This window comes from Cervus elaphus, chromosome 20, assembly GCF_910594005.1.
Source record: "Cervus elaphus chromosome 20, mCerEla1.1, whole genome shotgun sequence".
Classification (NCBI taxonomy): Eukaryota; Metazoa; Chordata; class Mammalia; order Artiodactyla; family Cervidae; genus Cervus; species Cervus elaphus.
In genome coordinates this window covers 17,084,756-17,156,691 of record NC_057834.1, presented here as the reverse complement: position 1 = coordinate 17,156,691, position 71,936 = coordinate 17,084,756, and positions in this window count along the sequence as shown.

Genomic DNA, 71,936 nt, shown 5'->3' with positions numbered 1-71,936 from the left:
GAAACTTGATAGGAGACCCAGGATTCCTGTGGCACGTGGAAAGGGACCCTTGGTCTCCCGTCTCAGCTGGAGAGGCGTCCCAATTGCCCTGCAAAGCCTCGAGGAGAATACCGAGTTGTCCCTCGCAACTAGGCAGGAGTCCTGACATGGCTGAACACACACGTGTGTGGAAGGGCCATCCCCGTCGTAACTCGAGAATATACCCCAGGTTCCCGCCGCAACTCGAGAAAAACCATGAGACTTCCCCCTCGCCGCGAGATGAGGCCCGATTCCCCTGCACTGCGTGCAGAGCAATTCCGTGTTGCACATCACACATGAAAGGAGCCTTGATTTCCTTGATGGCACTCCAGAGAAACCCCAAGAACACTGTTTCAAGGATAGAGGGATCCTGAGGTCACTGTAGCAACACGAAAGAACTCTGTGGACCAAAAATCAACTTGAAAAGAGAGGTTAGTCCCTGGATTCGTCTCCAGAGGAATGCCATCTTACCACAAGCACCTCAAGAGGAGGCTTCTCTCAGCTCTAGGTATGTGAGAGGGACCCTGAGTTTGCGGCCTCAAGTGGAATGGACACCGCGATTCCCTGACTCGAAATAAGGCCGGATATCCCTGCAGTGAGTGGAATGCAGGCTCGTCTTACATCTCCCAAGACGAAAGGGTGTCTGAATCCCCTGTGGAGACGACAGAGAAAGACCTAGTTCCCCACCTCATCTCGACAGGAGGCCTCAAATCCTTTGAAAACTCCAGAGGTATGCGGAGATCAGTGCCTCCAAAGGAAACGATGCCTGACTCCTCGTGAAACTTGATAGGAGACCCAGGATTCCTGTGGCACGTGGAAAGGGACCCTTGGTCTCCCGTCTCAGCTGGAGAGGCGTCCCAATTGCCCTGCAAAGCCTCGAGGAGAATCCCGAGTTGTCCCTCGCAACTAGGCAGGAGTCCTGACGTCGCTGAAGAAACACGTGTGTGGAAGGGCCATCCCCGTCGTAACTCGAGAATATACCCCAGGTTCCCGCCGCAACTCGAGAAAAACCATGAGACTTCCCCCTCGCCGCGAGATGAGGCCCGATTCCCCTGCACTGCGTGCAGAGCAATTCCGTGTTGCACATCACACATGAAAGGAGCCTTGATTTCCTTGATGGCACTCCAGAGAAACTCCAAGAACACTGTTTCAAGGCTAGAGGGATCCTGAGGTCACTGTAGCAACACGAAAGAGCTCCGTGGACCAAGAATCAACACGAGATGAGAGGTTAGTCCCTGGCTTCGACTCCTGAGGAATACCACCTTACCACAAGCACCTCAAGAGGAGGCTTCTCTCAGCTCTAGGTATGTGAGAGGGATCCTGAGTTTGCGGCCTCAAGTGGAATGGACACTGCGATGCCCTGACTCGAAATAAGGCCGGATATCCCTGCAGTGACTTGAATGCAGGCTCGTCTTGCATCTCCCAAGAAGAAAGGATGTCTGAATCCCCTGTGGAGACCACAGAGAAAGATCTAGTTCCCCACCTCATCGCGACCGGACGCCTCACATCCTTTGAAAACTCCAGAGGTACGCGGAGATCAGTGCCTCCAAAGGGGACGATGCCTGACTCCTCGTGAAACTTGATAGGAGTCCCAGGATTCTTGTGGCACGTGGAAAGGGACCCTTGGTCTCCCGCCTCAGCTGGAGAGGCGTCCCAATTGCCCTGCCAAGCCTCGAGGAGAATCCCGAGTTGTCCCTCGCAACTAGGCAGGAGTCCTGACGTGGCTGAACAAACACGTGGGTGGAAGGGCCATCCCCGTCGTAACTCGAGAATATACCCCAGGTTCCCGCCGCAACTCGAGAAAAACCATGAGACTTCCCCCTCGCCGCGAGATGAGGCCCGATTCCCCTGCACTGCGTGCAGAGCAATTCCGTGTTGCACATCACACATGAAAGGAGCCTTGATTTCCTTGATGGCACTCCAGAGAAACCCCAAGAACACTGTTTCAAGGCTAGAGGGATCCTGAGGTCACTGTAGCAACACGAAAGAGCTCCGTGGACCAAGAATCAACACGAGATGAGAGGTTAGTCCCTGGCTTCGACTCCTGAGGAATACCACCTTACCACAAGCACCTCAAGAGGAGGCTTCTCTCAGCTCTAGGTATGTGAGAGGGACCCTGAGTTTGCGGCCTCAAGTGGAATGGACACCGCGATGCCCTGACTCGAAATAAGGCCGGATATCCCTGCAGTGACTTCAATGCAGGCTCGTCTTGCATCTCCCAGGACGAAAGGATGTCTGAATCCCCTGTGGAAAGCAAAGAGAAAGACTTAGTTCCCCACCTCATCGCGACCGATAGCCTCACATCCTTTGAAAATTCCAGAGGTACGCGGAGATCAGTGCCTCCAAAGGAGACGATGCCTGACTCCTCGTGAAACTTGATGGGAGTCCCAGGATTCCTGTGGCACTTGGAAAGGGACACTTGGTCTCCCGCCTCAGCTGGAGAGGCGTCCCAATTGCCCTGCCAAGCCTCGAGGAGAATCCAGAGTTGTCCCTCGCAACTAGGCAGGAGTCCTGATGTGGCTGAACAAACACGTGGGTGGAAGGGCCATCCCCGTCGTAACTCGAGAATATACCCCAGGTTCCCGCCGCAACTCGAGAAAAACCATGAGACTTCCCCCTCGATGCGAGATGAGGCCCGATTCCCCTGTACTGCGTGCAGAGCAATTCCGTCTTGCACATCACACATGAAAGGAGCCTTAATTTCCTTGATGGCACTCCAGAGAAACCCCAAGAACACTGTTTCAAGGATAGAGGGATCCTGAGGTCACTGTAGCAACACGAAAGAACTCTGTGGACCAAAAATCAACTTGAAAAGAGAGGTTAGTCCCTGGATTCGTCTCCAGAGGAATGCCACCTTACCACAAGCACTTCAAGAGGAGGCTTCTCTCAGCTCTAGGTATGTGAGAGGGACCCTGAGTTTGCGGCCTCAAGTGGAATGGACACCGCGATGCCCTGACTCGAAATAAGGCCGGATATCCCTGCAGGGACTTCAATGCAGGCTCGTCTTGCATCTCCCAGGACGAAAGGATGTCTGAATCCCCTGTGGAAAGCACAGAGAAAGACTTAGTTCCCCACCTCATCGCGACGGATAGCCTCACATCCTTTGAAAACTCCAGAGGTACGCGGAAATCAGTGCCTCCAAAGGAGACGATGCCTGACTCCTCGTGAAACTTGATAGGAGTCCCAGGATTCCTGTGGCACTTGGAAAGGGACACTTGGTCTCCCGCCTCAGCTGGAGAGGCGTCACAATTGCCCTGCCAAGCCTCGAGGAGAATCCAGAGTTGTCCCTCGCAACTAGGCAGGAGTCCTGACGTCGCTGAAGAAACACGTGGGTGGAAGGGCCATCCCCATCGTCACTCGAGAATATACCCCAGGTTCCCGCCGCAACTCGAGAAAAACCATGAGACTTCCCCCTCGCCACGAGATGAGGCCCGATTCCCCTGCACTGCGTGCAGAGCAATTCCGTGTTGCATATCACACATGAAAGGAGCCTTGATTTCCTTGATGGCACTCCAGAGAAACCCCAAGAACACTGTTTCAAGGCTAGAGGGATCCTGAGGTCACTGTAGCAACACGGAAGAGCTCCGTGGGCCAAAAATCAACTCGAGATGAGAGGTTAGTCCCTGGCTTCGACTCCAGAGGAATACCACCTTACCACAAGCACCTCAAGAGGAGGCTTCTCTCAGCTCTAGGTATGTGAGAGGGACCCTGAGTTTGCGGCCTCAAGTGGAATGGACACCGCGATGCCCTGACGCGAAATAAGGCTGGATATCCCTGCAGTGACTTGAATGCAGGCTCGTCTTGCATCTCCCAAGATGAAAGGATGTCTGAATCCCCTGTGGAGACCACAGAGAAAGACCTAGTTCCCCACCTCATCGCGACCGATAGCCTCACATCCTTTGAAAACTCCAGAGGTACGCGGAGATCAGTGCCTCCAAAGGAGACGATGCCTGACTCCTCGTGAAACTTGATAGGAGTCCCAGGATTCCTGTGGTACTTGGAAAGGGACACTTGGTCTCCCGCCTCAGCTGGAGAGGCGTCCCAAATGCCCTGCAAAGCCTCGAGGAGAATCCAGAGTTGTCCCTCGCAACTAGGCAGGAGTCCTGACGTCGCTGAAGAAACACGTGGGTGGAAGGGCCATCCTCATCGTCACTCGAGAATATACCCCAGGTTCCCGCCGCAACTCGAGAAAAACCATGAGACTTCCCCCTCGCCGCGAGATGAGGCCCGATTCCCCTGCACTGCGTGCAGAGCAATTCCGTGTTGCACATCACACATGAAAGGAGCCTTGATTTCCTTGATGGCACTCCAGAGAAACCCCAAGAACACTGTTTCAAGGATAGAGGGATCCTGAGGTCACTGTAGCAACACGAAAGAACTCTGTGGACCAAAAATCAACTTGAAAAGAGAGGTTAGTCCCTGGATTCGTCTCCAGAGGAATGCCATCTTACCACAAGCACCTCAAGAGGAGGCTTCTCTCAGCTCTAGGTATGTGAGAGGGACCCTGAGTTTGCGGCCTCAAGTGGAATGGACACCGCGATTCCCTGACTCGAAATAAGGCCGGATATCCCTGCAGTGACTGGAATGCAGGCTCGTCTTGCATCTCCCAAGACGAAAGGGTGTCTGAATCCCCTGTGGAGACCACAGAGAAAGACCTAGTTCCCCACCTCATCTCGACAGGAGGCCTCAAATCCTTTGAAAACTCCAGAGGTATGCGGAGATCAGTGCCTCCAAAGGAAACGATGCCTGACTCCTCGTGAAACTTGATAGGAGACCCAGGATTCCTGTGGCACGTGGAAAGGGACCCTTGGTCTCCCGTCTCAGCTGGAGAGGCGTCCCAATTGCCCTGCAAAGCCTCGAGGAGAATCCCGAGTTGTCCCTCGCAACTAGGCAGGAGTCCTGACGTCGCTGAAGAAACACGTGTGTGGAAGGGCCATCCCCGTCGTAACTCGAGAATATACCCCAGGTTCCCGCCGCAACTCGAGAAAAACCATGAGACTTCCCCCTCGCCGCGAGATGAGGCCCGATTCCCCTGCACTGCGTGCAGAGCAATTCCGTGTTGCACATCACACATGAAAGGAGCCTTGATTTCCTTGATGGCACTCCAGAGAAACTCCAAGAACACTGTTTCAAGGCTAGAGGGATCCTGAGGTCACTGTAGCAACACGAAAGAGCTCCGTGGACCAAGAATCAACACGAGATGAGAGGTTAGTCCCTGGCTTCGACTCCTGAGGAATACCACCTTACCACAAGCACCTCAAGAGGAGGCTTCTCTCAGCTCTAGGTATGTGAGAGGGACCCTGAGTTTGCGGCCTCTAGTCGAATGAACACCGCGATGCCCTGACTCGAAATAAGGCCGGATATCCCTGCAGTGACTTCAATGCAGGCTCGTCTTGCATCTCCCAGGACGAAAGGATGTCTGAATCCCCTGTGGAAAGCACAGAGAAAGACTTAGTTCCCCACCTCATCGCGACCGATAGCCTCACATCCTTTGAAAACTCCAGAGGTACGCGGAGATCAGTGCCTCCAAAGGAGACGATGCCTGACTCCTCGTGAAACTTGATAGGAGTCCCAGGATTCCTGTGGCACTTGGAAAGGGACACTTGGTCTCCCGCCTCAGCTGGAGAGGCGTCCCAATTGCCCTGCCAAGCCTCGAGGAGAATCCAGAGTTGTCCCTCGCAACTAGGCAGGAGTCCTGATGTGGCTGAACAAACACGTGGGTGGAAGGGCCATCCCCGTCGTAACTCGAGAATATACCCCAGGTTCCCGCCGCAACTCGAGAAAAACCATGAGACTTCCCCCTCGATGCGAGATGAGGCCCGATTCCCCTGCACTGCGTGCAGAGCAATTCCGTGTTGCACATCACACAAGAAAGGAGCCTTGATTTCCTTGATGGCACTCCAGAGAAACCCCAAGAACACTGTTTCAAGGCTAGAGGGATCCTGAGGTCACTGTAGCAACACGAAAGAGCTCCGTGGACCAAAAATCAACTCGAGATGAGAGGTTAGTCCCTGGCTTCGACTCCAGAGGAATACCACCTTACCACAAGCACCTCAAGAGGAGGCTTCTCTCAGCTCTAGGTATGTGAGAGGGACCCTGAGTTTGCGGCCTCAAGTGGAATGGACACCGCGATGCCCTGACGCGAAATAAGGCTGGATATCCCTGCAGTGACTTGAATGCAGGCTCGTCTTGCATCTCCGAAGATGAAAGGATGTCTGAATCCCCTGTGGAGACCACAGAGAAAGACCTAGTTCCCCACCTCATCGCGACCCGAGGCCTCACATCCTTTGAAAACTCCAGAGGTACGCGGAGATCAGTGCCTCCAAAGGAGACGATGCCTGACTCCTCGTGAAACTTGATAGGAGTCCCAGGATTCCTGTGGCACGTGGAAAGGGACCCTTGGTCTCCCGCCTCAGCTGGAGAGGCGTCCCAATTGCCTTGCCAAGCCTCGAGTAGAATCCCGAGTTGTGTCTCGCAACTAGGCAAGAGTCCTGACGTGGCTGAACAAACACGTGTGTGGAAGGGCCATCCCCGTCGTAACTCGAGAATATACCCCAGGTTCCCGCCGCAACTCGAGAAAAACCATGAGCCTTCCCCCTCGCCGCGAGATGAGGCCCGATTCCCCTGCACTGCGTGCAGAGCAATTCTGTGTTGCACATCACACATGAAAGGAGCCTTGATTTCTTTCATGGCACTCCAGAGAAACCCCAAGAACACTGTTTCAAGGCTAGAGGGATCCTGAGGTCACTGTAGCAACACGAAAGAACTCTGTGGACCAAAAATCAACTCGATATGAGAGGTTAGTCCCTGGCTTCGACTCCAGAGGAATACCACCTTACCAGAAGCACCTCAAGAGGAGGCTTCTCTCAGCTCTAGGTATGTGAGAGGGACCCTGAGTTTGCGGCCTCAAGTGGAATGGACACCGCGATGCCCTGACTCGAAATAAGGCCGGATATCCCTGCAGTGACTTCAATGCAGGCTCGTCTTGCATCTCCCAGGACGAAAGGATGTCTGAATCCCCTGTGGAAAGCACAGAGAAAGACTTAGTTCCCCACCTCATCGCGACCGATAGCCTCACATCCTTTGAAAACTCCAGAGGTACGCGGAGATCAGTGCCTCCAAAGGAGACGATGCCTGACTCCTCGTGAAACTTGATAGGAGTCCCAGGATTCCTGTGGCACTTGGAAAGGGACACTTGGTCTCCCGCCTCAGCTGGAGAGGCGTCCCAATTGCCCTGCCAAGCCTCGAGGAGAATCCAGAGTTGTCCCTCGCAACTAGGCAGGAGTCCTGATGTGGCTGAACAAACACGTGGGTGGAAGGGCCATCCCCGTCGTAACTCGAGAATATACCCCAGGTTCCCGCCGCAACTCGAGAAAAACCATGAGACTTCCCCCTCGATGCGAGATGAGGCCCGATTCCCCTGCACTGCGTGCAGAGCAATTCCGTGTTGCACATCACACGATAAAGGAGCCTTGATTTCCTTGATGGCACTCCAGAGAAACCCCAAGAACACTGTTTCAAGGCTAGAGGGATCCTGAGGTCACTGTAGCAACACGAAAGAGCTCCGTGGGCCAAAAATCAACTCGAGATGAGAGGTTAGTCCCTGGCTTCGACTCCAGAGGAATACCACCTTACCACAAGCACCTCAAGAGGAGGCTTCTCTCAGCTCTAGGTATGTGAGAGGGACCCTGAGTTTGCGGCCTCAAGTGGAATGGACACCGCGATGCCCTGACGCGAAATAAGGCTGGATATCCCTGCAGTGACTTGAATGCAGGCTCGTCTTGCATCTCCGAAGATGAAAGGATGTCTGAATCCCCTGTGGAGACCACAGAGAAAGACCTAGTTCCCCACCTCATCGCGACCCGAGGCCTCACATCCTTTGAAAACTCCAGAGGTACGCGGAGATCAGTGCCTCCAAAGGAGACGATGCCTGACTCCTCGTGAAACTTGATAGGAGTCCCAGGATTCCTGTGGCACGTGGAAAGGGACCCTTGGTCTCCCGCCTCAGCTGGAGAGGCGTCCCAATTGCCTTGCCAAGCCTCGAGTAGAATCCCGAGTTGTGTCTCGCAACTAGGCAAGAGTCCTGACGTGGCTGAACAAACACGTGTGTGGAAGGGCCATCCCCGTCGTAACTCGAGAATATACCCCAGGTTCCCGCCGCAACTCGAGAAAAACCATGAGCCTTCCCCCTCGCCGCGAGATGAGGCCCGATTCCCCTGCACTGCGTGCAGAGCAATTCTGTGTTGCACATCACACATGAAAGGAGCCTTGATTTCTTTCATGGCACTCCAGAGAAACCCCAAGAACACTGTTTCAAGGCTAGAGGGATCCTGAGGTCACTGTAGCAACACGAAAGAACTCTGTGGACCAAAAATCAACTCGATATGAGAGGTTAGTCCCTGGCTTCGACTCCAGAGGAATACCACCTTACCAGAAGCACCTCAAGAGGAGGCTTCTCTCAGCTCTAGGTATGTGAGAGGGACCCTGAGTTTGCGGCCTCAAGTGGAATGGACACCGCGATGCCCTGACTCGAAATAAGGCCGGATATCCCTGCAGTGACTTCAATGCAGGCTCGTCTTGCATCTCCCAGGACGAAAGGATGTCTGAATCCCCTGTGGAAAGCACAGAGAAAGACTTAGTTCCCCACCTCATCGCGACCGATAGCCTCACATCCTTTGAAAACTCCAGAGGTACGCGGAGATCAGTGCCTCCAAAGGAGACGATGCCTGACTCCTCGTGAAACTTGATAGGAGTCCCAGGATTCCTGTGGCACTTGGAAAGGGACACTTGGTCTCCCGCCTCAGCTGGAGAGGCGTCCCAATTGCCCTGCCAAGCCTCGAGGAGAATCCAGAGTTGTCCCTCGCAACTAGGCAGGAGTCCTGACGTCGCTGAAGAAACACGTGGGTGGAAGGGCCATCCCCATCGTAACTCGAGAATATACCCCAGGTTCCCGCCACAACTCGAGAAAAACCATGAGACTTCCCCCTCGCCGCGAGATGAGGCCCGATTCCCCTGCACTGCGTGCAGAGCAATTCCGTGTTGCACATCACACATGAAAGGAGCCTTGATTTCCTTGATGGCACTCCAGAGAAACCCCAAGAACACTGTTTCAAGGCTAGAGGGATCCTGAGGTCACTGTAGCAACACGAAAGAGCTCCGTGGACCCAAAATCAACTCGAGATGAGAGGTTATTCCCTGGCTTCGACTCCAGAGGAATACCACCTTACCACAAGCACCTCAAGAGGAGGCTTCTCTCAGCTCTAGGTATGTGAGAGGGACCCTGAGTTTGTGGCCTCAAGTGGAATGGACACCGCGATGCCCTGACGCGAAATAAGGCTGGATATCCCTGCAGTGACTTGAATGCAGGCTCGTCTTGCATCTCCCAAGATGAAAGGATATCTGAATCCCCTGTGGAGACCACAGAGAAAGACCTAGTTCCCCACCTCATCGCGACCGATAGCCTCACATCCTTTGAAAACTCCAGAGGTACGCGGAGATCAGTGCCTCCAAAGGAGACGATGCCTGACTCCTCGTGAAACTTGATAGGAGACCCAGGATTCCTGTGGCACGTGGAAAGGGACCCTTGGTCTCCCGTCTCAGCTGGAGAGGCGTCCCAATTGCCCTGCAAAGCCTCGAGGAGAATCCCGAGTTGTCCCTCGCAACTAGGCAGGAGTCCTGACGTCGCTGAAGAAACACGTGTGTGGAAGGGCCATCCCCGTCGTAACTCGAGAATATACCCCAGGTTCCCGCCGCAACTCGAGAAAAACCATGAGACTTCCCCCTCGCCGCGAGATGAGGCCCGATTCCCCTGCACTGCGTGCAGAGCAATTCCGTGTTGCACATCACACATGAAAGGAGCCTTGATTTCCTTGATGGCACTCCAGAGAAACTCCAAGAACACTGTTTCAAGGCTAGAGGGATCCTGAGGTCACTGTAGCAACACGAAAGAGCTCCGTGGACCAAGAATCAACACGAGATGAGAGGTTAGTCCCTGGCTTCGACTCCTGAGGAATACCACCTTACCACAAGCACCTCAAGAGGAGGCTTCTCTCAGCTCTAGGTATGTGAGAGGGACCCTGAGTTTGCGGCCTCTAGTCGAATGAACACCGCGATGCCCTGACTCGAAATAAGGCCGGATATCCCTGCAGTGACTTCAATGCAGGCTCGTCTTGCATCTCCCAGGACGAAAGGATGTCTGAATCCCCTGTGGAAAGCACAGAGAAAGACTTAGTTCCCCACCTCATCGCGACCGATAGCCTCACATCCTTTGAAAACTCCAGAGGTACGCGGAGATCAGTGCCTCCAAAGGAGACGATGCCTGACTCCTCGTGAAACTTGATAGGAGTCCCAGGATTCCTGTGGCACTTGGAAAGGGACACTTGGTCTCCCGCCTCAGCTGGAGAGGCGTCCCAATTGCCCTGCCAAGCCTCGAGGAGAATCCAGAGTTGTCCCTCGCAACTAGGCAGGAGTCCTGATGTGGCTGAACAAACACGTGGGTGGAAGGGCCATCCCCGTCGTAACTCGAGAATATACCCCAGGTTCCCGCCGCAACTCGAGAAAAACCATGAGACTTCCCCCTCGATGCGAGATGAGGCCCGATTCCCCTGCACTGCGTGCAGAGCAATTCCGTGTTGCACATCACACAAGAAAGGAGCCTTGATTTCCTTGATGGCACTCCAGAGAAACCCCAAGAACACTGTTTCAAGGCTAGAGGGATCCTGAGGTCACTGTAGCAACACGAAAGAGCTCCGTGGGCCAAAAATCAACTCGAGATGAGAGGTTAGTCCCTGGCTTCGACTCCAGAGGAATACCACCTTACCACAAGCACCTCAAGAGGAGGCTTCTCTCAGCTCTAGGTATGTGAGAGGGACCCTGAGTTTGCGGCCTCAAGTGGAATGGACACCGCGATGCCCTGACGCGAAATAAGGCTGGATATCCCTGCAGTGACTTGAATGCAGGCTCGTCTTGCATCTCCGAAGATGAAAGGATGTCTGAATCCCCTGTGGAGACCACAGAGAAAGACCTAGTTCCCCACCTCATCGCGACCCGAGGCCTCACATCCTTTGAAAACTCCAGAGGTACGCGGAGATCAGTGCCTCCAAAGGAGACGATGCCTGACTCCTCGTGAAACTTGATAGGAGTCCCAGGATTCCTGTGGCACGTGGAAAGGGACCCTTGGTCTCCCGCCTCAGCTGGAGAGGCGTCCCAATTGCCTTGCCAAGCCTCGAGTAGAATCCCGAGTTGTGTCTCGCAACTAGGCAAGAGTCCTGACGTGGCTGAACAAACACGTGTGTGGAAGGGCCATCCCCGTCGTAACTCGAGAATATACCCCAGGTTCCCGCCGCAACTCGAGAAAAACCATGAGCCTTCCCCCTCGCCGCGAGATGAGGCCCGATTCCCCTGCACTGCGTGCAGAGCAATTCTGTGTTGCACATCACACATGAAAGGAGCCTTGATTTCTTTCATGGCACTCCAGAGAAACCCCAAGAACACTGTTTCAAGGCTAGAGGGATCCTGAGGTCACTGTAGCAACACGAAAGAACTCTGTGGACCAAAAATCAACTCGATATGAGAGGTTAGTCCCTGGCTTCGACTCCAGAGGAATACCACCTTACCAGAAGCACCTCAAGAGGAGGCTTCTCTCAGCTCTAGGTATGTGAGAGGGACCCTGAGTTTGCGGCCTCAAGTGGAATGGACACCGCGATGCCCTGACTCGAAATAAGGCCGGATATCCCTGCAGTGACTTCAATGCAGGCTCGTCTTGCATCTCCCAGGACGAAAGGATGTCTGAATCCCCTGTGGAAAGCACAGAGAAAGACTTAGTTCCCCACCTCATCGCGACCGATAGCCTCACATCCTTTGAAAACTCCAGAGGTACGCGGAGATCAGTGCCTCCAAAGGAGACGATGCCTGACTCCTCGTGAAACTTGATAGGAGTCCCAGGATTCCTGTGGCACTTGGAAAGGGACACTTGGTCTCCCGCCTCAGCTGGAGAGGCGTCCCAATTGCCCTGCCAAGCCTCGAGGAGAATCCAGAGTTGTCCCTCGCAACTAGGCAGGAGTCCTGACGTCGCTGAAGAAACACGTGGGTGGAAGGGCCATCCCCATCGTAACTCGAGAATATACCCCAGGTTCCCGCCACAACTCGAGAAAAACCATGAGACTTCCCCCTCGCCGCGAGATGAGGCCCGATTCCCCTGCACTGCGTGCAGAGCAATTCCGTGTTGCACATCACACATGAAAGGAGCCTTGATTTCCTTGATGGCACTCCAGAGAAACCCCAAGAACACTGTTTCAAGGCTAGAGGGATCCTGAGGTCACTGTAGCAACACGAAAGAGCTCCGTGGACCCAAAATCAACTCGAGATGAGAGGTTATTCCCTGGCTTCGACTCCAGAGGAATACCACCTTACCACAAGCACCTCAAGAGGAGGCTTCTCTCAGCTCTAGGTATGTGAGAGGGACCCTGAGTTTGTGGCCTCAAGTGGAATGGACACCGCGATGCCCTGACGCGAAATAAGGCTGGATATCCCTGCAGTGACTTGAATGCAGGCTCGTCTTGCATCTCCCAAGATGAAAGGATATCTGAATCCCCTGTGGAGACCACAGAGAAAGACCTAGTTCCCCACCTCATCGCGACCGATAGCCTCACATCCTTTGAAAACTCCAGAGGTACGCGGAGATCAGTGCCTCCAAAGGAGACGATGCCTGACTCCTCGTGAAACTTGATAGGAGACCCAGGATTCCTGTGGCACTTGGAAAGGGACACTTGGTCTCCCGCCTCAGCTGGAAAGGCGTCCCAATTGCCTTGCCAAGCCTCGAGGAGAATCCCGAGTTGTCCCTCGCAACTAGGCAGGAGTCCTGACATGGCTGAACACACACGTGTGTGGAAGGGCCATCCCCGTCGTAACTCGAGAATATACCCCAGGTTCCCGCCGCAACTCGAGAAAAACCATGAGACTTCCCCCTCGCCGCGAGATGAGGCCCGATTCCCCTGTACTGCGTGCAGAGCAATTCCGTCTTGCACATCACACATGAAAGGAGCCTTAATTTCCTTGATGGCACTCCAGAGAAACCCCAAGAACACTGTTTCAAGGCTAGAGGGATCCTGAGGTCGCTGTAGCAACACGAAAGAACTCTGTGGACCAAAAATCAACTTGAAAAGAGAGGTTAGTCCCTGGATTCGTCTCCAGAGGAATGCCACCTTACCACAAGCACCTCAAGAGGAGGCTTCTCTCAGCTCTAGGTATGTGAGAGGGACCATGAGTTTGCGGCCTCAAGTGGAATGGACACCGCGATGCCCTGACTCGAAATAAGGCCGGATATCCCTGCAGTGACTTCAATGCAGGCTCGTCTTGCATCTCCCAGGACGAAAGGATGTCTGAATCCCCTGTGGAAAGCACAGAGAAAGACTTAGTTCCCCACCTCATCGCGACCGATAGCCTCACATCCTTTGAAAACTCCAGAGGTACGCGGAGATCAGTGCCTCCAAAGGAGACGATGCCTGACTCCTCGTGAAACTTGATAGGAGTCCCAGGATTCCTGTGGCACTTGGAAAGGGACACTTGGTCTCCCGCCTCAGCTGGAGAGGCGTCCCAATTGCCCTGCCAAGCCTCGAGGAGCATCCAGAGTTGTCCCTCGCAACTAGGCAGGAGTCCTGACGTCGCTGAAGAAACACGTGGGTGGAAGGGCCATCCCCATCGTCACTCGAGAATATACCCCAGGTTCCCGCCGCAACTCGAGAAAAACCATGAGACTTCCACCTCGCCGCGAGATGAGGCCCGATTCCCCTGCACTGCGTGCAGAGCAATTCCGTCTTGCACATCACACATGAAAGGAGCCTTGATTTCCTTGATGGCACTCCAGAGAAACCCCAAGAACACTGTTTCAAGGTTAGAGGGATCCTGAGGTCACTGTAGCAACACGGAAGAGCTCCGTGGGCCAAAAATCAACTCGAGATGAGAGGTTAGTCCCTGGCTTCGACTCCAAAGGAATACCACCTTACCACAAGCACCTCAAGAGGAGGCTTCTCTCAGCTCTAGGTATGTGAGAGGGACCCTGAGTTTGCGGCCTCAAGTGGAATGGACACCGCGATGCCCTGACGCGAAATAAGGCTGGATATCCCTGCAGTGACTTAAATGCAGGCTCGTCTTGCATCTCCGAAGATGAAAGGATGTCTGAATCCCCTGTGGAGACCACAGAGAAAGACCTAGTTCCCCACCTCATCGCGACCCGAGGCCTCACATCCTTTGAAAACTCCAGAGGTACGCGGAGATCAGTGCCTCCAAAGGAGACGATGCCTGACTCCTCGTGAAACTTGATAGGAGTCCCAGGATTCCTGTGGCACGTGGAAAGGGTCCCTTGGTCTCCCGCCTCAGCTGGAGAGGCGTCCCAATTGCCTTGCCAAGCCTCGAGGAGAATCCCGAGTTGTGTCTCGCAACTAGGCAAGAGTCCTGACGTGGCTGAACAAACACGTGTGTGGAAGGGCCATCCCCGTCGTAACTCGAGAATATACCCCAGGTTCCCGCCGCAACTCGAGAAAAACCATGAGCCTTCCCCCTCGCCGCGAGATGAGGCCCGATTCCCCTGCACTGCGTGCAGAGCAATTCTGTGTTGCACATCACACATGAAAGGAGCCTTGATTTCTTTCATGGCACTCCAGAGAAACCCCAAGAACACTGTTTCAAGGCTAGAGGGATCCTGAGGTCACTGTAGCAACACGAAAGAACTCTGTGGACCAAAAATCAACTCGAGATGAGAGGTTAGTCCCTGGCTTCGACTCCAGAGGAATACCACCTTACCACAAGCACCTCAAGAGGAGGCTTCTCTCAGCTCTAGGTATGTGAGAGGGATCCTGAGTTTGCGGCCTCAAGTGGAATTGACACCGCGATGCCCTGACTTGAAATAAGGCCGGATATCCCTGCAGTGACTGGAATGCAGGCTCGTCTTGCATCTCCCAAGACGAAAGGGTGTCTGAATCCCCTGTGGAGACCACAGAGAAAGACCTCGTTCCCCACCTCATTGCGACAGGAGGCCTCAAAATCTTTGAAAACTCCAGAGGTATGCGGAGATCAGTGCCTCCAAAGGAGACGATGCCTGACTCCTCGTGAAACTTGATAGGAGACCCAGGATTCCTGTGGCACGTGGAAAGGGACACTTGGTCTCCCGCCTCAGCTGGAGAGGCGTCCCAATTGCCCTGCAAAGCCTCAAGGAGAATCCCGAGTTGTCCCTCGCAACTAGGCAGGAGTCCTGACATGGCTGAACACACACGTGTGTGGAAGGGCCATCCCCGTCGTAACTCGAGAATATACCCCAGGTTCCCGCCGCAACTCGAGAAAAACCATGAGACTTCCCCCTCGCCGCGAGATGAGGCCCGATTCCCCGGCACTGCGTGCAGAGCAATTCCGTCTTGCACATCACACATGAAAGGAGCCTTGATTTCCTTGATGGCACTCCAGAGAAACCCCAAGAACACTGTTTCAAGGCTAGAGGGATCCTGAGGTCACTGTAGCAACACGAAAGAACTCTGTGGACCAAAAATCAACTCGAAAAGGGAGGATAGTCCCTGGATTCGTCTCCAGAGGAATACCACCTTACCACAAGCACCTCAAGAGGAGGCTTCTCTCAGCTCTAGGTATGTGAGAGGGACCCTGAGTTTGCGGCCTCAAGTGGAATGGACACCGCGATGCCCTGACTCGAAATAAGGCCGGATATCCCTGCAGTGACTTCAATGCAGGCTCGTCTTGCATCTCCCAGGACGAAAGCATGTCTGAATCCCCTGTGGAAAGCACAGAGAAAGACTTAGTTCCCCACCTCATCGCGACCGATAGCCTCACATCCTTTGAAAACTCCAGAGGTACGCGGAGATCAGTGCCTCCAAAGGAGACGATGCCTGACTCCTCGTGAAACTTGATAGGAGTCCCAGGATTCCTGTGGCACTTGGAAAGGGACACTTGGTCTCCCGCCTCAGCTGGAGAGGCGTCCCAATTGCCCTGCCAAGCCTCGAGGAGAATCCAGAGTTGTCCCTCGCAACTAGGCAGGAGTCCTGACGTCGCTGAAGAAACACGGGGGTGGAAGGGCCATCCCCATCGTAACTCGAGAATATACTCCAGGTTCCCGCCACAACTCGAGAAAAACCATGAGACTTCCCCCTCGCCGCGAGATGAGGCCCGATTCCCCTGCACTGCGTGCAGAGCAATTCCGTGTTGCACATCACACATGAAAGGAGCCTTGATTTCCTTGATGGCACTCCAGAGAAACCCCAAGAACACTGTTTCAAGGCTAGAGGGATCCTGAGGTCACTGTAGCAACATGAAAGAGCTCCGTGGACCCAAAATCAACTCGAGATGAGAGGTTAGTCCCTGGCTTCGACTCCAGAGGAATACCACCTTACCACAAGCACCTCAAGAGGAGGCTTCTCTCAGCTCTAGGTATGTGAGAGGGACCCTGAGTTTCCGGCCTCAAGTGGAATGGACACCGCGATGCCCTGACGCGAAATAAGGCTGGATATCCCTGCAGTGACTTGAATGCAGGCTCGTCTTGCATCTCCCAAGATGAAAGGATGTCTGAATCCCCTGTGGAGACCACAGAGAAAGACCTAGTTCCCCACCTCATCGCGACCGATAGCCTCACATCCTTTGAAAACTCCAGAGGTACGCGGAGATCAGTGCCTCCAAAGGAGACGATGCCTGACTCCTCGTGAAACTTGATAGGAGACCCAGGATTCCTGTGGCACTTGGAAAGGGACCCTTGGTCTCCCGCCTCAGCTGGAAAGGCGTCCCAATTGCCTTGTCAAGCCTCGAGGAGAATCCCGAGTTGTGTCTCGCAACTAGGCAAGAGTCCTGACGTGGCTGAACAAACACGTGTGTGGAAGGGCCATCCCCGTCGTAACTCGAGAATATACCCCAGGTTCCCGCCGCAACTCGAGAAAAACCATGAGACGTCCCCCTCGCCGCGAGATGAGGCCCGATTCCCCTGCACTGCGTGCAGAGCAATTCCGTGTTGCACATCACACATGAAAGGAGCCTTGATTTCCTTCATGGCACTCCAGAGAAACCCCAAGAACACTGTTTCAAGGCTAGAGGGATCCTGAGGTCACTGTAGCAACACGAAAGAGCTCCGTGGACCAAAAATCAACTCGAGATGAGAGGTTAGTCCCTGGCTTCGACTCCAGAGGAATACCACCTTACCACAAGCACCTCAAGAGGAGGCTTCTCTCAGCTCTAGGTTTGTGAGAGGGACCCTGAGTTTGGGGCCTCAAGTGGAATGGACACCGCGATGCCCTGACTCGAAATAAGGCCGGATATCCCTGCAGTGACTGGAATGCAGGCTCGTCTTGCATCTCCCAAGACGAAAGGGTGTCTGAATCCCCTGTGGAGACCACAGAGAAAGACCTAGTTCCCCACCTCATCGCGACAGGAGGCCTCACATCCTTTGAAAACTCCAGAGGTACGCGGAGATCAGTGCCTCCAAAGGAGACGATGCCTGACTCCTCGTGAAACTTGATAGGAGTCCCAGGATTCTTGTGGCACGTGGAAAGGGACCCTTGGTCTCCCGCCTCAGCTGGAGAGGCGTTCCAATTGCCCTGCCAAGCCTCGAGGAGAATCCCGAGTTGTCCCTCGCAACTAGGCAGGAGTCCTGACGTGGCTGAACAAACACGTGTGTGGAAGGGCCATCCCCGTCGTAACTCGAGAATATACCCCAGGTTCCCGCCGCAACTCGAGAAAAACCATGAGACTTCCCCCTCGATGCGAGATGAGGCCCGATTCCCCTGCACTGCGTGCAGAGCAATTCCGTCTTGCACATCACACATGAAAGGAGCCTTGATTTCCTTGATGGCACTCCAGAGAAACCCCAAGAACACTGTTTCAAGGCTAGAGGGATCCTGAGGTCACTGTAGCAACACGAAAGAACTCTGTGGACCAAAAATCAACTCGAAAAGGGAGGTTAGTCCCTGGATTCGTCTCCAGAGGAATACCACCTTACCACAAGCACCTCAAGAGGAGGCTTCTCTCAGCTCTAGGTATGTGAGAGGGACCCTGAGTTTGCGGCCTCAAGTGGAATGGACACCGCGATGCCCTGACTCGAAATAAGGCCGGATATCCCTGCAGTGACTTCAATGCAGGCTCGTCTTGCATATCCCAGGACGAAAGGATGTCTGAATCCCCTGTGGAAAGCACAGAGAAAGACTTAGTTCCCCACCTCATCGCGACCGATAGCCTCACATCCTTTGAAAACTCCAGAGGTACGCGGAGATCAGTGCCTCCAAAGGAGACGATGCCTGACTCCTCGTGAAACTTGATAGGAGTCCCAGGATTCCTGTGGCACTTGGAAAGGGACACTTGGTCTCCCGCCTCAGCTGGAGAGGCGTCCCAATTGCCCTGCCAAGCCTCGAGGAGAATCCAGAGTTGTCCCTCGCAACTAGGCAGGAGTCCTGACGTCGCTGAAGAAACACGTGGGTGGAAGGGCCATCCCCATCGTAACTCGAGAATATACCCCAGGTTCCCGCCACAACTCGAGAAAAACCATGAGACTTCCCCCTCGCCGCGAGATGAGGCCCGATTCCCCTGCACTGCGTGCAGAGCAATTCCGTGTTGCACATCACACATGAAAGGAGCCTTGATTTCCTTGATGGCACTCCAGAGAAACCCCAAGAACACTGTTTCAAGGCTAGAGGGATCCTGAGGTCACTGTAGCAACACGAAAGAGCTCCGTGGACCCAAAATCAACTCGAGATGAGAGGTTAGTCCCTGGCTTCGACTCCAGAGGAATACCACCTTACCACAAGCACCTCAAGAGGAGGCTTCTCTCAGCTCTAGGTATGTGAGAGGGACCCTGAGTTTGCGGCCTCAAGTGGAATGGACACCGCAATGCCCTGACGCGAAATAAGGCTGGATATCCCTGCAGTGACTTGAATGCAGGCTCGTCTTGCATCTCCCAAGATGAAAGGATGTCTGAATCCCCTGTGGAGACCACAGAGAAAGACCTAGTTCCCCACCTCATCGCGACCGATAGCCTCACATCCTTTGAAAACTCCAGAGGTACGCGGAGATCAGTGCCTCCAAAGGAGACGATGCCTGACTCCTCGTGAAACTTGATAGGAGACCCAGGATTCCTGTGGCACGTGGAAAGGGACCCTTGGTCTCCCGCCTCAGCTGGAAAGGCGTCCCAATTGCCTTGCCAAGCCTCGAGGAGAATCCCGAGTTGTGTCTCGCAACTAGGCAAGAGTCCTGACGTGGCTGAACAAACACGTGTGTGGAAGGGCCATCCCCATCGTAACTCGAGAATATACCCCAGGTTCCCGCCGCAACTCGAGAAAAACCATGAGACGTCCCCCTCGCCGCGAGATGAGGCCCGATTCCCCTGCACTGCGTGCAGAGCAATTCTGTGTTGCACATCACACATGAAAGGAGCCTTGATTTCCTTCATGGCACTCCAGAGAAACCCCAAGAACACTGTTTCAAGGCTAGAGGGATCCTGAGGTCACTGTAGCAACACGAAAGAGCTCCGTGGACCAAAAATCAACTCGAGATGAGAGGTTAGTCCCTGGCTTCGACTCCAGAGGAATACCACCTTACCACAAGCACCTCAAGAGGAGGCTTCTCTCAGCTCTAGGTTTGTGAGAGGGACCCTGAGTTTGGGGCCTCAAGTGGAATGGACACCGCGATGCCCTGACTCGAAATAAGGCCGGATATCCCTGCAGTGACTGGAATGCAGGCTCGTCTTGCATCTCCCAAGACGAAAGGGTGTCTGAATCCCCTGTGGAGACCACAGAGAAAGACCTAGTTCCCCACCTCATCGCGACAGGAGGCCTCAAATGCTTTGAAAACTCCAGAGGTATGCGTAGATCAGTGCCTCCAAAGGAGACGATGCCTGACTCCTCGTGAAACTTGATAGGAGACCCAGGATTCCTGTGGCACGTGGAAAGGGACCCTTGGTCTCCCGTCTCAGCTGGAGAGGCGTCCCAATTGCCCTGCAAAGCCTCGAGGAGAATACCGAGTTGTCCCTCGCAACTAGGCAGGAGTCCTGACATGGCTGAACACACACGTGTGTGGAAGGGCCATCCCCGTCGTAACTCGAGAATATACCCCAGGTTCCCGCCGCAACTCGAGAAAAACCATGAGACTTCCCCCTCGCCGCGAGATGAGGCCCGATTCCCCTGCACTGCGTGCAGAGCAATTCCGTGCTGCACATCACACATGAAAGGAGCCTTGATTTCCTTGATGGCACTCCAGAGAAACCCCAAGAACACTGTTTCAAGGATAGAGGGATCCTGAGGTCACTGTAGCAACACGAAAAAGCTCCGTGGACCAAGAATCAACACGAGATGAGAGGTTAGTCCCTGGCTTCGACTCCTGAGGAATTCCACCTTACCACAAGCACCTCAAGAGGAGGCTTCTCTCAGCTCTAGGTATGTGAGAGGGACCCTGAGTTTGAGGCCTCAAGTGGAATGGACACCGCAATGACCTGACTCGAAATAAGGCGGGATATCCCTGCAGTGACTTCAATGCAGGCTCGTCTTGCATCTCCCAGGACGAAAGGATGTCTGAATCCCCTGTGGAAAGCACAGAGAAAGACTTAGTTCCCCACCTCATCGCGACCGATAGCCTCACATCCTTTGAAAACTCCAGAGGTACGCGGAGATCAGTGCCTCCAAAGGAGACGATGCCTGACTCCTCGTGAAACTTGATAGGAGTCCCAGGATTCCTGTGGCACTTGGAAAGGGACACTTGGTCTCCCGCCTCAGCTGGAGAGGCGTCCCAATTGCCCTGCAAAGCCTCGAGGAGAATCCAGAGTTGTCCCTCGCAACTAGGCAGGAGTCCTGACGTCGCTGAAGAAACAAGTGGGTGGAAGGGCCATCCCCATCGTCACTCGAGAATATACCCCAGGATCCCGCCGCAACTCGAGAAAAACCATGAGACTTCCCCCTCGCCGCGAGATGAGGCCCGATTCCCCTGAACTGCATGCAGAGCAATTCCGTGTTGCACATCACACATGAAAGGAGCCTTGATTTCCTTGATGGCACTCCAGAGAAACCCCAAGAACACTGTTTCAAGGTTAGAGGGATCCTGAGGTCACTGTAGCAACACGGAAGAGCTCCGTGGGCCAAAAATCAACTCGAGATGAGAGGTTAGTCCCTGGCTTCGACTCCAGAGGAATACCACCTTACCACAAGCACCTCAAGAGGAGGCTTCTCTCAGCTCTAGGTATGTGAGAGGGACCCTGAGTTTGCGGCCTCAAGTGGAATGGACACCGCGATGCCCTGACGCGAAATAAGGCTGGATATCCCTGCAGTGACTTCAATGCAGGCTCGTCTTGCATCTCCCAAGAAGAAAGGATGTCTGAATGCCCTGTGGAGACCACAGAGAAAGACCTAGTTCCCCACCTCATCGCGACAGGAGGCCTCACATCCTTTGAAAACTCCAGAGGTACGCGGAGATCAGTGCCTCCAAAGGAGACGATGCCTGACTCCTCGTGAAACTTGATAGGAGTCCCAGGATTCTTGTGGCACGTGGAAAGGGACCCTTGGTCTCCCGCCTCAGCTGGAGAGGCGTTCCAATTGCCCTGCCAAGCCTCGAGGAGAATCCCGAGTTGTCCCTCGCAACTAGGCAGGAGTCCTGACGTGGCTGAACAAACACGTGGGTGGAAGGGCCATCCCCGTCGTAACTCGAGAATATACCCCAGGTTCCCGCCGCAACTCGAGAAAAACCATGAGACTTCCCCCTCGATGCGAGATGAGGCCCGATTCCCCTGTACTGCGTGCAGAGCAATTCCGTCTTGCACATCACACATGAAAGGAGCCTTGATTTCCTTGATGGCACTCCAGAGAAACCCCAAGAACACTGTTTCAAGGCTAGAGGGATCCTGAGGTCACTGTAGCAACACGAAAGAACTCTGTGGACCAAAAATCAACTCGAAAAGGGAGGTTAGTCCCTGGATTCGTCTCCAGAGGAATACCACCTTACCACAAGCACCTCAAGAGGAGGCTTCTCTCAGCTCTAGGTATGTGAGAGGGACCCTGAGTTTGCGGCCTCAAGTGGAATGGACACCGCGATGCCCTGACTCGAAATAAGGCCGGATATCCCTGCAGTGACTTCAATGCAGGCTCGTCTTGCATATCCCAGGACGAAAGGATGTCTGAATCCCCTGTGGAAAGCACAGAGAAAGACTTAGTTCCCCACCTCATCGCGACCGATAGCCTCACATCCTTTGAAAACTCCAGAGGTACGCGGAGATCAGTGCCTCCAAAGGAGACGATGCCTGACTCCTCGTGAAACTTGATAGGAGTCCCAGGATTCCTGTGGCACTTGGAAAGGGACACTTGGTCTCCCGCCTCAGCTGGAGAGGCGTCCCAATTGCCCTGCCAAGCCTCGAGGAGAATCCAGAGTTGTCCCTCGCAACTAGGCAGGAGTCCTGACGTCGCTGAAGAAACACGTGGGTGGAAGGGCCATCCCCATCGTAACTCGAGAATATACCCCAGGTTCCCGCCACAACTCGAGAAAAACCATGAGACTTCCCCCTCGCCGCGAGATGAGGCCCGATTCCCCTGCACTGCGTGCAGAGCAATTCCGTGTTGCACATCACACATGAAAGGAGCCTTGATTTCCTTGATGGCACTCCAGAGAAACCCCAAGAACACTGTTTCAAGGCTAGAGGGATCCTGAGGTCACTGTAGCAACACGAAAGAGCTCCGTGGACCCAAAATCAACTCGAGATGAGAGGTTAGTCCCTGGCTTCGACTCCAGAGGAATACCACCTTACCACAAGCACCTCAAGAGGAGGCTTCTCTCAGCTCTAGGTATGTGAGAGGGACCCTGAGTTTGCGGCCTCAAGTGGAATGGACACCGCGATGCCCTGACGCGAAATAAGGCTGGATATCCCTGCAGTGACTTGAATGCAGGCTCGTCTTGCATCTCCCAAGATGAAAGGATGTCTGAATCCCCTGTGGAGACCACAGAGAAAGACCTAGTTCCCCACCTCATCGCGACCGATAGCCTCACATCCTTTGAAAACTCCAGAGGTACGCGGAGATCAGTGCCTCCAAAGGAGACGATGCCTGACTCCTCGTGAAACTTGATAGGAGACCCAGGATTCCTGTGGCACGTGGAAAGGGACCCTTGGTCTCCCGCCTCAGCTGGAAAGGCGTCCCAATTGCCTTGCCAAGCCTCGAGGAGAATCCCGAGTTGTGTCTCGCAACTAGGCAAGAGTCCTGACGTGGCTGAACAAACACGTGTGTGGAAGGGCCATCCCCATCGTAACTCGAGAATATACCCCAGGTTCCCGCCGCAACTCGAGAAAAACCATGAGACGTCCCCCTCGCCGCGAGATGAGGCCCGATTCCCCTGCACTGCGTGCAGAGCAATTCTGTGTTGCACATCACACATGAAAGGAGCCTTGATTTCCTTCATGGCACTCCAGAGAAACCCCAAGAACACTGTTTCAAGGCTAGAGGGATCCTGAGGTCACTGTAGCAACACGAAAGAGCTCCGTGGACCAAAAATCAACTCGAGATGAGAGGTTAGTCCCTGGCTTCGACTCCAGAGGAATACCACCTTACCACAAGCACCTCAAGAGGAGGCTTCTCTCAGCTCTAGGTTTGTGAGAGGGACCCTGAGTTTGGGGCCTCAAGTGGAATGGACACCGCGATGCCCTGACTCGAAATAAGGCCGGATATCCCTGCAGTGACTGGAATGCAGGCTCGTCTTGCATCTCCCAAGACGAAAGGGTGTCTGAATCCCCTGTGGAGACCACAGAGAAAGACCTAGTTCCCCACCTCATCGCGACAGGAGGCCTCAAATGCTTTGAAAACTCCAGAGGTATGCGTAGATCAGTGCCTCCAAAGGAGACGATGCCTGACTCCTCGTGAAACTTGATAGGAGACCCAGGATTCCTGTGGCACGTGGAAAGGGACCCTTGGTCTCCCGTCTCAGCTGGAGAGGCGTCCCAATTGCCCTGCCAAGCCTCGAGGAGAATACCGAGTTGTCCCTCGCAACTAGGCAGGAGTCCTGACATGGCTGAACACACACGTGTGTGGAAGGGCCATCCCCGTCGTAACTCGAGAATATACCCCAGGTTCCCGCCGCAACTCGAGAAAAACCATGAGACTTCCCCCTCGCCGCGAGATGAGGCCCGATTCCCCTGCACTGCGTGCAGAGCAATTCCGTGCTGCACATCACACATGAAAGGAGCCTTGATTTCCTTGATGGCACTCCAGAGAAACCCCAAGAACACTGTTTCAAGGATAGAGGGATCCTGAGGTCACTGTAGCAACACGAAAAAGCTCCGTGGAACAAGAATCAACACGAGATGAGAGGTTAGTCCCTGGCTTCGAATCCTGAGGAACTCCACCTTACCACAAGCACCTCAAGAGGAGGCTTCTCTCAGCTCTAGGTATGTGAGAGGGACCCTGAGTTTGAGGCCTCAAGTGGAATGGACACCGCGATGACCTGACTCGAAATAAGGCGGGATATCCCTGCAGTGACTTCAATGCAGGCTCGTCTTGCATCTCCCAGGACGAAAGGATGTCTGAATCCCCTGTGGAAAGCACAGAGAAAGACTTAGTTCCCCACCTCATCGCGACCGATAGCCTCACATCCTTTGAAAACTCCAGAGGTACGCGGAGATCAGTGCCTCCAAAGGAGACGATGCCTGACTCCTCGTGAAACTTGATAGGAGTCCCAGGATTCCTGTGGCACTTGGAAAGGGACACTTGGTCTCCCGCCTCAGCTGGAGAGGCGTCCCAATTGCCCTGCAAAGCCTCGAGGAGAATCCAGAGTTGTCCCTCGCAACTAGGCAGGAGTCCTGACGTCGCTGAAGAAACAAGTGGGTGGAAGGGCCATCCCCATCGTCACTCGAGAATATACCCCAGGATCCCGCCGCAACTCGAGAAAAACCATGAGACTTCCCCCTCGCCGCGAGATGAGGCCCGATTCCCCTGCACTGCATGCAGAGCAATTCCGTGTTGCACATCACACATGAAAGGAGCCTTGATTTCCTTGATGGCACTCCAGAGAAACCCCAAGAACACTGTTTCAAGGTTAGAGGGATCCTGAGGTCACTGTAGCAACACGGAAGAGCTCCGTGGGCCAAAAATCAACTCGAGATGAGAGGTTAGTCCCTGGCTTCGACTCCAGAGGAATACCACCTTACCACAAGCACCTCAAGAGGAGGCTTCTCTCAGCTCTAGGTATGTGAGAGGGACCCTGAGTTTGCGGCCTCAAGTGGAATGGACACCGCGATGCCCTGACGCGAAATAAGGCTGGATATCCCTGCAGTGACTTCAATGCAGGCTCGTTTTCCATCTCCGAAGATGAAAGGATGTCTGAATCCCCTGTGGAGACCACAGAGAAAGACCTAGTTCCCCACCTCATCGCGACCCGAGGCCTCACATCCTTTGAAAACTCCAGAGGTACGCGGAGATCAGTGCCTCCAAAGGAGACGATGCCTGACTCCTCGTGAAACTTGATAGGAGTCCCAGGATTCCTGTGGCACATGGAAAGGGACCCTTGGTCTCCCGCCTCAGCTGGAGAGGCGTCCCAATTGCCTTGCCAAGCCTCGAGGAGAATCCCGAGTTGTGTCTCGCAACTAGGCAAGAGTCCTGACGTGGCTGAACAAACACGTGTGTGGAAGGGCCATCCCCGTCGTAACTCGAGAATATACCCCAGGTTCCCGCCGCAACTCGAGAAAAACCATGAGACTTCCCCCTCGCCGCGAGATGAGGCCCGATTCCCCTGCACTGCGTGCAGAGCAATTCTGTGTTGCACATCACACATGAAAGGAGCCTTGATTTCTTTCATGGCACTCCAGAGAAACCCCAAGAACACTGTTTCAAGGCTAGAGGGATCCTGAGGTCACTGTAGCAACACGAAAGAACTCTGTGGACCAAAAATCAACTCGAGATGAGAGGTTAGTCCCTGGCTTCGACTCCAGAGGAATACCACCTTACCAGAAGCACCTCAAGAGGAGGCTTCTCTCAGCTCTAGGTATGTGAGAGGGATCCTGAGTTTGCGGCCTCAAGTGGAATTGACACCGCGATGCCCTGACTTGAAATAAGGCCGGATATCCCTGCAGTGACTGGAATGCAGGCTCGTCTTGCATCTCCCAAGACGAAAGGGTGTCTGAATCCCCTGTGGAGACCACAGAGAAAGACCTCGTTCCCCACCTCATTGCGACAGGAGGCCTCAAAATCTTTGAAAACTCCAGAGGTATGCGGAGATCAGTGCCTCCAAAGGAGACGATGCCTGACTCCTCGTGAAACTTGATAGGAGACCCAGGATTCCTGTGGCACGTGGAAAGGGACACTTGGTCTCCCGCCTCAGCTGGAGAGGCGTCCCAATTGCCCTGCAAAGCCTCAAGGAGAATCCCGAGTTGTCCCTCGCAACTAGGCAGGAGTCCTGACATGGCTGAACACACACGTGTGTGGAAGGGCCATTCCCGTCGTAACTCGAGAATATACCCCAGGTTCCCGCCGCAACTCGAGAAAAACCATGAGACTTCCCCCTCGCCGCGAGATGAGGCCCGATTCCCCTGCACTGCGTGCAGAGCAATTCCGTGTTGCACATCACACATGAAAGGAGCCTTGATTTCCTTGATGGCACTCCAGAGAAACCCCAAGAACACTGTTTCAAGGATAGAGGGATCCTGAGGTCACTGTAGCAACACGAAAGAGCTCCGTGGACCAAGAATCAACACGAGATGAGAGGTTAGTCCCTGGCTTCGACTCCTGAGGAATACCACCTTACCACAAGCACCTCAAGAGGAGGCTTCTCTCAGCTCTAGGTATGTGAGAGGGATCCTGAGTTTGCGGCCTCAAGTGGAATGGACACAGTGATGCCCTGACTCGAAATAAGGCCGGATATCCCTGCAGTGACTTGAATGCAGGCTCGTCTTGCATCTCCCAAGAAGAAAGGATGTCTGAATCCCCTGTGGAGACCACAGAGAAAGACCTAGTTCCCCACCTCATCGCGACAGGAGGCCTCACATCCTTTGAAAACTCCAGAGGTACGCGGAGATCAGTGCCTCGAAAGGAGACGATGCCTGACTCCTCGTGAAACTTGATAGGAGTCCCAGGATTCTTGTGGCACGTGGAAAGGGACCCTTGGTCTCCCGCCTCAGCTGGAGAGGCGTTCAAATTGCCCTGCCAAGGCTCGAGGAGAATCCCGAGTTGTCCCTCGCAACTAGGGAGGAGTCCTGACGTGGCTAAACAAACACGTGGGTGGAAGGGCCATCCCCGTCGTAACTCGAGAATATACCCCAGGTTCCCGCCGCAACTCGAGAAAAACCATGAGACTTCCCCCTCGATGCGAGATGAGGCCCGATTCCCCTGCACTGCGTGCAGAGCAATTCCGTCTTGCACATCACACATGAAAGGAGCCTTGATTTCCTTCATGGCACTCCAGAGAAACCCCAAGAACACTGTTTCAAGGCTAGAGGGATCCTGAGGTCACTGTAGCAACACGAAAGAACTCTGTGGACCAAAAATCAACTCGAAAAGGGAGGTTAGTCCCTGGATTCGTCTCCAGAGGAATACCACCTTACCACAAGCACCTCAAGAGGAGGCTTCTCTCAGCTCTAGGTATGTGAGAGGGACCCTGAGTTTGCGGCCTCAAGTGGAATGGACACCGCGATGCCCTGACTCGAAATAAGGCCGGATATCCCTGCAGTGACTTCAATGCAGGCTCGTCTTGCATCTCCCAGGACGAAAGGATGTCTGAATCCCCTGTGGAAAGCACAGAGAAAGACTTAGTTCCCCACCTCATCGCGACCGATAGCCTCACATCCTTTGAAAACTCCAGAGGTACGCGGAGATCAGTGCCTCCAAAGGAGACGATGCCTGACTCCTCGTGAAACTTGATAGGAGTCCCAGGATTCCTGTGGCACTTGGAAACGGACACTTGGTCTCCCGCCTCAGCTGGAGAGGCGTCCCAATTGCCCTGACAAGCCTCGTGGAGAATCCAGAGTTGTCCTCGCAACTAGGCAGGAGTCCTGACGTCGCTGAAGAAACACGTGGGTGGAAGGGCCATCCCCATCGTAACTCGAGAATATACCCCAGGTTCCCGCCGCAACTCGAGAAAAACCATGAGACTTCCCCCTCGCCGCGAGATGAGGCCCGATTCCCCTGCACTGCGTGCAGAACAATTCCGTGTTGCACATCACACATGAAAGGAGCCTTGATTTCCTTGATGGCACTCCAGAGAAACCCCAAGAACACTGTTTCAAGGCTAGAGGGATCCTGAGGTCACTGTAGCAACACGAAAGAGCTCCGTGGACCCAAAATCAACTCGAGATGAGAGGTTAGTCCCTGGCTTCGACTCCAGAGGAATACCACCTTACCACAAGCACCTCAAGAGGAGGCTTCTCTCAGCTCTAGGTATGTGAGAGGGACCCTGAGTTTGCGGCCTCAAGTGGAATGGACACCGCGATGCCCTGACGCGAAATAAGGCTGGATATCCCTGCAGTGACTTGAATGCAGGCTCGTCTTGCATCTCCCAAGATGAAAGGATGTCTGAATCCCCTGTGGAGACCACAGAGAAAGACCTAGTTCCCCACCTCATCGCGACCGATAGCCTCACATCCTTTGAAAACTCCAGAGGTACGCGGAGATCAGTGCCTCCAAAGGAGACGATGCCTGACTCCTCGTGAAACTTGATAGGAGACCCAGGATTCCTGTGGCACGTGGAAAGGGACCCTTGGTCTCCCGCCTCAGCTGGAGAGGCGTTCCAATTGCCCTGCCAAGCCTCGAGGAGAATCCCGAGTTGTCCCTCGCAACTAGGCAGGAGTCCTGACGTGGCTGAACAAACACGTGGGTGGAAGGGCCATCCCCGTCGTAACTCGAGAATATACCCCAGGTTCCCGCCGCAACTCGAGAAAAACCATGAGACAACCCCTCGATGCGAGATGAGGCCCGATTCCCCTGTACTGCGTGCAGAGCAATTCCGTCTTGCACATCACACATGAAAGGAGCCTTGATTTCCTTGATGGCACTCCAGAGAAACCCCAAGAACACTGTTTCAAGGATAGAGGGATCCTGAGGTCACTGTAGCAACACGAAAGAACTCTGTGGACCAAAAATCAACTCGAAAAGAGAGGTTAGTCCCTGGATTCGTCTCCAGAGGAATACCACCTTACCACAAGCACCTCAAGAGGAGGCTTCTCTCAGCTCTAGGTATGTGAGAGGGATCCTGAGTTTGCGGCCTCAAGTGGAATGGACACCGCGATGCCCTGACTCGAAATAAGGCTGGATATCCCTGCAGTGACTTGAATGCAGGCTCGTCTTGCATCTCCCAAGATGAAAGGATGTCTGAATCCCCTGTGGAGACCACAGAGAAAGACCTAGTTCCCCACCTCATCGCGACCGATAGCCTCACATCCTTTGAAAACTCCAGAGGTACGCGGAGATCAGTGCCTCCAAAGGAGACGATGCCTGACTCCTCGTGAAACTTGATAGGAGACCCAGGATTCCTGTGGCACGTGGAAAGGGACCCTTGGTCTCCCGCCTCAGCTGGAAAGGCGTCCCAATTGCCTTGCCAAGCCTCGAGGAGAATCCCGAGTTGTGTCTCGCAACTAGGCAAGAGTCCTGACGTGGCTGAACAAACACGTGTGTGGAAGGGCCATCCCCGTCGTAACTCGAGAATATACCCCAGGTTCCCGCCGCAACTCGAGAAAAACCATGAGACGTCCACCTCGCCGCGAGATGAGGCCCGATTCCCCTGCACTGCGTGCAGAGCAATTCTGTGTTGCACATCACACATGAAAGGAGCCTTGATTTCCTTCATGGCACTCCAGAGAAACCCCAAGAACACTGTTTCAAGGCTAGAGGGATCCTGAGGTCACTTTAGCAACACGAAAGAGCTCCGTGGACCAAAAATCAACTCGAGATGAGAGGTTAGTCCCTGGCTTCGACTCCAGAGGAATACCACCTTACCACAAGCACCTCAAGAGGAGGCTTCTCTCAGCTCTAGGTTTGTGAGAGGGACCCTGAGTTTGGGGCCTCAAGTGGAATGGACACCGCGATGCCCTGACTCGAAATAAGGCCGGATATCCCTGCAGTGACTGGAATGCAGGCTCGTCTTGCATCTCCCAAGACGAAAGGGTGTCTGAATCCCCTGTGGAGACCACAGAGAAAGACCTAGTTCCCCACCTCATCGCGACAGGAGGCCTCAAATCCTTTGAAAACTCAAGAGGTATGCGTAGATCAGTGCCTCCAAAGGAGACGATGCCTGACTCCTCGTGAAACTTGATAGGAGACCCAGGATTCCTGTGGCACGTGGAAAGGGACCCTTGGTCTCCCGTCTCAGCTGGAGAGGCGTCCCAATTGCCCTGCAAAGCCTCGAGGAGAATACCGAGTTGTCCCTCGCAACTCGGCAGGAATCCTGACATGGCTGAACACACACGTGTGTGGAAGGGCCATCCCCGTCGTAACTCGAGAATATACCCCAGGTTCCCGCCGCAACTCGAGAAAAACCATGAGACTTCCCCCTCGCCGCGAGATGAGGCCCGATTCCCCTGCACTGCGTGCAGAGCAATTCCGTGCTGCACATCACACATGAAAGGAGCCTTGATTTCCTTGATGGCACTCCAGAGAAACCCCAAGAACACTGTTTCAAGGATAGAGGGATCCTGAGGTCACTGTAGCAACACGAAAGAGCTCCGTGGACCAAGAATCAACACGAGATGAGAGGTTAGTCCCTGGCTTCGACTGCTGAGGAATTCCACCTTACCACAAGCACCTCAAGAGGAGGCTTCTCTCAGCTCTAGGTATGTGAGAGGGACCCTGAGTTTGAGGCCTCAAGTGGAATGGACACCGCGATGCCCTGACTCGAAATAAGGCCGGATATCCCTGCAGTGACTTCAATGCAGGCTCGTCTTGCATCTCCCAGGACGAAAGGATGTCTGAATCCCCTGTGGAAAGCACAGAGAAAGACTTAGTTCCCCACCTCATCGCGACCGATAGCCTCACATCCTTTGAAAACTCCAGAGGTACGCGGAGATCAGTGCCTCCAAAGGAGACGATGCCTGACTCCTCGTGAAACTTGATAGGAGTCCCAGGATTCCTGTGGCACTTGGAAAGGGACACTTGGTCTCCCGCCTCAGCTGGAGAGGCGTCCCAATTGCCCTGCAAAGCCTCGAGGAGAATCCCGAGTTATCCCTCGCAACTAGGCAGGAGTCCTGACGTCGCTGAAGAAACACGTGGGTGGAAGGGCCATCCCCATCGTCACTCGAGAATATACCCCAGGTTCCCGCCGCAACTCGAGAAAAACCATGAGACTTCCCCCTCGCCGCGAGATGAGGCCCGATTCCCCTGCACTGCGTGCAGAGCAATTCCGTGTTGCACATCACACATGAAAGGAGCCTTGATTTCCTTGATGGCACTCCAGAGAAACCCCAAGAACACTGTTTCAAGGCTAGAGGGATCCTGAGGTCACTGTAGCAACACGGAAGAGCTCCGTGGGCCAAAAATCAACTCGAGATGAGAGGTTAGTCCCTGGCTTCGACTCCAGAGGAATACCACCTTACCACAAGCACCTCAAGAGGAGGCTTCTCTCAGCTCTAGGTATGTGAGAGGGACCCTGAGTTTGCGGCCTCAAGTGGAATGGACACCGCGATGCCCTGACGCGAAATAAGGCTGGATATCCCTGCAGTGACTTGAATGCAGGCTCGTCTTGCATCTCCGAAGATGAAAGGATGTCTGAATCCCCTGTGGAGACCACAGAGAAAGACCTAGTTCCCCACCTCATCGCGACCCGAGGCCTCACATCCTTTGAAAACTCCAGAGGTACGCGGAGATCAGTGCCTCCAAAGGAGACGATGCCTGACTCCTCGTGAAACTTGATAGGAGTCCCAGGATTCCTGTGGCACGTGGAAAGGGACCCTTGGTCTCCCGCCTCAGCTGGAGAGGCGTCCCAATTGCCTTGCCAAGCCTCGAGGAGAATCTCGAGTTGTGTCTCGCAACTAGGCAAGAGTCCTGACGTGGCTGAACAAACACGTGTGTGGAAGGGCCATCCCCGTCGTAACTCGAGAATATACCCCAGGTTCCCGCCGCAAGTCGAGAAAAACCATGAGCCTTCCCCCTCGCCGCGAGATGAGGCCCGATTCCCCTGCACTGCGTGCAGAGCAATTCTGTGTTGCACATCACACATGAAAGGAGCCTTGATTTCTTTCATGGCACTCCAGAGAAACCCCAAGAACACTGTTTCAAGGCTAGAGGGATCCTGAGGTCACTGTAGCAACACGAAAGAACTCTGTGGACCAAAAATCAACTCGAGATGAGAGGTTAGTCCCTGGCTTCGACTCCAGAGGAATACCACCTTACCAGAAGCACCTCAAGAGGAGGCTTCTCTCAGCTCTAGGTATGTGAGAGGGATCCTGAGTTTGCGGCCTCAAGTGGAATTGACACCGCAATGCCCTGACTTGAAATAAGGCCGGATATCCCTGCAGTGACTGGAATGCAGGCTCGTCTTGCATCTCCCAAGACGAAAGGGTGTCTGAATCCCCTGTGGAGACCACAGAGAAAGACCTCGTTCCCCACCTCATTGCGACAGGAGGCCTCAAAATCTTTGAAAACTCCAGAGGTATGCGGAGATCAGTGCCTCCAAAGGAGACGATGCCTGACTCCTCGTGAAACTTGATAGGAGACCCAGGATTCCTGTGGCACGTGGAAAGGGACACTTGGTCTCCCGCCTCAGCTGGAGAGGCGTCCCAATTGCCCTGCAAAGCCTCAAGGAGAATCCCGAGTTGTCCCTCGCAACTAGGCAGGAGTCCTGACATGGCTGAACACACACGTGTGTGGAAGGGCCATCCCCGTCGTAACTCGAGAATATACCCCAGGTTCCCGCCGCAACTCGAGAAAAACCATGAGACTTCCCCCTCGCCGCGAGATGAGGCCCGATTCCCCTGCACTGCGTGCAGAGCAATTCCGTGTTGCACATCACACATGAAAGGAGCCTTGATTTCCTTGATGGCACTCCAGAGAAACCCCAAGAACACTGTTTCAAGGATAGAGGGATCCTGAGGTCACTGTAGCAACACGAAAGAGCTCCGTGGACCAAGAATCAACACGAGATGAGAGGTTAGTCCCTGGCTTCGACTCCTGAGGAATACCACCTTACCACAAGCACCTCAAGAGGAGGCTTCTCTCAGCTCTAGGTATGTGAGAGGGATCCTGAGTTTGCGGCCTCAAGTGGAATGGACACCGTGATGCCCTGACTCGAAATAAGGCCGGATATCCCTGCAGTGACTTGAATGCAGGCTCGTTTTGCATCTCCCAAGAAGAAAGGATGTCTGAATCCCCTGTGGAGACCACAGAGAAAGACGTAGTTCCCCACCTCATCGCGACAGGAGGCCTCACATCCTTTGAAAACTCCAGAGGTACGCGGAGATCAGTGCCTCCAAAGGAGACGATGCCTGACTCCTCGTGAAACTTGATAGGAGTCCCAGGATTCTTGTGGCACGTGGAAAGGGACCCTTGGTCTCCCGCCTCAGCTGGAGAGGCGTTCCAATTGCCCTGCCAAGCCTCGAGGAGAATCCCGAGTTGTCCCTCGCAACTAGGCAGGAGTCCTGACGTGGCTGAACAAACACGTGGGTGGAAGGGCCATCCCCGTCGTAACTCGAGAATATACCCCAGGTTCCCGCCGCAACTCGAGAAAAACCATGAGACTTCCCCCTCGATGCGAGATGAGGCCCGATTCCCCTGCACTGCGTGCAGAGCAATTCCGTCTTGCACATCACACATGAAAGGAGCCTTGATTTCCTTGATGGCACTCCAGAGAAACCCCAAGAACACTGTTTCAAGGCTAGAGGGATCCTGAGGTCACTGTAGCAACACGAAAGAACTCTGTGGACCAAAAATCAACTCGAAAAGGGAGGTTAGTCCCTGGATTCGTCTCCAGAGGAATACCACCTTACCACAAGCACCTCAAGAGGAGGCTTCTCTCAGCTCTAGGTATGTGAGAGGGACCCTGAGTTTGCGGCCTCAAGTGGAATGGACACCGCGATGCCCTGACTCGAACTAAGGCCGGATATCCCTGCAGTGACTTCAATGCAGGCTCGTCTTGCATCTCCCAGGACGAAAGGATGTCTGAATCCCCTGTGGAAAGCACAGAGAAAGACTTAGTTCCCCACCTCATCGCGACCGATAGCCTCACATCCTTTGAAAACTCCAGAGGTACGCGGAGATCAGTGCCTCCAAAGGAGACGATGCCTGACTCCTCGTGAAACTTGATAGGAGTCCCAGGATTCCTGTGGCACTTGGAAACGGACACTTGGTCTCCCGCCTCAGCTGGAGAGGCGTCCCAATTGCCCTGCCAAGCCTCGAGGAGAATCCAGAGTTGTCCTCGCAACTAGGCAGGAGTCCTGACGTCGCTGAAGAAACACGTGGGTGGAAGGGCCATCCCCATCGTAACTCGAGAATATACCCCAGGTTCCCGCCGCAACTCGAGAAAAACCATGAGACTACCCCCTCGATGCGAGATGAGGCCCGATTCCCCTGTACTGCGTGCAGAGCAATTCCGTCTTGCACATCACACATGAAAGGAGCCTTGATTTCCTTGATGGCACTCCAGAGAAACCCCAAGAACACTGTTTCAAGGATAGAGGGATCCTGAGGTCACTGTAGCAACACGAAAGAACTCTGTGGACCAAAAATCAACTCGAAAAGAGTGGTTAGTCCCTGGATTCGTCTCCAGAGGAATACCACCTTACCACAAGCACCTCAAGAGGAGGCTTCTCTCAGCTCTAGGTATGTGAGAGGGATCCTGAGTTTGCGGCCTCAAGTGGAATGGACACCGCGATGCCCTGACTCGAAATAAGGCCGGATATCCCTGCAGTGACTTGAATGCAGGCTCGTCTTGCATCTCCCAAGAAGAAAGGATGTCTGAATCCCCTGTGGAGACCACAGAGAAACACCTAGTTCCCCACCTCATCGCGACCGGAGGCCTGACATCCTTTGAAAACTCCAGAGGTACGCGGAGATCAGTGCCTCCAAAGGAGACGATGCCTGACTCCTCGTGAAACTTGATAGGAGTCCCAGGATTCTTGTGGCACGTGGAAAGGGACCCTTGGTCTCCCGCCTCAGCTGGAGAGGCGTCCCAATTGCCCTGCCAAGCCTCGAGGAGAATCCCGAGTTGTCCCTCGCAACTAGGCAGGAGTCCTGACGTCGCTGAACAAACACGTGGGTGGAAGGGCCATCCCCGTCGTAACTCGAGAATATACCCCAGGTTCCCGCCGCAACTCGAGAAAAACCATGAGACTTGCCCCTCGATGCGAGATGAGGCCCGATTCCCCTGTACTGCGTGCAGAGCAATTCCGTCTTGCACATCACACATGAAAGGAGCCTTGATTTCCTTGATGGCACTCCAGAGAAACCCCAAGAACACTGTTTCAAGGCTAGAGGGATCCTGAGGTCACTGTAGCAACACGAAAGAAATCTGTGGACCAAAAATCAACTCGAAAAGAGAGGTTAGTCCCTGGATTCGTCTCCAGAGGAATACCACCTTACCACAAGCACCTCAAGAGGAGGCTTCTCTCAGCTCTAGGTATGTGAGAGGGACCCTGAGTTTGCGGCCTCAAGTGGAATGGACACCGTGATGCCCTGACTCGAAATAAGGCCGGATATCCCTGCAGTGACTTCAATGCAGGCTCGTCTTGCATCTCCCAGGACGAAAGGATGTCTGAATCCCCTGTGGAAAGCACAGAGAAAGACTTAGTTCCCCACCTCATCGCGACCGATAGCCTCACATCCTTTGAAAACTCCAGAGGTACGAGGAGATCAGTGCCTCCAAAGGAGACGATGCCTGACTCCTCGTGAAACTTGATAGGAGTCCCAGGATTCCTGTGGCACTTGGAAAGGGACCCTTGGTCTCCCGTCTCAGCTGGAGAGGCGTCCCAATTGCCTTGCCAAGCCTCGAGGAGAATCCCGAGTTGTCCCTCGGAACTAGGCAAGAGTCCTGACGTGGCTAAACACACACGTGTGTGGAAGGGCCATCCCCGTCGTAACTCGAGAATATACCCCAGGTTCCCGCCGCAACTCGAGAAAAACCATGAGACTTCCCCCTCGCCGCGAGATGAGGCCCGATTCCCCTGCACTGCGTGCAGAGCAATTCTGTGTTGCACATCACACATGAAAGGAGCCTTGATTTCCTTCATGGCACTCCAGAGAAACCCCAAGAACACTGCTTCAAGGCTAGAGGGATCCTGAGGTCACTGTAGCAACACGAAAGAGCTCCGTGGACCAAAAATCAACTCGAGATGAGAGGTTAGTCCCTGGCTTCGACTCCAGAGGAATACCACCTTACCACAAGCACCTCAAGAGAAGGCTTCTCTCAGCTCTAGGTATGTGAGAGGGACCCTGAGTTTGCGGCCTCAAGTGGAATGGACACCGCGATGCCCTGACTCGAAATAAGGCCGGATATCCCTGCAGTGACTGGAATGCAGGCTCGTCTTGCATCTCCCAAGACGAAAGGGTGTCTGAATCCCCTGTGGAGACCACAGAGAAAGACCTAGTTCCCCACCTCATCGCGACAGGAGGCCTCAAATCCTTTGAAAACTCCAGAGGTATGCGGAGATCAGTGCCTCCAAAGGAGACGATGCCTGACTCCTCGTGAAACTTGATAGGAGACCCAGGATTCCTGTGGCACGTGGAAAGGGACACTTGGTCTCCCGCCTCAGCTGGAGAGGCGTCCCAATTGCCCTGCAAAGCCTCGAGGAGAATCCCGAGTTGTCCCTCGCAACTAGGCAGGAGTCCTGACGTGGCTGAACACACACGTGTGTGGAAGGGCCATCCCCGTCGTAACTCGAGAATATACCCCAGGTTCCCGCCGCAACTCGAGAAAAACCATGAGGCTTCCCCCTCGCCGCGAGATGAGGCCCGATTCCCCTGCACTGCGTGCAGAGCAATTCCGTGTTGCACATCACACATGAAAGGAGCCTTGATTTCCTTGATGGCACTCCAGAGAAACCCCAAGAACACTGTTTCAAGGCTAGAGGGATCCTGAGGTCACTGTAGCAACACGAAAGAGCTCCGTGGACCAAGAATCAACACGAGATGAGAGGTCAGTCCCTGGCTTCGACTCTTGAGGAATACCACCTTACCACAAGCACCTCAAGAGGAGGCTTCTCTCAGCTCTAGGTATGTGAGAGGGATCCTGAGTTTGCGGCCTCAAGTGGAATGGACACCGCGATGCCCTGACTCGAAATAAGGCCGGATATCCCTGCAGTGACTTGAATGCAGGCTCGTCTTGCATCTCCCAAGAAGAAAGGATGTCTGAATCCCCTGTGGAGACCACAGAGAAAGACCTAGTTCCCCACCTCATCGCGACCGGAGGCCTCACATCCTTTGAAAACTCCAGAGGTACGCGGAGATCAGTGCCTCCAAAGGAGACGATGCCTGACTCCTCGTGAAACTTGATAGGAGTCCCAGGATTCTTGTGGCACGTGGAAAGGGACCCTTGGTCTCCCGCCTCAGCTGGAGAGGCGTCCCAATTGCCCTGCCAAGCCTCGCGGAGAATCCCGAGTTGTCCCTCGCAACTAGGCAGGAGTCCTGACGTGGCTGAACAAACACGTGGGTGGAAGGGCCATCCCCGTCGTAATTCGAGAATATACCCCAGGTTCCCGCCGCAACTCGAGAAAAACCATGAGACTTCCCCCTCACCGCGAGATGAGGCCCGATTCCCCTGCACTGCGTGCAGAGCAATTCCGTGTTGCACATCACACATGAAAGGAGCCTTGATTTCCTTGATGGCACTCCAGAGAAACCCCAAGAACACTGTTTCAAGGCTAGAGGGATCCTGAGGTCACTGTAGCAACACGAAAGAGCTCCGTGGACCAACAATCAACTCGAGATGAGAGGTTAGTCCCTGGCTTCGACTCCAGAGGAATACCACCTTACCACAAGCACCTCAAGAGGAGGCTTCTCTCAGCTCTAGGTATGTGAGAGGGACCCTGAGTTTTCGGCCTCAAGTGGAATGGACACCGCGATGCCCTGACGCGAAATAAGGCTGGATATCCCTGCAATGACTTGAATGCAGGCTAGTCTTGCATCTCCCAAGATTAAAGGATGTCTGAATCCCCTGTGGAGACCACAGAGAAAGACCTAGTTCCCCACCTCATCGCGACCGGAGGCCTCACATCCTTTGAAAACTCCAGAGGTACGCGGAGATCAGTGCCTCCAAAGGAGACGATACCTGACTCCTCGTGAAACTTGATAGGAGTCCCAGGATTCCTGTGGCACCTGGAAAGGGACCCTTGGTCTCCCGCCTCAGCTGGAGAGGCGTCCCAATTGCCTTGCCAAGCCTCGAGGAGAATCCCGAGTTGTCCCTCGGAACTAGGCAAGAGTCCTGACGTGGCTGAACACACACGTGTGTGGAAGGGCCATCCCCGTCGTAACTCGAGAATATACCCCAGGTTCCCGCCGCAACTCGAGAAAAACCATGAGACTTCCCCCTCGCCGCGAGATGAGGCCCGATTCCCCTGCACTGCGTGCAGAGCAATTCTGTGTTGCACATCACACATGAAAGGAGCCTTGATTTCCTTCATGGCACTCCAGAGAAACCCCAAGAACACTGTTTCAAGGCTAGAGGGATCCTGAGGTCACTGTAGCAACACGAAAGAGCTCCGTGGACCAAAAATCAACTCGAGATGAGAGGTTAGTCCCTGGCTTCGACTCCAGAGGAATACCACCTTACCACAAGCACCTCAAGAGGAGCCTTCTCTCAGCTCTAGGTATGTGAGAGGGATCCTGAGTTTGCGGCCTCAAGTGGAATGGACACCGCGATGCCCTGACTCGAAATAAGGCTGGATATCCCTGCAGTGACTTGAATGCAGGCTCGTCTTGCATCTCCCAAGAAGAAAGGATGTCTGAATCCCCTGTGGAAAGCACAGAGAAAGACTTAGTTCCCCACCTCATCGCGACCGATAGCCTCACATCCTTTGAAAACTCCCGAGGTACGCGGAGATCAGTGCCTCCAAAGGAGACGACGCCTGACTCCTCGTGAAACTTGATAGGAGTCCCAGGATTCCTGTGGCACTTGGAAAGGGACACTTGGTCTCCCGCCTCAGCTGGAGAGGCGTCCCAATTGCCCTGCCAAGCCTCGAGGAGAATCCAGAGTTGTCCCTCGCAACTAGGCAGGAGTCCTGACGTCGCTGAAGAAACACGTGGGTGGAAGGGCCATCCCCGTCGTAACTCGAGAATATACCCCAGGTTCCCGCCGCAACTCGAGAAAAACCATGAGACTTCCCCCTCGCCGCGAGATGAGGCCCGATTCCCCTGCACTGCGTGCAGAGCAATTCCTTGTTGCACATCACACATGAAAGGAGCCTTGATTTCCTTGATGGCACTCCAGAGAAACCCCAAGAACACTGTTTCAAGGCTAGAGGGATCCTGAGGTCACTGTAGCAACACGAAAGAGCTCCGTGGACCAAAAATCAACTCGAGATGAGAGGTTAGTCCCTGGCTTCGACTCCAGAGGAATACCACCTTACCACAAGCACCTCAAGAGGAGGCTTCTCTCAGCTCTAGGTATGTGAGAGGGACCCTGAGTTTGCGGTCTCAAGTGGAATGGACACCGCGATGCCCTGACGCGAAATAAGGCCGGATATCCCTGCAGTGACTTGAATGCAGGCTCGTCTTGCATCTCCCAAGATGAAAGGATGTCTGAATCCCCTGTGGAGACCACAGAGAAAGACCTAGTTCCCCACCTCATTGCGACCGGAGGCCTCACATCGTTTGAAAACTCCAGAGGTACGCAGAGATCAGTGCCTCCAAAGGAGACGATGCCTGACTCCTCGTGAAACTTGATAGGAGTCCCAGGATTCCTGTGGCACGTGGAAAGGGACCCTTGGTCTCCCGCCTCAGCTGGAGAGGCGTCCCAATTGCCTTGCCAAGCCTCGAGGAGAATCCCGAGTTGTGTCTCGCAACTAGGCAAGAGTCCTGACGTCGCTGAAGAAACACGTGTGTGGAAGGGCCATCCCCGTCGTAACTCGAGAATATACCCCAGGTTCCCGCCGCAACTCGAGAAAAACCATGAGACTTCCCCCTCGCCGCGAGATGAGGCCCGATTCCCCTGCACTGCGTGCAGAGCAATTCTGTGTTGCACATCACACATGAAAGGAGCCTTGATTTCCTTCATGGCACTCCAGAGAAACCCCAAGAACACTGTTTCAAGGCTAGAGGGATCCTGAGGTCACTGTAGCAACACGAAAGAGCTCCGTGGACCAAAAATCAACTCGAGATGAGAGGTTAGTCCCTGGCTTCGACTCCAGAGGAATACCACCTTACCACAAGCACCTCAAGAGGAGGCTTCTCTCAGCTCTAGGTATGTGAGAGGGATCCTGAGTTTGCGGCCTCAAGTGGAATGGACACCGCGATGCCCTGACTCGAAATAAGGCTGGATATCCCTGCAGTGACTTGAATGCAGGCTCGTCTTGCATCTCCCAAGATGAAAGGATGTCTGAATCCCCTGTGGAGACCACAGAGAAAGACCTAGTACCCCACCTCATCGCGACCGCATGCCTCACATCCTTTGAAAACTCCAGAGGTACGCGGAGATCAGTGCCTCCAAAGGAGACGATGCCTGACTCCTCGTGAACCTTGATAGGAGTCCCAGGATTCCTGTGGCACTTGGAAAGGGACCCTTGGTCTCCCGCCTCAGCTGGAGAGGCGTTCCAATTGCCCTGCCAAGCCTCGAGGAGAATCCCGAGTTGTCCCTCGCAACTAGGCAGGAGTCCTGACGTGGCTGAACAAACACGTGGGTGGAAGGGCCATCCCCGTCGTAACTCGAGAATATACCCCAGGTTCCCGCCGCAACTCGAGAAAAACCATGAGGCTTCCCCCTCGCCGCGAGATGAGGCCCGATTCCCCTGCACTGCGTGCAGAGCAATTCCGTGTTGCACATCACACATGAACGAGCCTTGATTTCCTTGATGGCACTCCAGAGAAACCCCAAGAACACTGTTTCAAGGCTAGAGGGATCCTGAGGTCACTGTAGCAACACGAAAGAGCTCCGTGGACCAAGAATCAACACGAGATGAGAGGTTAGTCCCTGGCTTCGACTCCTGAGGAATACCACCTTACCACAAGCACCTCAAGAGGAGGCTTCTCTCAGCTCTAGGTATGTGAGAGGGATCCTGAGTTTGCGGCCTCAAGTGGAATGGACACCGCGATGCCCTGACTCGAAATAAGGCCGGATATCCCTGCAGTGACTTGAATGCAGGCTCGTCTTGCATCTCCCAAGAAGAAAGGATGTCTGAATCCCCTGTGGAGACCACAGAGAAACACCTAGTTCCCCACCTCATCGCGACCGGAGGCCTCACATCCTTTGAAAACTCCAGAGGTACGCGGAGATCAGTGCCTCCAAAGGAGACGATGCCTGACTCCTCGTGAAACTTGATAGGAGTCCCAGGATTCTTGTGGCACGTGGAAAGGGACCCTTGGTCTCCCGCCTCAGCTGGAGAGGCGTTCCAATTGCCCTGCTAAGCCTCGAGGAGAATCCCGAGTTGTCCCTTGCAACTAGGCAGGAGTCCTGACGTGGCTGAACAAACACGTGGGTGGAAGGGCCATCCCCATCGTAACTCGAGAATATACCCCAGGTTCCCGCCGCAACTCGAGAAAAACCATGAGACTTCCCCCTCGATGCGAGATGAGGCCCGATTCCCCTGTACTGCGTGCAGAGCAATTCCGTGTTGCACATCACACATGAAAGGAGCCGTGATTTCCTTGATGGCACTCCAGAGAAACCCCAAGAACACTGTTTCAAGGATAGAGGGATCCTGAGGTCACTGTAGCAACACGAAAGAACTCTGTGGACCAAAAATCAACTCGAAAAGAGAGGTTAGTCCCTGGATTCGTCTCCAGAGGAATACCACCTTACCACAAGCACCTCAAGAGGAGGCTTCTCTCAGCTCTAGGTATGTGAGAGGGACCCTGAGTTTGCGGCCTCAAGTGGAATGGACACCGCGATGCCCTGACTCGAAATAAGGCCGGATATCCCTGCAGTGACTTCAATGCAGGCTCGTCTTGCATCTCCCAGGACGAAAGGATGTCTGAATCCCCTGTGGAAAGCACAGAGAAAGACTTAGTTCCCCACCTCATCGCGACCGATAGCCTCACATCCTTTGAAAACTCCCGAGGTACGCGCAGATCAGTGCCTCCAAAGGAGACGACGCCTGACTCCTCGTGAAACTTGATAGGAGTCCCAGGATTCCTGTGGCACTTGGAAAGGGACACTTGGTCTCCCGCCTCAGCTGGAGAGGCGTCCCAATTGCCCTGCCAAGCCTCGAGGAGAATCCAGAGTTGTCCCTCGCAACTAGGCAGGAGTCCTGACGTCGCTGAAGAAACACGTGGGTGGAAGGGCCATCCCCGTCGTAACTCGAGAATATAACCCAGGTTCCCGCCACAACTCGAGAAAAACCATGAGACTTCCCCCTCGCCGCGAGATGAGGCCCGATTCCCCTGCACTGCGTGCAGAGCAATTCCTTGTTGCACATCACACATGAAAGGAGCCTTGATTTCCTTGATGGCACTCCAGAGAAACCCCAAGAACACTGTTTCAAGGCTAGAGGGATCCTGAGGTCACTGTAGCAACACGAAAGAGCTCCGTGGGCCAAAAATCAACTCGAGATGAGAGGTTAGTCCCTGGATTCGACTCCAGAGGAATACCACCTTACCACAAGCACCTCAAGAGGAGGCTTCTCTCAGCTCTAGGTATGTGAGAGGGACCCTGAGTTTGCGGCCTCAAGTGGAATGGACACCGCGATGCCCTGACGCGAAATAAGGCCGGATATCCCTGCAGTGACTTGAATGCAGGCTCGTCTTGCATCTCCCAAGATGAAAGGATGTCTGAATCCCCTCTGGAGACCACAGAGAAAGACCTAGTTCCCCACCTCATCGCGACCGGAGGCCTCACATCCTTTGAAAACTCCAGAGGTACGCAGAGATCAGTGCCTCCAAAGGAGACGATGCCTGACTCCTCGTGAAACTTGATAGGAGTCCCAGGATTCCTGTGGCACGTGGAAAGGGACCCTTGGTCTCCCGCCTCAGCTGGAGAGGCGTCCCAATTGCCTTGCCAAGCCTCGAGGAGAATCCCGAGTTGTGTCTCGCAACTAGGCAAGAGTCCTGACGTCGCTGAAGAAACACGTGTGTGGAAGGGCCATCCCCGTCGTAACTCGAGAATATACCCCAGGTTCCCGCCGCAACTCGAGAAAAACCATGAGACTTCCCCCTCGCCGCGAGATGAGGCCCGATTCCCCTGCACTGCGTGCAGAGCAATTCTGTGTTGCACATCACACATGAAAGGAGCCTTGATTTCCTTCATGGCACTCCAGAGAAACCCCAAGAACACTGTTTCAAGGCTAGAGGGATCCTGAGGTCACTGTAGCAACACGAAAGAGCTCCGTGGACCAAAAATCAACTCGAGATGAGAGGTTAGTCCCTGGCTTCGACTCCAGAGGAATACCACCTTACCACAAGCACCTCAAGAGGAGGCTTCTCTCAGCTCTAGGTATGTGAGAGGGATCCTGAGTTTGCAGCCTCAAGTGGAATGGACACCGCGATGCCCTGACTCGAAATAAGGCTGGATATCCCTGCAGTGACTTGAATGCAGGCTCGTCTTGCATCTCCCAAGAAGAAAGGATGTCTGAATCCCCTGTGGAGACCACAGAGAAACACCTAGTTCCCCACCTCATCGCGACCGCATGCCTCACATCCTTGAAAACTACAGAGGTACGCGGAGATCAGTGCCTCCAAAGGAGAAGATGCCTGACTCCTCGTGAACCTTGATAGGAGTCCCAGGATTCCTGTGGCACTTGGAAAGGGACCCTTGGTCTCCCGCCTCAGCTGGAGAGGCGTTCCAATTGCCCTGCCAAGCCTCGAGGAGAATCCCGAGTTGTCCCTCGCAACTAGGCAGGAGTCCTGACGTGGCTGAACAAACACGTGGGTGGAAGGGCCATCCCCGTCGTAACTCGAGAATATACCCCAGGTTCCCGCCGCAACTCGAGAAAAACCATGAGACTTCCCCCTCGATGCGAGATGAGGCCCGATTCCCCTGTACTGCGTGCAGAGCAATTCCGTCTTGCACATCACACATGAAAGGAGCCTTGATTTCCTTGTTGGCACTCCACAGAAACCCCAAGAACACTGTTTCAAGGCTAGAGGGATCCTGAGGTCACTGTAGCAACACGAAAGAACTCTGTGGACCAAAAATCAACTCGAAAAGAGAGGTTAGTCCCTGGATTCGTCTCCAGAGGAATACCACCTTACCACAAGCACCTCAAGAGGAGGCTTCTCTCAGCTCTAGGTATGTGAGAGGGACCCTGAGTTTGCGGCCTCAAGTGGAATGGACACCGCGATGCCCTGACTCGAAATAAGGCCGGATATCCCTGCAGTGACTTCAATGCAGGCTCGTCTTGCATCTCCCAGGACGAAAGGATGTCTGAATCCCCTGTGGAAAGCACAGAGAAAGACTTAGTTCCCCACCTCATCGCGACCGATAGCCTCACATCCTTTGAAAACTCCAGAGGTACGCGGAGATCAGTGCCTCCAAAGGAGACGATGCCTGACTCCTCGTGAAACTTGATAGGAGTCCCAGGATTCCTGTGGCACTTGGAAAGGGACACTTGGTCTCCCGCCTCAGCTGGAGAGGCGTCCCAATTGCCCTGCCAAGCCTCGAGGAGAATCCAGAGTTGTCCCTCGCAACTAGGCAGGAGTCCTGACGTCGCTGAAGAAACACGTGGGTGGAAAGGCCATCCCCGTCGTAACTCGAGAATATACCCCAGGTTCCCGCCGCAACTCGAGAAAAACCATGAGACTTCCCCCTCGCCACAAGATGAGGCCCGATTCCCCTCCACTGCGTGCAGAGCAATTCCGTGTTGCACATCACACATGAAAGGAGCCTTGATTTCCTTGATGGCACTCCAGAGAAACCCCAAGAACACTGTTTCAAGGCTAGAGGGATCCTGAGGTCACTGTAGCAACACGAAAGAGCTCCGTGGGCCAAAAATCAACTCGAGATGAGAGGTTAGTCCCTGGCTTCGACTCCAGAGGAATACCACCTTACCACAAGCACCTCAAGAGGAGGCTTCTCTCAGCTCTAGGTATGTGAGAGGGACCCTGAGTTTGCGGCCTCAAGTGGAATGGACACCGCGATGCCCTGACGCGAAATAAGGCTGGATATCCCTGCAGTGACTTGAATGCAGGCTCGTCTTGCATCTCCCAAGAAGAAAGGATGTCTGAATCCCCTGTGGAGACCACAAAGAAAGACCTAGTTCCCCACCTCATCGCGACCGGAGGCCTCACATCCTTTGAAAACTCCAGAGGTACGCGGAGATCAGTGCCTCCAAAGGAGACGATGCCTGACTCCTCGTGAAACTTGATAGGAGTCCCAGGATTCCTGTGGCACGTGGAAAGGGACCCTTGGTCTCCCGTCTCAGCTGGAGAGGCGTCCCAATTGCCCTACCAAGCCTCGAGGAGAATCCAGAGTTGTCCCTCGCAACTAGGCAGGAGTCCTGACGTGGCTGAACAAACACGTGGGTGGAAGGGCCATCCTCGTCGTAACTCGAGAATATACCCCAGGTTCCCGCCGCAACTCGAGAAAAACCATGAGACTTCCCCCTCGATGCGAGATGAGGCCCGATTCCCCTGTACTGCGTGCAGAGCAATTCCGTTTTGCACATCACACATGAAAGGAGCCTTGATTTCCTTGATGGCACTCCACAGAAACCCCAAGAACACTGTTTCAAGATAGAGGGATCCTGAGGTCACTGTAGCAACACGAAAGAACTCTGTGGACCAAAAATCAACTCGAAAAGAGAGGTTAGTCCCTGGATTCGTCTCCAGAGGAATACCACCTTACCACAAGCACCTCAAGAGGAGGCTTCTCTCAGCTCTAGGTATGTGAGAGGGACCCTGAGTTTGCGGCCTCAAGTGGAATGGACACCGCGATGCCCTGACTCGAAATAAGGCCGGATATCCCTGCAGTGACTTCAATGCAGGCTCGTCTTGCATCTCCCAGGACGAAAGGATGTCTGAATCCCCTGTGGAAAGCACAGAGAAAGACTTAGTTCCCCACCTCATCGCGACCGATAGCCTCACATCCTTTGAAAACTCCAGAGGTACGCGGAGATCAGTGCCTCCAAAGGAGACGACGCCTGACTCCTCGTGAAACTTGATAGGAGTCCCAGGATTCCTGTGGCACTTGGAAAGGGACACTTGGTCTCCCGCCTCAGCTGGAGAGGCGTCCCAATTGCCCTGCCAAGCCTCGAGGAGAATCCAGAGTTGTCCCTCGCAACTAGGCAGGAGTCCTGACGTCGCTGAAGAAACATGTGTGTGGAAGGGCCATCCCCGTCTTAACTCGAGAATATACCCCAGGTTCCCGCCGCAACTCGAGAAAAACCATGAGACTTCCCCCTCGCCGCGAGATGAGGCCCGATTCCCCTGCACTGCGTGCAGAGCAATTCCGTGCTGCACATCACACATGAAAGGAGCCTTGATTTCCTTGATGGTACTCCAGAGAAACCCCAAGAACACTGTTTCAAGGCTAGAGGGATCCTGAGGTCACTGTAGCAACACGAAAGAGCTCCGTGGGCCAAAAATCAACTCGAGATGAGAGGTTAGTCCCTGGCTTCGACTCCAGAGGAATACCACCTTACCACAAGCACCTCAAGAGGAGGCTTCTCTCAGCTCCAGGTATGTGAGAGGGACCCTGAGTTTGCGGCCTCAAGTGGAATGGACACCGCGATGCCCTGAAGCGAAATAAGGCTGGATATCCCTGCAGTGACTTGAATGCAGGCTCGTCTTGCATCTCCCAAGATGAAAGGATGTCTGAATCCACTGTGGAGACCACAGAGAAAGACCTAGTTCCCCACCTCATCGCGACCGGAGGCCTCACATCCTTTGAAAACTCCAGAGGTACGCGGAGATCAGTGCCTCCAAAGGAGACGATGCCTGACTCCTCGTGAAACTTGATAGGAGTCCCAGGATTCCTGTGGCACGAGGAAAGGGACCCTTGGTCTCCCGCCTCAGCTGGAGAGGCGTCCCAATTGCCTTGCCAAGCCTCGAGGAGAATCCCGAGTTGTGTCTCGCAACTAGGCAAGAGTCCTGACGTGGCTGAACAAACACGTGTGTGGAAGGGCCATCCCCGTCGTAACTCGAGAATATACCCCAGGTTCCCGCCGCAACTCGAGAAAAACCATGAGACTTCCCCCTCGCCGCGAGATGAGGCCCGATTCCCCTGCACTGCGTGCAGAGCAATTCTGTGTTGCACATCACACATGAAAGGAGCCTTGATTTCCTTCATGGCACTCCAGAGAAACCCCAAGAACACTGCTTCAAGGCTAGAGGGATCCTGAGGTCACTGTAGCAACACGAAAGAGCTCCGTGGACCCAAAATCAACTCGAGATGAGAGGTTAGTCCCTGGCTTCGACTCCAGAGGAATACCACCTTACCACAAGCACCTCAAGAGGAGGCTTCTCTCAGCTCTAGGTATGTGAGAGGGACCCTGAGTTTGCGGCCTCAAGTGGAATGGACACCGCGATGCCCTGACTCGAAATAAGGCCGGATATCCCTGCAGTGACTTCAATGCAGGCTCGTCTTGCATCTCCCAAGAAGAAAGGATGTCTGAATCCCCTGTGGTGACCACAGAGAAACACCTAGTTCCCCACCTCATCGCGACCGGAGGCCTCACATCCTTTGAAAACTCCAGAGGTACGCGGAGATCAGTGCCTCCAAAGGAGACGATGCCTGACTCCTCGTGAAACTTGATAGGAGTCCCAGGATTCTTGTGGCACGTGGAAAGGGACCCTTGGTCTCCCGCCTCAGCTGGAGAGGCGTTCCAATTGCCCTGCCAAGCCTCTAGGAGAATCCCGAGTTGTCCCTCGCAACTAGGCAGGAGTCCTGACGTGGCTGAACAAACACGTGGGTGGAAGACCCATCTCCGTCGTAACTCGAGAATATACCCCAGGTTCCCGCCGCAACTCGAGAAAAACCATGAGACTTCCCCCTCGATGCGAGATGAGGCCCGATTCCCCTGTACTGCGTGCAGAGCAATTCCGTGTTGCACATCACACATGAAAGGAGCCTTGATTTCCTTGATGGCACTCCAGAGAAACCCCAAGAACACTGTTTCAAGGCTAGAGGGATCCTGAGGTCACTGTAGCAACACGAAAGAGCTCCGTGGACCAAGAATCAACACGAGATGAGAGGTTAGTCCCTGGCTTCGACTCCTGAGGAATACCACCTTACCACAAGCACCTCAAGAGGAGGCTTCTCTCAGCTCTAGGTATGTGAGAGGGACCCTGAGTTTGCGGCCTCAAGTGGAATGGACACCGCGATGCCCTGACTCGAAATAAGGCCGGATATCCCTGCAGTGACTTCATGCAGGCTCGTCTTGCATCTCCCAGGACGAAAGGATGTCTGAATCCCCTGTGGAAAGCACAGAGAAAGACTTAGTTCCCCACCTCATCGCGACCGGAGGCCTCACATCCTTTGAAAACTCCAGAGGTACGCGGAGATCAGTGCCTCCAAAGGAGACGATGCCTGACTCCTCGTGAAACTTGATAGGAGTCCCAGGATTCCTGTGGCACTTGGAAAGGGACACTTGGTCTCCCGCCTCAGCTGGAGAGGCGTCCCAATTGCCTTGCCAAGCCGCTAGGAGAATCCAGAGTTGTCCCTCGCAACTAGGCAGGAGTCCTGACATGGCTGAACACACACGTGTGTGGAAGGGCCATCCCCGTCGTAACTCGAGAATATACCCCAGGTTCCCGCCGCAACTCGAGAAAAACCATGAGACTTCCCCCTCGCCGCGAGATGAGGCCCGATTCCCCTGCACTGCGTGCAGAGCAATTCCGTGTTGCACATCACACATGAAAGGAGCCTTGATTTCCTTGATGGCACTCCAGAGAAACCCCAAGAACACTGTTTCAAGGCTAGAGGGATCCTGAGGTCACTGTAGCAACACGAAAGAGCTCCGTGGACCAAGAATCAACACGAGATGAGAGGTTAGTCCCTGGCTTCGACTCCTGAGGAATACCACCTTACCACAAGCACCTCAAGAGGAGGCTTCTCTCAGCTCTAGGTATGTGAGAGGGATCCTGAGTTAGCGGCCTTAAGTGGAATGGACACCGCGATGCCCTGACTCGAAATAAGGCTGGATATCCCTGCAGTGACTTGAATGCAGGCTCGTCTTGCATCTCCCAAGAAGAAAGGATGTCTGAATCCCCTGTGGAGACCACAGAGAAACACCTAGTTCCCCACCTCATCGCGACCGCATGCCTCACATCCTTGAAAACTACAGAGGTACGCGGAGATCAGTGCCTCCAAAGGAGACGATGCCTGACTCCTCGTGAAACTTGATAGGAGTCCCAGGATTCTTGTGGCACGTGGAAAGGGACCCTTGGTCTCCCGCCTCAGCTGGAGAGGCGTCCCAATTGCCCTGCCAAGCCTCGAGGAGAATCCCGAGTTGTCCCTCGCAACTAGGCAGGAGTCCTGACGTGGCTGAACAAACACGTGGGTGGAAGGGCCATCCCCGTCGTAACTCGAGAATATACCCCAGGTTCCCGCCGCAACTCGAGAAAAACCATGAGACTTCCCCCTCGATGCGAGATGAGGCCCGATTCCCCTGTACTGCGTGCAGAGCAATTCCGTCTTGCACATCACACATGAAAGGAGCCTTGATTTCCTTGATGGCACTCCACAGAAACCCCAAGAACACTGTTTCAAGGCTAGAGGGATCCTGAGGTCACTGTAGCAACACGAAAGAACTCTGTGGACCAAAAATCAACTCGAAAAGAGAGGTTAGTCCCTGGATTCGTCTCCAGAGGAATACCACCTTACCACAAGCACCTCAAGAGGAGGCTTCTCTCAGCTCTAGGTATGTGAGAGGGACCCTGAGTTTGCGGCCTCAAGTGGAATGGACACCGCGATGCCCTGACTCGAAATAAGGCCGGATATCCCTGCAGTGACTTCAATGCAGGCTCGTCTTGCATCTCCCAGGACGAAAGGATGTCTGAATCCCCTGTGGAAAGCACAGAGAAAGACTTAGTTCCCCACCTCATCGCGACCGATAGCCTCACATCCTTTGAAAACTCCAGAGGTACGCGGAGATCAGTGCCTCCAAAGGAGACGATGCCTGACTCCTCGTGAAACTTGATAGGAGTCCCAGGATTCCTGTGGCACTTGGAAAGGGACACTTGGTCTCCCGCCTCAGCTGGAGAGGCGTCCCAATTGCCCTGCCAAGCCTCGAGGAGAATCCAGAGTTGTCCCTCGCAACTAGGCAGGAGTCCTGACGTCGCTGAAGAAACACGTGGGTGGAAGGGCCATCCCCGTCGTAACTCGAGAATATACCCCAGGTTCCCGCCGCAACTCGAGAAAAACCATGAGACTTCCCCCTCGCCACAAGATGAGGCCCGATTCCCCTCCACTGCGTGCAGAGCAATTCCGTGTTGCACATCACACATGAAAGGAGCCTTGATTTCCTTGATGGCACTCCAGAGAAACCCCAAGAACACTGTTTCAAGGCTAGAGGGATCCTGAGGTCACTGTAGCAACACGAAAGAGCTCCGTGGGCCAAAAATCAACTCGAGATGAGAGGTTAGTCCCTGGCTTCGACTCCAGAGGAATACCACCTTACCACAAGCACCTCAAGAGGAGGCTTCTCTCAGCTCTAGGTATGTGAGAGGGACCCTGAGTTTGCGGCCTCAAGTGGAATGGACACCGCGATGCCCTGACGCGAAATAAGGCTGGATATCCCTGCAGTGACTTGAATGCAGGCTAGTCTTGCATCTCCCAAGAAGAAAGGATGTCTGAATCCCCTGTGGAGACCACAAAGAAAGACCTAGTTCCCCACCTCATCGCGACCGGAGGCCTCACATCCTTTGAAAACTCCAGAGGTACGCGGAGATCAGTGCCTCCAAAGGAGACGATGCCTGACTCCTCGTGAAACTTGATAGGAGTCCCAGGATTCCTGTGGCACGTGGAAAGGGACCCTTGGTCTCCCGTCTCAGCTGGAGAGGCGTCCCAATTGCCTTGCCAAGCCTCGAGGAGAATCCCGAGTTGTGTCTCGCAACTAGGCAAGAGTCCTGACGTGGCTGAACAAACACGTGTGTGGAAGGGCCATCCCCGTCGTAACTCGACAATATACCCCAGGTTCCCGCCGCAACTCGAGAAAAACCATGAGACTTCCCCCTCGCCGCGAGATGAGGCCCGATTCCCCTGCACTGCGTGCAGAGCAATTCTATGTTGCACATCACACATGAAAGGAGCCTTCATTTCCTTCATGGCACTCCAGAGAAACCCCAAGAACACTGTTTCAAGGCTAGAGGGATCCTGAGGTCACTGTAGCAACACGAAAGAGCTCCGTGGGCCAAAAATCAACTCGAGATGAGAGGTTAGTCCCTGGCTTCGACTCCTGAGGAATACCACCTTACCACAAGCACCTCAAGAGGAGGCTTCTCTCAGCTCTAGGTATGTGAGAGGGACCCTGAGTTTGCGGCCTCAAGTGGAATGGACACCGCGATGCCCTGACTCGAAATAAGGCCGGATATCCCTGCAGTGACTTGAATGCAGGCTCGTCTTGCATCTCCCAAGAAGAAAGGATGTCTGAATCCCCTGTGGTGACCACAGAGAAACACCTAGTTCCCCACCTCATCGCGACCGGAGGCCTCACATCCTTTGAAAACTCCAGAGGTACGCGGAGATCAGTGCCTCCAAAGGAGACGATGCCTGACTCCTCGTGAAACTTGATAGGAGTCCCAGGATTCTTGTGGCACGTGGAAAGGGACCCTTGGTCTCCCGCCTCAGCTGGAGAGGCGTTCCAATTGCCCTGCCAAGCCTCTAGGAGAATCCCGAGTTGTCCCTCGCAACTAGGCAGGAGTCCTGACGTGGCTGAACAAACACGTGGGTGGAAGACCCATCTCCGTCGTAACTCGAGAATATACCCCAGGTTCCCGCCGCAACTCGAGAAAAACCATGAGACTTCCCCCTCGATGCGAGATGAGGCCCGATTCCCCTGTACTGCATGCAGAGCAATTCCGTGTTGCACATCACACATGAAAGGAGCCTTGATTTCCTTGATGGCACTCCAGAGAAACCCCAAGAACACTGTTTCAAGGCTAGAGGGATCCTGAGGTCACTGTAGCAACACGAAAGAGCTCCGTGGACCAAGAATCAACACGAGATGAGAGGTTAGTCCCTGGCTTCGACTCCTGAGGAATACCACCTTACCACAAGCACCTCAAGAGGAGGCTTCTCTCAGCTCTAGGTATGTGAGAGGGACCCTGAGTTTGCGGCCTCAAGTGGAATGGACACCGCGATGCCCTGACTCGAAATAAGGCCGGATATCCCTGCAGTGACTTCATGCAGGCTCGTCTTGCATCTCCCAGGACGAAAGGATGTCTGAATCCCCTGTGGAAAGCACAGAGAAAGACTTAGTTCCCCACCTCATCGCGACCGGAGGCCTCACATCCTTTGAAAACTCCAGAGGTACGCGGAGATCAGTGCCTCCAAAGGAGACGATGCCTGACTCCTCGTGAAACTTGATAGGAGTCCCAGGATTCCTGTGGCACTTGGAAAGGGACACTTGGTCTCCCGCCTCAGCTGGAGAGGCGTCCCAATTGCCTTGCCAAGCCGCTAGGAGAATCCAGAGTTGTCCCTCGCAACTAGGCAGGAGTCCTGACATGGCTGAACACACACGTGTGTGGAAGGGCCATCCCCGTCGTAACTCGAGAATATACCCCAGGTTCCCGCCGCAACTCGAGAAAAACCATGAGACTTCCCCCTCGCCGCGAGATGTGGCCCGATTCCCCTGCACTGCGTGCAGAGCAATTCCGTGTTGCACATCACACATGAAAGGAGCCTTGATTTCCTTGATGGCACTCCAGAGAAACCCCAAGAACACTGTTTCAAGGCTAGAGGGATCCTGAGGTCACTGTAGCAACACGAAAGAGCTCCGTGGACCAAGAATCAACACGAGATGAGAGGTTAGTCCCTGGCTTCGACTCCTGAGGAATACCACCTTACCACAAGCACCTCAAGAGGAGGCTTCTCTCAGCTCTAGGTATGTGAGAGGGATCCTGAGTTAGCGGCCTTAAGTGGAATGGACACCGCGATGCCCTGACTCGAAATAAGGCTGGATATCCCTGCAGTGACTTGAATGCAGGCTCGTCTTGCATCTCCCAAGAAGAAAGGATGTCTGAATCCCCTGTGGAGACCACAGAGAAACACCTAGTTCCCCACCTCATCGCGACCGCATGCCTCACATCCTTGAAAACTACAGAGGTACGCGGAGATCAGTGCCTCCAAAGGAGACGATGCCTGACTCCTCGTGAAACTTGATAGGAGTCCCAGGATTCTTGTGGCACGTGGAAAGGGACCCTTGGTCTCCCGCCTCAGCTGGAGAGGCGTCCCAATTGCCCTGCCAAGCCTCGAGGAGAATCCCGAGTTGTCCCTCGCAACTAGGCAGGAGTCCTGACGTGGCTGAACAAACACGTGGGTGGAAGGGCCATCCCCGTCGTAACTCGAGAATATACCCCAGGTTCCCGCCGCAACTCGAGAAAAACCATGAGACTTCCCCCTCGATGCGAGATGAGGCCCGATTCCCCTGTACTGCGTGCAGAGCAATTCCGTCTTGCACATCACACATGAAAGGAGCCTTGATTTCCTTGATGGCACTCCACAGAAACCCCAAGAACACTGTTTCAAGGCTAGAGGGATCCTGAGGTCACTGTAGCAACACGAAAGAACTCTGTGGACCAAAAATCAACTCGAAAAGAGAGGTTAGTCCCTGGATTCGTCTCCAGAGGAATACCACCTTACCACAAGCACCTCAAGAGGAGGCTTCTCTCAGCTCTAGGTATGTGAGAGGGACCCTGAGTTTGCGGCCTCAAGTGGAATGGACACCGCGATGCCCTGACTCGAAATAAGGCCGGATATCCCTGCAGTGACTTCAATGCAGGCTCGTCTTGCATCTCCCAGGACGAAAGGATGTCTGAATCCCCTGTGGAAAGCACAGAGAAAGACTTAGTTCCCCACCTCATCGCGACCGATAGCCTCACATCCTTTGAAAACTCCAGAGGTACGCGGAGATCAGTGCCTCCAAAGGAGACGATGCCTGACTCCTCGTGAAACTTGATAGGAGTCCCAGGATTCCTGTGGCACTTGGAAAGGGACACTTGGTCTCCCGCCTCAGCTGGAGAGGCGTCCCAATTGCCCTGCCAAGCCTCGAGGAGAATCCAGAGTTGTCCCTCGCAACTAGGCAGGAGTCCTGACGTCGCTGAAGAAACACGTGGGTGGAAGGGCCATCCCCGTCGTAACTCGAGAATATACCCCAGGTTCCCGCCGCAACTCGAGAAAAACCATGAGACTTCCCCCTCGCCACAAGATGAGGCCCGATTCCCCTCCACTGCGTGCAGAGCAATTCCGTGTTGCACATCACACATGAAAGGAGCCTTGATTTCCTTGATGGCACTCCAGAGAAACCCCAAGAACACTGTTTCAAGGCTAGAGGGATCCTGAGGTCACTGTAGCAACACGAAAGAGCTCCGTGGGCCAAAAATCAACTCGAGATGAGAGGTTAGTCCCTGGCTTCGACTCCAGAGGAATACCACCTTACCACAAGCACCTCAAGAGGAGGCTTCTCTCAGCTCTAGGTATGTGAGAGGGACCCTGAGTTTGCGGCCTCAAGTGGAATGGACACCGCGATGCCCTGACGCGAAATAAGGCTGGATATCCCTGCAGTGACTTGAATGCAGGCTCGTCTTGCATCTCCCAAGAAGAAAGGATGTCTGAATCCCCTGTGGAGACCACAAAGAAAGACCTAGTTCCCCACCTCATCGCGACCGGAGGCCTCACATCCTTTGAAAACTCCAGAGGTACGCGGAGATCAGTGCCTCCAAAGGAGACGATGCCTGACTCCTCGTGAAACTTGATAGGAGTCCCAGGATTCCTGTGGCACGTGGAAAGGGACCCTTGGTCTCCCGTCTCAGCTGGAGAGGCGTCCCAATTGCCTTGCCAAGCCTCGAGGAGAATCCCGAGTTGTGTCTCGCAACTAGGCAAGAGTCCTGACGTGGCTGAACAAACACGTGTGTGGAAGGGCCATCCCCGTCGTAACTCGACAATATACCCCAGGTTCCCGCCGCAACTCGAGAAAAACCATGAGACTTCCCCCTCGCCGCGAGATGAGGCCCGATTCCCCTGCACTGCGTGCAGAGCAATTCTATGTTGCACATCACACATGAAAGGAGCCTTCATTTCCTTCATGGCACTCCAGAGAAACCCCAAGAACACTGTTTCAAGGCTAGAGGGATCCTGAGGTCACTGTAGCAACACGAAAGAGCTCCGTGGACCAAGAATCAACACGAGATGAGAGGTTAGTCCCTGGCTTCGACTCCTGAGGAATACCACCTTACCACAAGCACCTCAAGAGGAGGCTTCTCTCAGCTCTAGGTATGTGAGAGGGATCCTGAGTTTGCAGCCTCAAGTGGAATGGACACCGCGATGCCCTGACTCGAAATAAGGCCGGATATCCCTGCAGTGACTTGAATGCAGGCTCGTCTTGCATCTCCCAAGAAGAAAGGATGTCTGAATCCCCTGTGGAGACCACAGAGAAACACCTAGTTCCCCACCTCATCGCGACCGGAGGCCTCACATCCTTTGAAAACTCCAGAGGTACGCGGAGATCAGTGCCTCCAAAGGAGACGATGCCTGACTCCTCGTGAAACTTGATAGGAGTCCCAGGATTCTTGTGGCACGTGGAAAGGGACCCTTGGTCTCCCGCCTCAGCTGGAGAGGCGTCCCAATTGCCCTGCCAAGCCTCGAGGAGAATCCAGAGTTGTCCCTCGCAACTAGGCAGGAGTCCTGACGTGGCTGAACAAACACGTGGGTGGAAGGGCCATCCCCGTCGTAACTCGAGAATATACCCCAGGTTCCCGCCGCAACTGGAGAAAAACCATGAGACTTCCCCCTCGATGCGAGATGAGGCCCGATTCCCCTGTACTGCGTGCAGAGCAATTCCGTCTTGCACATCACACATGAAAGGAGCCTTGATTTCCTTGATGGCACTCCAGAGAAACCCCAAGAACACTGTTTCAAGGATAGAGGGATCCTGAGGTCACTGTAGCAACACGAAAGAACTCTGTGGACCAAAAATCAACTCGAAAAGAGAGGTTAGTCCCTGGATTCGTCTCCAGAGGAATACCACCTTACCACAAGCACCTCAAGAGGAGGCTTCTCTCAGCTCTAGGTATGTGAGAGGGACCCTGAGTTTGCGGCCTCAAGTGGAATGGACACCGCGATGCCCTGACTCGAAATAAGGCCGGATATCCCTGCAGTGACTTCAATGCAGGCTCGTCTTGCATGTCCCAGGACGAAAGGATGTCTGAATCCCCTGTGGAAAGCACAGAGAAAGACTTAGTTCCCCACCTCATCGCGACCGATAGCCTCACATCCTTTGAAAACTCCAGAGGTACGCGGAGATCAGTGCCTCCAAAGGAGACGATGCCTGACTCCTCGTGAAACTTGATAGGAGTCCCAGGATTCCTGTGGCACTTGGAAAGGGACACTTGGTCTCCCGCCTAAGCTGGAGAGGTGTCCCAATTGCCCTGCCAAGCCTCGAGGAGAATCCAGAGTTGTCCCTCGCACCTAGGCAGGAGTCCTGACGTCGCTGAAGAAACACGTGGGTGGAAGGGCCATCCCCGTCGTAACTCGAGAATATACCCCAGGTTCCCGCCGCAACTCGAGAAAAACCATGAGACTTCCCCCTCGCCGCGAGATGAGGCCCGATTCCCCTGCACTGCGTGCAGAGCAATTCCATGTTGCACATCACACATGAAAGGAGCCTTGATTTCCTTGATGGCACTCCAGAGAAACCCCAAGAACACTGTTTCAAGGCTAGAGGGATCCTGAGGTCACTGTAGCAACACGAAAGAGCTCCGTGGACCAATAATCAACACGAGATGAGAGGTTAGTCCCTGGCTTCGACTCCTGAGGAATACCACCTTACCACAAGCACCTCAAGAGGAGGCTTCTCTCAGCTCTAGGTATGTGAGAGGGATCCTGAGTTTGCGGCCTCAAGTGGAATGGACACCGCGATGCCCTGACTCGAAATAAGGCCGGATGTCCCTGCAGTGACTTGAATGCAGGCTCGTCTTGCATCTCCCAAGAAGAAAGGATGTCTGAATCCCCTGTGGAGACCACAGAGAAACACCTAGTTCCCCACCTCATCGCGACCGGAGGCCTCACATCCTTTGAAAACTCCAGAGGTACGCGGAGATCAGTGCCTCCAAAGGAGACGATGCCTGACTCCTCGTGAAACTTGATAGGAGTCCCAGGATTCTTGTGGCACGTGGAAAGGGACCCTTGGTCTCCCGCCTCAGCTGGAGAGGCGTCCCAATTGCCCTGCCAAGCCTCGAGGAGAATCCAGAGTTGTCCCTCGCAACTAGGCAGGAGTCCTGACGTGGCTGAACAAACACGTGGGTGGAAGGGCCATTCCCGTCGTAACTCGAGAATATACCCCAGGTTCCCGCCGCAACTGGAGAAAAACCATGAGACTTCCCCCTCGATGCGAGATGAGGCCCGATTCCCCTGTACTGCGTGCAGAGCAATTCCGTCTTGCACATCACACATGAAAGGAGCCTTGATTTCCTTGATGGCACTCCAGAGAAACCCCAAGAACACTGTTTCAAGGATAGAGGGATCCTGAGGTCACTGTAGCAACACGAAAGAACTCTGTGGACCAAAAATCAACTCGAAAAGAGAGGTTAGTCCCTGGATTCGTCTCCAGAGGAATACCACCTTACCACAAGCACCTCAAGAGGAGGCTTCTCTCAGCTCTAGGTATGTGAGAGGGACCCTGAGTTTGCGGCCTCAAGTGGAATGGACACCGCGATGCCGTGACTCGAAATAAGGCCGGATATCCCTGCAGTGACTTCAATGCAGGCTCATCTTGCATGTCCCAGGACGAAAGGATGTCTGAATCCCCTGTGGAAAGCACAGAGAAAGACTTAGTTCCCCACCTCATCGCGACCGATAGCCTCACATCCTTTGAAAACTCCAGAGGTACGCGGAGATCAGTGCCTCCAAAGGAGACGATGCCTGACTCCTCGTGAAACTTGATAGGAGTCCCAGGATTCCTGTGGCACTTGGAAAGGGACACTTGGTCTCCCGCCTCAGCTGGAGAGGTGTCCCAATTGCCCTGCCAAGCCTCGAGGAGAATCCAGAGTTGTCCCTCGCACCTAGGCAGGAGTCCTGACGTCGCTGAAGAAACACGTGGGTGGAAGGGCCATCCCCGTCGTAACTCGAGAATATACCCCAGGTTCCCGCCGCAACTCGAGAAAAACCATGAGACTTCCCCCTCGCCGCGAGATGAGGCCCGATTCCCCTGCACTGCGTGCAGAGCAATTCCGTGTTGCACATCACACATGAAAGGAGCCTTGATTTCCTTGATGGCACTCCAGAGAAACCCCAAGAACACTGTTTCAAGGCTAGAGGGATCCTGAGGTCACTGTAGCAACACGAAAGAGCTCCGTGGACCAAGAATCAACACGAGATGAGAGGTTAGTCCCTGGCTTCGACTCCTGAGGAATACCACCTTACCACAAGCACCTCAAGAGGAGGCTTCTCTCAGCTCTAGGTATGTGAGAGGGATCCTGAGTTTGCGGCCTCAAGTGGAATGGACACCGCGATGCCCTGACTCGAAATAAGGCCGGATATCCCTGCAGTGACTGGAATGCAGGCTCGTCTTGCATCTCCCAAGAGGAAAGGATGTCTGAATCCCCTGTGGAGACCACAGAGAAACACCTAGTTCCCCACCTCATCGCGACCGGAGGCCTCACATCCTTTGAAAACTCCAGAGGTACGCGGAGATCAGTGCCTCCAAAGGAGACGATGCCTGACTCCTCGTGAAACTTGATACGAGTCCCAGGATTCTTGTGGCACGTGGAAAGGGACCCTTGGTCTCCCGCCTCAGCTGGAGAGGCGTCCCAATTGCCCTGCCAAGCCTCGAGGAGAATCCAGAGTTGTCCCTCGCAACTAGGCAGGAGTCCTGACGTGGCTGAACAAACACGTGGGTGGAAGGGCCATCCCCGTCGTAACTCGAGAATATACCCCAGGTTCCCGCCGCAACTGGAGAAAAACCATGAGACTTCCCCCTCGATGCGAGATGAGGCCCGATTCCCCTGTACTGCGTGCAGAGCAATTCCGTCTTGCACATCACACATGAAAGGAGCCTTGATTTCCTTGATGGCACTCCAGAGAAACCCCAAGAACACTGTTTCAAGGATAGAGGGATCCTGAGGTCACTGTAGCAACACGAAAGAACTCTGTGGACCAAAAATCAACTCGAAAAGAGAGGTTAGTCCCTGGATTCGTCTCCAGAGGAATACCACCTTACCACAAGCACCTCAAGAGGAGGCTTCTCTCAGCTCTAGGTATGTGAGAGGGACCCTGAGTTTGCGGCCTCAAGTGGAATGGACACCGCGATGCCGTGACTCGAAATAAGGCCGGATATCCCTGCAGTGACTTCAATGCAGGCTCGTCTTGCATGTCCCAGGACGAAAGGATGTCTGAATCCCCTTTGGAAAGCACAGAGAAAGACTTAGTTCCCCACCTCATCGCGACCGATAGCCTCACATCCTTTGAAAACTCCAGAGGTACGCGGAGATCAGTGCCTCCAAAGGAGACGATGCCTGACTCCTCGTGAAACTTGATAGGAGTCCCAGGATTCCTGTGGCACTTGGAAAGGGACACTTGGTCTCCCGCCTCAGCTGGAGAGGTGTCCCAATTGCCCTGCCAAGCCTCGAGGAGAATCCAGAGTTGTCCCTCGCACCTAGGCAGGAGTCCTGACGTCGCTGAAGAAACACGTGGGTGGAAGGGCCATCCACGTCGTAACTCGAGAATATACCCCAGGTTCCCGCCGCAACTCGAGAAAAACCATGAGACTTCCCCCTCGCCGCGAGATGAGGCCCGATTCCCCTGCACTGCGTGCAGAGCAATTCCGTGTTGCACATCACACATGAAAGGAGCCTTGATTTCCTTGATGGCACTCCAGAGAAACCCCAAGAACACTGTTTCAAGGCTAGAGGGATCCTGAGGTCACTGTAGCAACACGAAAGAGCTCCGTGGACCAAAAATCAACTCGAGATGAGAGGTTAGTCCCTGGCTTCGACTCCAGAGGAATACCACCTTACCACAAGCACCTCAAGAGGAGGCTTCTCTCAGCTCTAGGTATGTGAGAGGGACCCTGAGTTTGCGGCCTCAAGTGGAATGGACACCGCGATGCCCTGACGCGAAATAAGGCTGGATATCCCTGCAGTGACTTGAATGCAGGCTCGTCTTGCATCTCCCAAGATGAAAGGATGTCTGAATCCCCTGTGGAGACCACAGAGAAAGACCTAGTTCCCCACCTCATCGCGACCGGAGGCCTCACATCCTTTGAAATCTCCAGAGGTACGTGGAGATCAGTGCCTCCAAAGGAGACGATGCCTGACTCCTCGTGAAACTTGATAGGAGTCCCAGGATTCCTGTGGCACGTGGAAAGGGACACTTGGTCTCCCGCCTCAGCTGGAGAGGGGTCCCAATTGCCTTGCCAAGCCTCGAGGAGAATCCCGAGTTGTGTCTCGCAACTAGGCAATAGTCCTGACGTGGCTGAACAAACACGTGTGTGGAAGGGCCATCCCCGTCGTAACTCGAGAATATACCCCAGGTTCCCGCCTCAACTCGAGAAAAACCATGAGACTTCCCCCTCGCCACGAGATGAGGCCCGATTCCCCTGCACTGCGTGCAGAGCAATTCTGTGTTGCACATCACACATGAAAGGAGCCTTGATTTCCTTCATGGCACTCCAGAGAAACCCCAAGAACACTGTTTCAAGGCTAGAGGGATCCTGAGGTCACTGTAGCAACACGAAAGAGCTCCGTGGACCCAAAATCAACTCGAGATGAGAGGATAGCCCCTGGCTTCGACTCCAGTGGAATACCACCTTACCACAAGCACCTCAAGAGGAGGCTTCTCTCAGCTCTAGGTATGTGAGAGGGACCCTGAGTTTGGGGCCTCAAGTGGAATGGACACCGCGATGCCCTGAATCGAAATAAAGCCGGATATCCCTGCAGTGACTGGAATGCAGGCTCGTCTTGCATCTCCCAAGACGAAAGGGTGTCTGAATCCCCTATGGAGACCACAGAGAAAGACCTAGTTCCCCACCTCATCGCGACAGGAGGCATCAAATGCTTTGAAAACTCCAGAGGTATGCGGAGATCAGTGCCTCCAAAGGAGACGATGCCTGACTCCTCGTGAAACTTGATAGGAGACCCAGGATTCCTGTGGCACGTGGAAAGGGACACTTGGTCTCCCGTCTCAGCTGGAGAGGCGTCCCAATTGCCCTGCCAAACCTCGAGGAGAATCCCGAGTTGTCCCTCGCAACTAGGCAGGAGTCCTGACATGGCTGAACACACACGTGTGTGGAAGGGCCATCCCCGTCGTAACTCGAGAATATACCCCAGGTTCCCGCCGCAACTCGAGAAAAACCATGAGTCTTCCCCCTCGATGCGAGATGAGGCCCGATTCCCCTGCACTGCGTGCAGAGCAATTCCGTCTTGCACATCACACATGAAAGGAGCCTTGATTTCCTTGATGGCACTCCAGAGAAACCCCAAGAACACTGTTTCAAGGATAGAGGGATCCTGAGGTCACTGTAGCAACACGAAAGAACTCTGTGGACCAAAAATCAACTCGAAAAGAGAGGTTAGTCCCTGGATTCGTCTCCAGAGGAATACCACCTTACCACAAGCACCTCAAGAGGAGGCTTCTCTCAGCTCTAGCTATGTGAGAGGGACCCTGAGTTTGCGGCCTCAAGTGGAATGGACACCGCGATGCCCTGACTCGAAATAAGGCCGGATATCCCTGCAGTGACTTCAATGCAGGCTCGTCTTGCATCTCCCAGGACGAAAGGATGTCTGAATCCCCTGTGGAAAGCACAGAGAAAGACTTAGTTCCCCACCTCATCGCGACAGATAGCCTCACATCCTTTGAAAACTCCAGAGGTACGCGGAGATCAGTGCCTCCAAAGGAGACGACGCCTGACTCCTCGTGAAACTTGATAGGAGTCCCAGGATTCCTGTGGCACTTGGAAAGGGACACTTGGTCTCCCGCCTCAGCTGGAGAGGCGTCCCAATTGCCCTGCCAAGCCTCGAGGAGAATCCAGAGTTGTCCCTCGCAACTAGGCAGGAGTCCTGACGTCGCTGAAGAAACACGTGGGTGGAAGGGCCATCCCCGTCGTAACTCGAGAATATACCCCAGGTTCCCGCCGCAACTCGAGAAAAACCATGAGACTTCCCCCTCGCCGCGAGATGAGGCCCGATTCCCCTGCACTGCGTGCAGAGCAATTCCGTGTTGCACATCACACATGAAAGGAGCCTTGATTTCCTTGATGGCACTCCAGAGAAACCCCAAGAACACTGTTTCAAGGCTAGAGGGATCCTGAGGTCACTGTAGCAACACGAAAGAGCTCCGTGGGCCAAAAATCAACTCGAGATGAGAGGTTAGTCCCTGGCTTCGACTCCAGAGGAATACCACCTTACCACAAGCACCTCAAGAGGAGGCTTCTCTCAGCTCTAGGTATGTGAGAGGGACCCTGAGTTTGCGGCCTCAAGTGGAATGGACACCGCGATGCCCTGACGCGAAATAAGGCCGGATATCCCTGCAGTGACTTGAATGCAGGCTCGTCTTGCATCTCCCAAGATGAAAGGATGTCTGAATCCCCTGTGGAGACCACAGAGAAAGACCTAGTTCCCCACCTCATCGCGACCGGAGGCCTCACATCCTTTGAAAACTCCAGAGGTACGCGGAGATCAGTGCCTCCAAGGAGACGATGCCTGACTCCTCGTGAAACTTGATAGGAGTCCCAGGATTCCTGTGGCACGTGGAAAGGGACCCTTGGTCTCCCGCCTCAGCTGGAGAGGCGTCCCAATTGCCCTGCCAAGCCTCGAGCAGAATCCAGAGTTGTCCCTCGCAACTAGGCAGGAGTCCTGACGTGGCTGAACAAACACGTGGGTGGAAGGGCCATCCCCGTCGTAACTCGAGAATATACCCCAGGTTCCCGCCGCAACTCGAGAAAAACCATGAGACTTCCCTCTCGCCGCGAGATGAGGCCCGATTACCCTGCACTGCGTGCAGAGCAATTCCGTGTTGCACATCACACATGAAAGGAGCCTTGATTTCCTTGATGGCACTCCAGAGAAACCCCAAGAACACTGTTTCAAGGCTAGAGGGATCCTGAGGTCACTGTAGCAACACGAAAGAGCTCCGTGGGCCAAAAATCAACTCGAGATGAGAGGTTAGTCCCTGGCTTCGACTCCAGAGGAATACCACCTTACCACAAGCATCTCAAGAGGAGGCTTCTCTCAGCTCTAGGTATGTGAGAGGGATCCTGAGTTTGCGGCCTCAAGTGGAATTGACACCGCGATGCCCTGACTCGAAATAAGGCCGGATATCCCTGCAGTGACTGGAATGCAGGCTCGTCTTGCATCTCCCAAGACGAAAGCGTGTCTGAATCCCCTGTGGAGACCACAGAGAAAGACCTAGTTCCCCAACTGATCGCGACAGGAGGCCTCAAAATCTTTGAAAACTCCAGAGGTATGTGGAGATCAGTGCCTCCAAAGGAGACGATGCCTGACTCGTCGTGAAACTTGATAGGAGTCCCAGGATTCTTGTGGCACGTGGAAAGGGACTCTTGGTCTCCCGCCTCAGCTGGAGAGGCGTTCCAATTGCCCTGCCAAGCCTCGAGGAGAATCCCGAGTTGTCCCGCGCAACTAGGCATGAGTCCTGACGTGGCTGAACAAACACGTGGGTGGAAGGGCCATCCCCGTCGTAACTCGAGAATATACCCCAGGTTCCCGCCGCAACTCGAGAAAAACCATGAGACTACCCCCTCGATGCGAGATGAGGCCCGATTCCCCTGTACTGCGTGCAGAGCAATTCCGTCTTGCACATCACACATGAAAGGAGCCTTGATTTCCTTGATGGCACTCCAGAGAAACCCCAAGAACACTGTTTCAAGGATAGAGGGATCCTGAGGTCACTGTAGCAACACGAAAGAACTCTGTGGACCAAAAATCAACTCGAAAAGAGAGGTTAGTCCCTGGATTCGTCTCCAGAGGAATACCACCTTACCACAAGCACCTCAAGAGGAGGCTTCTCTCAGCTCTAGGTATGTGAGAGGGACCCTGAGTTTGCGGCCTCAAGTGGAATGGACACCGCGATGCCCTGACTCGAAATAAGGCCGGATATCCCTGCAGTGACTTCAATGCAGGCTCGTCTTGCATCTCCCAGGACGAAAGGATGTCTGAATCCCCTGTGTAAAGCACAGAGAAAGACTTAGTTCCCCACCTCATCGCGACCGATAGCCTCACATCCTTTGAAAACTCCAGAGGTACACGGAGATCAGTGCCTCCAAAGGAGATGATGCCTGACTCCTCGTGAAACTTGATAGGAGTCCCAGGATTCCTGTGGCACGTGGAAAGGGACTCTTGGTCTCCCGCCTCAGCTGGAGAGGCGTCCCAATTGCCCTGCAAAGCCTCGAGGAGAATCCCGAGTTGTGTCTCGCAACTAGGCAGGAGTCCTGACGTGGCTGAACAAACACGTGGGTGGAAGGGCCATCCCCGTCGTAACTCGAGAATATACCCCAGGTTCCCGCCGCAACTCGAGAAAAACCATGAGACTTCCCCCTCGCTGCGAGATGAGGCCCGATTCCCCTGCACTGCGTGCAGAGCAATTCCGTGTTGCACATCACACATGAAAGGAGCCTTGATTTCCTTGATGGCACTCCAGAGAAACCCCAAGAACACTGTTTCAAGGCTAGAGGGATCCTGAGGTCACTGTAGCAACACGAAAGAGCTCCGTGGACCAAGAATCAACACGAGATGAGAGGTTAGTCCCTGGCTTCGACTCCTGAGGAATACCACCTTACCACAAGCACCTCAAGAGGAGGCTTCTCTCAGCTCTAGGTATGTGAGAGGGATCCTGAGTTTGCGGCCTCAAGTGGAATGGACACCGCGATGCCCTGACTCGAAATAAGGCCGGATATCCCTGCAGTGACTTGAATGCAGGCTCGTCTTGCATCTCCCAAGAAGAAAGGATGTCTGAATCCCCTGTGGAGACCACAGAGAAACACCTAGTTCCCCACCTCATCGCGACCGGAGGCCTCACATCCTTTGAAAACTCCAGATGTACGCGGAGATCAGTGCCTCCAAAGGAGACGATGCCTGACTCCTCGTGAAACTTGATAGGAGTCCCAGGATTCTTGTGGCACGTGGAAAGGGACCCTTGGTCTCCCGCCTCAGCTGGAGAGGCGTCCCAATTGCCCTGCCAAGCCTCGAGGAGAATCCCGAGTTGTCCCTCCCAACTAGGCAGGAGTCCTGACGTGGCTGAACAAACACGTGGGTGGAAGGGCCATCATCGTCGTAACTCGAGAATATACCCCAGGTTCCCGCCGCAACTCAAGAAAAACCATGAGACTTCCCCCTCGATGCGAGATGAGGCCCGATTCCCCTGTACTGCGTGCAGAGCAATTCCGTCTTGCACATCACACATGAAAGGAGCCTTGATTTCCTTCATGGCACTCCAGAGAAACCCCAAGAACACTGTTTCAAGGATAGAGGGATCCTGAGGTCACTGTAGCAACATGAAAGAACTCTGTGGACCAAAAATCAACTCGAAAAGAGAGGTTAGTCCCTGGATTCGTCTCCAGAGGAATACCACCTTACCACAAGCACCTCAAGAGGAGGCTTCTCTCAGCTCTAGGTATGTGAGAGGGACCCTGAGTTTGTGGCCTCAAGTGGAATGGACACCGCGATGCCCTGACTCGAAATAAGGCCGGATATCCCTGCAGTGACTTCAATGCAGGCTCGTCTTGCATCTCCCAGGACGAAAGGATGTCTGAATCCCCTGTGGAAAGCACAGAGAAAGACTTAGTTCCCCACCTCATCGCGACCGATAGCCTCACATCCTTTGAAAACTCCAGAGGTACGCGGAGATCAGTGCCTCCAAAGGAGACGATGCCTGACTCCTCGTGAAACTTGATAGGAGTCCCAGGATTCCTGTGGCACTTGGAAAGGGACCCTTGGTCTCCCGCCTCAGCTGGAGAGGCGTCCCAATTGCCTTGCCAAGCCTCGAGGAGAATCCAGAGTTGTGTCTCGCAACTAGGCAAGAGTCCTGACGTGGCTGAACAAACACGTGTGTGGAAGGGCCATCCCCGACGTAACTCGAGAATATACCCCAGGTTCCCGCCGCAACTCGAGAAAAACCATGAGACTTCCCCCTCACCGCGAGATGAGGCCCGATTCCCCTGCACTGTGTGCAGAGCAATTCCGTGTTGCACATCACACATGAAAGGAGCCTTGATTTCCTTCATGGCACTCCAGAGAAACCCCAAGAACACTGTTTCAAGGCTAGAGGGATCCTGAGGTCACTGTAGCAACACGAAAGAGCTCCGTGGAGCAAAAATCAACACGAGATGAGAGGTTAGTCCCTGGCTTCGACTCCAGAGGAATACCACCTTACCACAAGCACCTCAAGAGGAGGCTTCTCTCAGCTCTAGGTATGTGAGAGGGACCCTGAGTTTGCGGCCTCAAGTGGAATGGACACCGCGATGCCCTGACGCAAAATAAGGCTGGATATCCCTGCAGTGACTTGAATGCAGGCTAGTCTTGCATCTCCCAAGACGAAAGGATGTCTGAATCCCCTGTGGAGACCACAGAGAAAGACCTAGTTCCCCACCTCATCGCGACCGATAGCCTCACATCCTTTGAAAACTCCAGAGGTACGCGGAGATCAGTGCCTCCAAAGGAGACGATGCCTGACTCCTCGTGAAACTTGATAGGAGTCCCAGGATTCCTGTGGCACGTGGAAAGGGACCCTTGGTCTCCCGCCTCAGCTGGAGAGGCGTCCCAATTGCCTTGCCAAGCCTCGAGGAGAATCCCGAGTTGTCCCTCGGAACTAGGCAAGAGTCCTGACGTGGCTGAACAAACACGTGTGTGGAAGGGCCATCCCCGTCGTAACTCGAGAATATACCCCAGGTTCCCGCCGCAACTCGAGAAAAACCATGAGACTTCCCCCTCGCCGCGAGATGAGGCCCGATTCCCCTGCACTGCGTGCAGAGCAATTCTGTGTTGCACATCACACATGAAAGGAGCCTTGATTTCCTTCATGGCACTCCAGAGAAACCCCAAGAACACTGCTTCAAGGCTAGAGGGATCCTGAGGTCACTGTAGCAACACGAAAGAGCTCCGTGGACCAAAAATCAACTCGAGATGAGAGGTTAGTCCCTGGCTTCGACTCCAGAGGAATACCACCTTACCACAAGCACCTCAAGAGAAGGCTTCTCTCAGCTCTAGGTATGTGAGAGGGACCCTGAGTTTGCGGCCTCAAGTGGAATGGACACCGCGATGCCCTGACGCGAAATAAGGCCGGATATCCCTGCAGTGACTGGAATGCAGGCTCGTCTTGCATCTCCCAAGACGAAAGGGTGTCTGAATCCCCTGTGGAGACCACAGAGAAAGACCTAGTTCCCCACCTCATCGCGACAGGAGGCCTCAAATCCTTTGAAAACTCCAGAGGTATGCGGAGATCAGTGCCTCCAAAGGAGACGATGCCTGACTCCTCGTGAAACTTGATAGGAGACCCAGGATTCCTGTGGCACGTGGAAAGGGACACTTGGTCTCCCGCCTCAGCTGGAGAGGCGTCCCAATTGCCCTGCAAAACCTCGAGGAAAATCCCGAGTTGTCCCTCGCAACTAGGCAGGAGTCCTGACATGGCTGAACACACACGTGTGTGGAAGGGCCATCCCCGTCGTAACTCGAGAATATACCCCAGGTTCCCGCCGCAACTCGAGAAAAACCATGAGGCTTCCCCCTCGCCGCGAGATGAGGCCCGATTCCCCTGCACTGCGTGCAGAGCAATTCCGTGTTGCACATCACACATGAAAGGAGCCTTGATTTCCTTGATGGCACTCCAGAGAAACACCAAGAACACTGTTTCAAGGATAGAGGGATCCTGAGGTCACTGTAGCAACACGAAAGAGCTCCGTGGACCAAGAATCAACACGAGATGAGAGGTTAGTCCCTGGCTTCGACTCCTGAGGAATACCACCTTACCACAAGCACCTCAAGAGGAGGCTTCTCTCAGCTTTAGGTATGTGAGAGGGATCCTGAGTTTGCGGCCTCAAGTGGAATGGACACCGCGATGCCCTGACTCGAAATAAGGCCGGATATCCCTGCAGTGACTTGAATGCAGGCTCGTCTTGCATCTCCCAAGAAGAAAGGATGTCTGAATCCCCTGTGGAGACCACAGAGAAAGACCTAGTTCCCCACCTCATCGCGACCGGAGGCCTCACATCCTTTGAAAACTCCAGAGGTACGCGGAGATCAGTGCCTCCAAAGGAGACGATGCCTGACTCCTCGTGAAACTTGATAGGAGTCCCAGGATTCTTGTGGCACGTGGAAAGGGACCCTTGGTCTCCCGCCTCAGCTGGAGAGGCGTTCCAATTGCCCTGCCAAGCCTCGAGGAGAATCCCGAATTGTCCCTCGCAACTAGGCAGGAGTCCTGACGTGGCTGAACAAACACGTGGGTGGAAGGGCCATCCCCGTCGTAACTCGAGAATATACCCCAGGTTCCCGCCGCAACTCGAGAAAAACCATGAGACTTCCCCCTCGATGCGAGATGAGGCCCGATTCCCCTGTACTGCGTGCAGAGCAATTACGTCTTGCACATCACACATGAAAGGAGCCCTGATTTCCTTGATGGCACTCCAGAGAAACCCCAAGAACACTGTTTCAAGGCTAGAGGCATCCTGAGGTAACTGTAGCAACACGAAAGAACTCTGTGGACCAAAAATCAACTCGAAAAGAGAGGTTAGTCCCTGGCTTCGACTCCAGAGGAATACCACCTTACCACAAGCACCTCAAGAGGAGGCTTCTCTCAGCTCTAGGTATGTGAGAGGGACCCTGAGTTTGCGGCCTCAAGTGGAATGGACACCGCGATGCCCTGACTCGAAATAAGGCCGGATATCCCTGCAGTGACTTCAATGCAGGCTCGTCTTGCATCTCCCAGGACGAAAGGATGTCTGAATCCCCTGTGGAAAGCACAGAGAAAGACTTAGTTCCCCACCTCATCGCGACCGATAACCTCACATCCTTTGAAAACTCCAGAGGTACGCGGAGATCAGTGCCTCCAAAGGAGACGACGCCTGACTCCTCGTGAAACTTGATAGGAGTCCCAGGATTCCTGTGGCACTTGGAAAGGGACACTTGGTCTCCCGCCTCAGCTGGAGAGGCGTCCCAATTGCCCTGCCAAGCCTCGAGGAGAATCCCGAGTTGTCCCTCGCAACTAGGCAGGAGTCCTGACGTCGCTGAAGAAACACGTGGGTAGAAGGGCCATCCCCGTCGTAACTCGAGAATATACCCCAGGTTCCCGCCGCAACTCGAGAAAAACCATGAGACTTCCCCCTCGCCGCGAGATGAGGCCCGATTCCCCTGCACTGCGTGCAGAGCAATTCCTTGTTGCACATCACACATGAAAGGAGCCTTGATTTCCTTGATGGCACTCCAGAGAAACCCCAAGAACACTGTTTCAAGGATAGAGGGATCCTGAGGTCACTGTAGCAACACGAAAGAGCTCCGTGGGCCAAAAATCAACTCGAGATGAGAGGTTAGTCCCTGGCTTCGACTCCAGAGGAATACCACCTTACCACAAGCACCTCAAGAGGAGGCTTCTCTCAGCTCTAGGTATGTGAGAGGGACCCTGAGTTTGCGGCCTCAAGAGGAATGGACACCGCGATGCCCTGACGCGAAATAAGGCTGGATATCCCTGCAGTGACTTGAATGCAGGCTCGTCTTGCATCTCCCAAGATGAAAGGATGTCTGAATCCCCTGTGGAGACCACAGAGAAAGACCTAGTTCCCCACCTCATCGCGACCGGAGGCCTCACATCCTTTGAAAACTCCAGAGGTACGCGGAGATCAGTGCCTCCAAAGGAGACGATGCCTGACTCCTCGTGAAACTTGATAGGAGTCCCAGGATTCCTGTGGCACGTGGAAAGGGACCCTTGGTCTCCCGCCTCAGCTGGAGAGGCGTCCCAATTGCCTTGCCAAGCCTCGAGGAGAATCCCGAGTTGTGTCTCGCAACTAGGCAAGAGTCCTGACGTGGCTGAACAAACACGTGTGTGGAAGGGCCATCCCCGTCGTAACTCGACAATATACCCCAGGTTCCCGCCGCAACTCGAGAAAAACCATGAGACTTCCCCCTCGCCGCGAGATGAGGCCCGATTCCCCTGCACTGCGTGCAGAGCAATTCTGTGTTGCACATCACACATGAAAGGAGCCTTCATTTCCTTCATGGCACTCCAGAGAAACCCCAAGAACACTGTTTCAAGGCTAGAGGGATCCTGAGGTCACTGTAGCAACACGAAAGAGCTCCGTGGACCAAAAATCAACTCGAGATGAGAGGTTAGTCCCTGGCTTCGACTCCAGAGGAATACCACCTTACCACAAGCACCTCAAGAGGAGGCTTCTCTCAGCTCTAGGTATGTGAGAGGGACCCTGAGTTTGCGGCCTCAAGTGGAATGGACACCGCGATGCCCTTACTCGAAATAAGGCCGTATATCACTGCAGTGACTGGAATGCAGGCTCGTCTTGCATCTCCCAAGACGAAAGGGTGTCTGAATCCCCTGTGGAGACCACAGAGAAAGACCTAGTTCCCCACCTTATCGCGACAGGAGGCCTCAAATCCTTTGAAAACTCCAGAGGTTTGCGGAGATCAGTGCCTCCAAAGGAAACGATGCCTGACTCCTCGTGAAACTTGATAGGAGACCCAGGATTCCTGTGGCACGTGGAAAGGGACCCTTGGTCTCCCGCCTCAGCTGGAGAGGCGTCCCAATTGCCCTGCAAAGCCTCGAGGAGAATCCCGAGTTGTCCCTCGCAACTAGGCAGGAGTCCTGACGTCGCTGAAGAAACACGTGTGTGGAAGGGCCATCCCCGTCGTAACTCGAGAATATACCCCAGGTTCCCGCCGCAACTCGAGAAAAACCATGAGGCTTCCCCCTCGCCGCGAGATGAGGCCCGATTCCCCTGTACTGCGTGCAGAGCAATTCCGTGTTGCACATCACACATGAAAGGAGCCTTGATTTCCTTGATGGCACTCCAGAGAAACCCCAAGAACACTGTTTCAAGGCTAGAGGGATCCTGAGGTCACTGTAGCAACACGAAAGAGCTCCGTGGGCCAAAAATCAACTCGAGATGAGAGGTTAGTCCCTGGCTTCGACTCCAGAGGAATACCACCTTACCACAAGCACCTCAAGAGGAGGCTTCTCTCAGCTCTAGGTATGTGAGAGGGACCCTGAGTTTGCGGCCTCAAGTGGAATGGACACCGCGATGCCCTGACGCGAAATAAGGCTGGATATCCCTGCAGTGACTTGAATGCAGGCTCGTCTTGCATCTCCCAATATGAAAGGATGTCTGAATCCCCTGTGGAGACCACAGAGAAAGACCTAGTTCCCCACCTCATCGCGACCGGAGGCCTCACATCCTTTGAAAACTCCAGAGGTACGCGGAGATCAGTGCCTCCAAAGGAGACGATGCCTGACTCCTCGTGAAACTTGATAGGAGTCCCAGGATTCCTGTGGCACGTGGAAAGGGACCCTTGGTCTCCCGCCTCAGCTGGAGAGGCGTCCCAATTGCCTTGCCAAGCCTCGAGGAGAATCCCGAGTTGTGTCTCGCAACTAGGCAAGAGTCCTGACGTGGCTGAACAAACACGTGTGTGGAAGGGCCATCCCCGTCGTAACTCGACAATATACCCCAGGTTCCCGCCGCAACTCGAGAAAAACCATGAGACTTCCCCCTCGATGCGAGATGAGGCCCGATTCCCCTGCACTGCGTGCAGAGCAATTCTGTGTTGCAC